The 60,948-nt window shown below is 46.7% G+C and overlaps 2 protein-coding genes across 3 annotated transcripts; one reads left to right on the top strand and one right to left on the bottom strand.

Moving 5' to 3' along the window:
* Positions 1-1,637: 1,637 nt before the first annotated feature.
* Positions 1,638-31,664, bottom strand: ELP1 (elongator acetyltransferase complex subunit 1). 2 transcript variants are annotated; one of them, XM_074166873.1, is made up of 37 exons: positions 31,466-31,615; positions 29,876-30,028; positions 29,335-29,416; positions 27,293-27,373; positions 26,872-26,957; positions 26,533-26,538; positions 25,522-25,621; positions 24,542-24,632; positions 23,922-24,045; positions 23,154-23,244; positions 22,463-22,693; positions 21,994-22,164; positions 21,258-21,357; positions 20,389-20,571; positions 19,494-19,600; positions 18,890-18,993; positions 18,016-18,069; positions 17,809-17,914; positions 17,048-17,163; positions 16,241-16,314; positions 15,538-15,616; positions 15,205-15,284; positions 14,163-14,303; positions 12,960-13,045; positions 12,231-12,379; positions 11,253-11,376; positions 10,699-10,796; positions 9,258-9,459; positions 8,097-8,158; positions 7,537-7,599; positions 7,354-7,414; positions 6,467-6,580; positions 5,673-5,784; positions 4,392-4,519; positions 3,840-3,994; positions 2,739-2,817; positions 1,638-1,774 (listed from the first exon to the last, which is right to left on the bottom strand). In XM_074166873.1, exons 1-37 carry the CDS (start codon positions 31,613-31,615, stop codon positions 1,707-1,709), a joined length of 4,011 nt encoding a protein of 1,336 aa, XP_074022974.1. In that variant the 3' UTR covers positions 1,638-1,706. The 2 variants fall into 2 exon arrangements, with proteins under 2 accessions (XP_074022974.1, XP_074022975.1); XM_074166874.1 differs by lacking the exon at positions 26,533-26,538 and having other exon boundaries at positions 31,466-31,664.
* A 4,098-nt stretch (positions 31,665-35,762) lies between these two features.
* TBC1D2 (TBC1 domain family member 2) lies at positions 35,763-53,928 on the top strand. Its single transcript, XM_074166004.1, has 13 exons — positions 35,763-36,170; positions 36,826-36,958; positions 37,901-38,042; positions 40,181-40,317; positions 40,931-41,118; positions 42,231-42,617; positions 43,468-43,578; positions 45,153-45,340; positions 46,505-46,975; positions 49,329-49,449; positions 52,121-52,306; positions 52,940-53,061; positions 53,727-53,928. Exons 1-13 carry the CDS (start codon positions 35,763-35,765, stop codon positions 53,926-53,928), a joined length of 2,796 nt encoding a protein of 931 aa, XP_074022105.1.
* Positions 53,929-60,948: the final 7,020 nt, after the last annotated feature.

The following is a 60,948-nucleotide window of genomic DNA, read 5'->3' as shown; positions in this document are numbered from 1 at the left end:
GAAGCACCTTGTTTGTGCTGGCATTTTTCCACAGCACCTAACTGAAATGGGTTGCATTGAACGCAGCAGCTGCCAGGCCAGAATTAACTAAGGGATAAGAGGGCTGTGACCGCTGGAAGGGTTTCTCGCCTCGCCTGCGGAGCTTTTCCCCTTCCTCTGCTCCCAGAATCACAGAATGATACAGGGTTGGAAGGGACCTCTGGAGATCATTTTGTCCAACTGCCCTGCCAAAGCAGGTCCACCTAGAGCAGGTTGCACAGGAATGCGTCCAGGCAGGTTCTGAATGTCTCCAGTGACAGAGACTCCACCACCTCCCTGGGTAGCCTGTTCCAGTGCTCTGCTACCCTCTAAGTGAAGAAGTTCCTCCTCATGTTTAGATGGAACTTCCTATGTTCAAGTTTGTGCCCATTTCCTCTTGTCCTGTCACTGGGCACCACTGAAAAAAGACCAGCCCCATCTTCTAGACACCCTCCCTTTAAGTATGTATGGGTGTTGATCAGATCCCCCCTCAGCCTTCCCTTCTCCAGACTAAAAAGACCCAAGTCCCTCAGCCTTTCCTCATAAGTGAGATGCTCCGGGCCCCTGATCATCTCTGTGGTCCTCTGCTGTACCCTCTCCAGCAGCTGCCTGTCCTTCTTGAACTGGGGAGCCCAGAACTGGACACAGTCCTCCAGATGGGACCTCACCAGGGCAGAGTAGAGGGGCAGGATAACCTTCCTCGACCTGCTGGTCATACTCTTTCTGATGCACCCCAGGATGCCATTGGCCTTCTCGGCCACAAGGGCAGATTGCTGGCTCATGATCGTCCTATTGTCCACCAGGACCGCCAGTCCTGTTGCTCCCAGGACTGCTGCTCTTACTTCTCGAGTCAGATCACAGAATTGTTCTGGGGTAAAACCTAATTCTCAGCTGGAAACCCACCTAACCTCCTACCTGAAACAGCTCTGCAATGGCACACAGCATAATCAGGGTACAGCTGCTGATCTGCCAGTGCCATACAGCAGCATTAGCTGATCTTCTTTAAGCTGAGATAAGTATGGTAGTATCGCCCAGCAGTGTGTGACGCTGACACCCCCCACCTCACCTTTCCCCCCTGCTTTTATTCATGTTTCCCTCTACCCAAGATCTCCCTGGTGCTAATGGTCACACTTCCAGGATGGTAACAGCTGTTGGAACCACAGGGTTCACTCTGATGTAACAAAGCAATTCGGATGAGAATCTGGTATTACCAATGTCCAGCTTCACCAGAGAAAACACAACTCATTTGTTTAGCAACTACAACAATTTCCTATTGGTACCTAAACCAGGCTGAACAGCTTAAAATGTGACCTGTCACCATGGCAAGTACCATCCAAGGGAGGGAGCGATGGCAGAGAAAAGAGCCCGTCCAACACTGGTGGGGTTTCGTCATCCAGAACGGAGGGAACTGTGGTGGGAGATGTTGGATTCAACCAGCAGTGTCCAGAGCTGCACACCCTCTTACTCCCCAACCTCACAAACCATATCTGCAGTGGGAGCCGACTGGCTGTCCCCATTAGTGTGACCCCATACAGGTCACAGTTTCATCAGGTGGAGGGACCCTTCACTTGCACAGCCCTAAGAACAGTATGTCAGAAACACCAGGACAACAATGGTTTCTGTAAAGATGTAATGAGATTATATGAAAAGTTACAGTTCAGAGTCCACGGGGATTCCTTGGCTTTTAGTTACTCGAGAAGATGCAGTTTCCACTGTAGATTTTTATTGAGTTTTGGTGGAATAAGTAACTCCGGATCTGAAAGGCAAACAGGACAAGTGTCAGAACAGGCGGTAACGGCAATATGGTTTCTTCAGGAGCTGTCAGCTACTTAGTTTGCTTTTCTTTATATCAAAAGACACTGGTAAGTCTCTGACACATAACATTTTCCTTTAGCAACTGATCACCAGCCTACAGAGAAGAGTGGCCCCAGCAGAACTGCTTACAGAAACCAATCCCTGGGACATATCAAGCCCCTCTCCATTAAGTGTTACTGTTCAGAATGAGGAGGCAACAATCAGTAGCAGAGTTTTGCTTTCTGCCAATTCACAAGTAGCTGGGACATCACAACAGCCAGCTGGGTCTGTTAAGTGTGAACAAGAGGCACAAGGTTTTCTCTGGAGCCAGCCCTGACAAGTGGCAATTGGGCAGGTCGCATCTAGAGTTTATTGAAGTGTTTCTCCAGGCAATTCCATGACTAGTGGGAGAAGAAACTGTAAGAAGTAGTGAGGAAGAGGGAAAACAAAGGGGAAATGGGACCAGCCCTTGCTAGGTCTCTCAGCCCTAAGTTTGTATTAGCTGCAAGGATTTCAAGATGGCAAAGCACCACAACAGACTGTAGCCACAGTCTGTTTGGCAAAGCACCACAACAGGCTGCCAAAGCCAATAGAAAAATTCAGCAGGTAAGTTACAAGCAGAATTATCTAACACGTTCCCTAAGAAATCAGACTTCCAATTCCCTCTGTCACAACAGACAGATACTACACACACAGGAAGCCAGGAGTACAATTCAGACAGTAGTTTTAGCACAAGACTTCAGAGCAATAAAACCTTATTAAGGCTGCTCACTTGCCACAGGGAGGGAGGGTACCCCTTACAGAAAAGCAAGAAACTCCTACAACTGAATAAATGCTACAACTCTTGGCAGGTAACAACTCTTGGGAGAGCCTCAAACCCCATTGACCTCACTGGCATTTCACACCCACTCAGAGTTTCAACTAACCTTGCACAACAGGAGTCATCATCCTCTTCTGCTGATAGGCAGCCATAATGCTGTTTGCAGTTGAATTGGGTCCCAGGACCTGTACAAAGAAGCAACACCCATGTTCCAACCTGCACAAAGCAAGGCTAAGAGCAGGGATACCTACAAAGAAAACTCTGCTGTTGGTCTCCAAAATCATAAGACCCTGCCTGTGGGAGACCTCACAGTAGAAAGTGACTAGGAATATGTGACCAAAGCCCAGCAATTTTTCAGAGTAAGTTAACACAGAGACAGAGAGAGAGAACTGCTTCTGGACAGCTTCTCAGGACACAGAACCCTTATCCCAGCACCCACTTCTTGACAGCACTGTAAGCATCACGACTTAGCAGGACTACTTTCACTACAGCGCCAGCAATATTTGAAGTTCATTTGAGCGTCTCAGCTCCCTGTCACACAGAACAGTTTTAATCTGTCCTTAGAATCTTGCTAATCAGTAGTCAGGGAGAAGATACTGGGGAATTATCTTGTGTTCACCAAGAATGCTCAGAAACTACTAATTAGAAATAAAGGCTTTTGCTTTGGAAGGGAACTATGTGCAGTCCTCGTAATTTCCTTATACTGTGTTAAGGTGAAGCTTAGAAGCCTGACACAACCCTTCTTTTTTCAATATACTCCCTATGATATACTGGTTCAGACTAAATTGACAAGTCTGGTAGCTTTTCACTTCACAATACCAGGTCGACAACCACTACTCCAGTGCATACAAGCTATGCTAACGCTTCAACCATCAGGCCTAAAAAAGAAAACAGTGTTCCTCCTACATTCTACAAATTGCTTAAGAGCTTACAAAAAGAAGTCACCACTAGGACAAGGTAACACAAGCCTTATGAGAACTTGTCATGTCCAACACGGCTTTCAGTGCAACAGACACAGTGGGCTATTCCTGTTGTACACATCTAGAGTGTACTGACTTGGCAGAATATCTATTTAGCCTCTACAGAAAAAAACCCAGATCTGCAAAGCGAGGGAAGCATTCTGGACTCTCTGCCGGAGAATGCAAAATACTGCTAAATACTTGGTATTGTACGGCAGGTGTGATGGGTATTGCAGGTGAGCACAGACCGGGTTGATGGAGCTCTGCTGCAGATCTGGGGTCCAGATTTCTGGGATTGAGGTCTCCATCAACTGCAAAACTTCTTCCAGGACTTGCTGCAGTGCCCCAGCTTGCTCATCATAACCAAACAGCACAAGCTGCTTCAGAAGGATGTGTATGTCTCCTGCAGGAGGGAACAGAAGCACAAGCAATAGCAATTAATGCAGGTATGCTAAATAAGCAGCTCTATTTCTCTGGTGTCAGGGAACAGAAAGGGGAGCAGCAAATGAGAACTGGTTCTGTCCCTACCCAGCCCATACAATGCCTGAGCAGAAATGTCAGACAAATCTGTCACAGCACCGACAAGTTCTCACTTCTCTGCTCCCAAACTTCAAATGTGGAGACCTCACACTATTACACGTTCTTCCAGGCACAGAAGCAGACGAACTACATCAAGGTCCAACAGAGATGGTCTTACGGACCATCTCTCCCCATCATACTCATTAAGAACACAGAGGGGGCATGCTGCCTCAGCTGTCCTCACAAGCTGCAAAATGGATTAAGATCATCAAGTGTCCTACCCTTCACAGACTCAACAGCACGAATGCTTTCTCCCAGGACTTCCAGAAGGGCCATATCTTCAAAAGGACTCCCCTCCTTCAAGCTGTATCTCTTGCGCTCAGCCTTGCGCCGGTTCTTTGAGGACCGCCTAGAAATGGAGGATGCTTAATTATAGTGTGCACAACAGGATTAGCTGTAATGGGGTAAGCCTGAAGGAACATCAACAGCGGGCATGAAACATGTTACTCAAGTCCTTACTCTCTCCAGTGAGAGGGGACTGCATGTAAGCTTATGTACCTTTGTGTTAATGCTTTCAATGCCACTCAACCAATATCCTTTGTGGCCTGAAACACAAGTCAGTAGTTGGGCTGCTTCTCTACCACAGAAAGGACTGCTTTGTGTTCCAGCAAGGTTAAAGCATCTAAGCATGAAGTAGGGTAAACTGTTTGGCAGTGGTCACTACCAGGCAAAGCTGAGCTCCACTTAAAACAATTTGGTGCCAGGGTCTGTGGTGCCTGTGCACGTTTTCATTTCTGCTGTCTCCACAAGCTGTGCACTGATACAGCTCAGCTCCTTCCTGCTACCACAGGAAAGCAACTTCTAATCACAGGCCAGTACTAGTTGCATACTGTCCCCAAATGATCAGCACACTCTGACACAGGTATGCTGAATACTAAGGTTGCACTCTATTCCTCTTTTCAACTGGGCCACAAAAAGTGCCCTAAAAAGTCCACACTCTTCCCAAAGCAGTATTTTTCCACGTTGCAGCTAGGGAATTCAGCAGCAGTCCCGCAGACTACACTGGCCTCTAACACACCCCACCCCACACTGCAGCTCACATTCTTAAGAGCACTCAAAAGAAACACAGATGCCCATGGTGGGAAGACACCGGTATGAGATTTATTAGCAACTCCCACTCATGAAGCGCAAAACCCAGGACAAAGGGCACAAGCCATGCACGCAAGCTGTTAATGTTTGAGGAGCTCTGCCCATATTCTATGTCAAGCTTCCTACAGCCAGCTATTCTGGCAACATGCCCAACATTCACAAAGCCAGCTCCTGCCCAGAATCTGTGTTCACAGCTCCTCTGCTGGGCACTCAGTTCCTGTTGCACTAGGAGCTTCTGGCATTTTCTGCTCTCTCCCTCCCAGTAAGAGCTAAAATAACCACGAAATGCCTGTAATTAAAGCAGCTCCAAGGCATGCACAGCTGTGAGGAGGAGCACGCCAAGCATGAGCAAGCTGCCCTCCCAAATGCTGATGCCAGGGCAGCCACTACCTAATTTGGAGGCAGATACCTACGCTGATATTCTTGAATTGCTGTGTGAATATTTGCTGTTCATGTCGCTGGCTGTCACAACACTGCTGGTTTCAGAGAAAAGATCCAATTCTGGGCAATTTGGCGTTTCATAATCTGCAAAACATTTTAACAACTATCACAGTACAGAAAAAGGTCACAGTTATTCCAAGCTTTCTCTCTGGGTAATCTGTGTAGCTTGTTGGAGATGCAGCTCGGGCAGATTCATTCTCCCTGCTGGTGTTTTGGAGCCTTAGGGCTCTCAACCCCACTTAGCCAGCACATGAGAAGAAACAGCAATTGTGAGAAGAACACTGCTCCTCTGCCCTCGTGGGGACTGTGATATTAGACAGAGGATAAATCAGCAGGATGACAATCTCAGTGCAGAAAATCTGGACCACGACAAAGCATTCTGCTTTCAGAAAACTTCCCTGAGCCTGTGTGAGCCAGCAGGTGAATAGGCCTAGTGACTTCTCAGCACAAAGGACATGCTGAGCACTGTCTGACCCAGGCAAGCTGGCACTGTGGAGACAATGCCGTGTCATTTTGAAGAGCTTTCAGGTGCATTTTGATCCCAAGGTAGCATTGAAAATAAAGCTATCTTTACAGAATGAGCAAGGTCAAACAACCACAGCCTAAGTACGGTGTGAGGAGGGGGTGAGAAGAACGCTGTTATACTATTGTAGATACCACTGGAGCTAGAAGATAGCACATCTCCTCCAGGGGACATGGAAACCACAAAGAAAAAGAGGATCACGGTTACTTATGCAGAAAAAGCCATATGCATTTCAATACCAACCCTGCAGGCTCTCAGAAGCCTTCTCCTTCAGCTCTCGGACCACTTGCAGGCGACTCTTATGGCGAAGAAATGCTGTTTTCTGAGAATCTAGGAAGACCAGCTGACTTTTCTGAGCTGCTCAGTAAGAAAATCAGAACGTGAACACTGGTGCAAAAGAACCAGAAAAGCGGGTTTTTTTTAAACACAAGAAGTTTGAAGGAGCACAGTAAAGGACTCAAGTGGAAGGAAATTCAAAGCTTATAATACAGGAGCCCACCAAAACAGAGGCACCTGGACGGGGAGCGAATTAACCTGCCAGACAAGAATCTTCTAGAACAAGAGTCTGTTTCTGATACAGGAAGAGCAGAAAGCTCTGTGGTCGAATCTCTTTACATCACTTACTTAGGTTCAAATTAAAGACATAAATCCCTCAACTCATAAAGCCCACAGATCGAAAAGGAAAACAAAACAATAGTAACCAACCATCTTTCCTGGATGGAAGGGAGAATGTGGCTATCAAATCATATTTTTCAAAAACTACTCATAAAAGCTTATAGAACAGCCAGTCATTTTCTTAGTCCATAGCCCTGCTGCCACATGTGCTCTGGAACAAGGACTGTCCTGCTTGTTCATGGACATGCAGACACAGACCTTTTTGCAGTGACTGTGAGGTCTGGAAAGCTGAAAAGGAGCTTGACTAAGCTAAAAAGAGCCCATGACACTGCAGGGCTTCAAGCTGCATTGAGTAGAACCAGATGCAGCTAACTGGGCAGCATCAGTTAGACAGAACCAAAGTGTCCTTCCATACAGCTTCCAGTACTGGAGTGCTGTGACTTCCCACAGAGCCAATAAAGACCTTCTTCAGCCTCTATAGCACAGAGAAGTCTTGGATTCTTGCACAGATTTACCTTCCAGAATAGCAGGTTTGAAGTTGGTCTCCAAGATATCCACTCTACCATACTTGTGAATCTGCATTAGGGAAAGGAAACAAGGTATTATTTTAAGGATCTAACCCAGATCCCATCCCTCTGTTCTTGCCACTCTAAAGAAAACATTTCCACTCTGGTTCTTGTGCTCTGAATAAGTCTTACCAGTCTTAAAGCCTCTTCCCAGAGAGCCCCTTCTAAGAGGAGGAGAACAGCCTCTTCATAGTCCTAGAAGGAAAGAGCAACCATGTACTGCTACTGATGCTAGTAATACACATTCAGGTAGCACCTATTCAGATGCACATTTCTACACAGAAGCATCACAGTCATGATAGGAAAATGCTACTGTGCCACCTACGTTGAAGTGCTGACATTAAAACAAAACCCCAAACTATGTTACTTCTCCCATGCTGAGGGGAAATCCCTCTGGAACTCTGTCTTCCTTACTGCCGTCCTCATGCTTCAGGTCTCCAAGACAAAAGCTTTTCACACCAAAGCAGAAGCAGCTTCATGAGTGGAAAAACTCAGGGACACAGCATTCACCCATTGCTCACTGCATCACCTGGACCTGCTCTGCCCTCCCCAAGACAGCCCAGGGCACAGACTGTTTTGCTGTCAGCATGAGTGGAGTCACATGTGGCCCAGGAAAACAGAGAAAACACAGATGGTGTATCTCTCTGACAGAGGATGTCACTGCGGTACAGACAGGAGGGTGATTACATTACCTGAGTGTACTGCTCCAGGAGTATGGCTGCATCTGCGTGCTTTCTCTGATCAACTAGTTTTCCTACAAGAAAAGGTGGAGTTCAGCTTTTCAGAAGCAGCTGGATTTTGTGCCACAAAACAAAGTAGAGGAAAACCCCAGCCACTGAGGCACTTTCTACCTGCTCACACACTTAGTCCGTCCAGTAAAAAAAAAGGCTGCCTGATGCCAAGGATTCATTAAGTTGCACCATCATCAGCCAGCTGCTTGTGAAATTGCTGTTGCACATCCCTCAAGCCAGCTGGAGAATGTTTTCTCCAAGTATAAATGAGAAATAGTGAAGAGTCTCTTAAGCAGAGGGGGTCAGGATATAAAGAGGAAATCTCTCTTGAAACTGTATTGCAGCCATGCTGCATGCAAGGAGCATTTTGCCACCTGCTCTCTGTGGTATGGACCCAACCACCAAGCTTGTGGGATTCAGAGCTTCTAGTCCCCTAAAAGTCAGAACCAGCTTTGGCACTGATTCATATGCTAGGATGCAATGTAAGAAAGAAAGTGATACACAACATCAGAAAAAAAAAAAATTACCCAAGCAAAGTAATCTCACCCTAGACAGTTTGTGTGTGCTCATTTTGCTAAATTACAGTTGTGATTTAAGAGGGGCACCAGAAAAAATGCAAGACATGAAGGATCCAAATCACATTAAGTGACGGAAGAGCTGGCAGCATGCTTTAAGGAGAAAACATGAAGATGCAGCTCTGAATTATCCAATAGTCTTTAAAGTCTGTGGCTAGGCACAGTTCTTATGGCAATGATGTCTCCAGGCCTCAGTCATGTCAGTTCAAAGAATCTCCGTTCCCTGAGATTAACCAAGGAAGCAACCTGGAATACCAGTTCAGCATCTGGTTGCAAGAAAAAAGTGCAAGAAGCAGTCAGCATGGGGCAGTCAAGGCCAGAGCTAGCTTGGCAACTCCAAGGTGCCTAACAGCTCCAGCATCTTTTGGTTCCTTTGGGAAACAAAAGTGACGTGCAATTGCACAAACCCTTGGAAAACATAGGATATCCTTTTAAGAAAAATGCTGCTGAAGACTAAGATTTTCACTAAATTTTAGGGAAAATCAAAATGAACCAAAAATAACAGCAGCCAGTTTTGCTCTGCACACTTGATCTCCTCAAGGCCTACCTGCCATACTCCGTGCCAGGCTGGACAGCTTATCTGTTGTATAACCGAGCCGTGACGCCATGCACAGGGCTTGCTGCCAGCTACCACTGTTCTGAAAAGCATCAAGCGCTTTTGCAAAGATGCCAGCACGAGCAAATATCAATGCAGCCTGTTCATATAGCTGCTTCTGAATCAAGTACTCCCCATACGCATCACTGATATCCTGCAAGAAAGGGACAAAAAAATAAGATATCACCCACAGAGTCAGTAGCAGTCCTCCGTTAGTAAAAATTAAGTGCCCATCACCAAAAGACTATTTCCCTCTCCAAGGTTCCCCCAAGGAACCTCCAGGCATCATATTCCTACCCCATTTTGAACTTTGTATCAAGCCAAGGGCTGATTAGCACATGGAGACATTTAACAGAGCTAAAGCAAGAGACAAGGGGAGGTACCTAACTCTCAAAGCCAAAGGCTGGGTAAACGACACACTGCAGGAAATCAGCCCCTTCTTCCCCACTCACATGAGCGTTTTTTGTCAGAATGTCTCCCTGAACCAACATACTCAGGGAGTCAAACACTGGCACAAGGGAGGATGAAAGTCCTGCAACTCTATAGGTACAGGCTGCTCTGAATCAATATCCTGAACTTCACTATGCTAGTCAAAGCTCACAATCTCCGTCAAGAAGGGGTGGGTGGATTTGACTTGAAGAATACAGAAGGAATAAAGAAAGACTCCCAGTGAGCCAGAGTCAGGATTGGACCTCCCTCACGAGGAAACAGTCCCCTCTGCTTTCACCCTGTTGCAAACAGTTTCTGTATTTCCCCTCTTACTTCTTCATCTATTTCATTTACAAAGTAAATTTACAATTTGTAAATTTCATTTACAAAGGCTTGTGTGTTGTTTATTTACAGTATCTAAATGAAATTATATTAAATGCATTCATTTACATTTTACCTTAGCCTTGGGCAAGCTAAAGTTATTCAGTAATACTGAAACCTACAAGGGACACTACATGCTAGGAAACACCTACAAGTGCCCCAAGCTCTCTAGCACTCTTCACTCTTCAAGGACAACAAAGAGTCCCCACACAGTCTGCAAGTGCCAGACAGAAAGCTGGTATTGCAAAGGTCAAAAGAGGAAGAAAAGTCTTTCAGTGGTAATGGGAATTCTCCAGCACACCACAAGTGCAGCAGAAACTGGACTCCCAGGTGCTCTCCTAGTCATAGGATCAAAGAAAGCCACTCCTTCGATGACCAGACCTTGCAGGGTCAGTGCCGAGAGTCATTCCAGCTGTTACCTCAGAGGAGGGTCTCAGACAACACAGGAATAGCAATGACCTGCAGAACCTGAACGCAAGCAGCTCTGTCTCATTCCCGCCATCACTCAAGGTGCTGAGGACATGCAAACACATGCACAAGAGAATAAAGAACCTGCATGCTGCAGCCTCATGTACTTACACACCTTGTACTCTTGACTGCTAGAGGGGTACAGCTTCAAGGCTTCACAATACTGATTCTGATCCTTCACCAAGTTCAGAAATTCAGAGAAGTGTTCAGGACCTGCAGAAATAATTTATTTCATAGTAACAGAAAGCAGATGGTTCTTATTGCTCCCAGCCAGACTGGGTTCATTGCATTAGGAAGCAACTAGAGGTGCTTGGGTGGAAGAGCACAAAGCACCTCTTGTACTACAGTAAAATCAGTGTTCACTTCCTTCAGATTTGCTCCATGATTGCCAGCAATATTAACTGGGACAAGTAATCTACAAAAGGAAGAAAACAAGACTCATGCTTCATCATCACAGAGCAGTGAGCATTCTCACCCCTTTCTCCCTGTGCCAAGCTACACTACAAAAAACATGTAGCAGAAGTAAGTTAACCATGCACTACCAGGAGGGAAGATGACCTTGTGCAATCCTTCTTCTTCAGCTATTTCCCCCCAAAGGCTCTCCAAAATGGAAATATTCCACTGCAGAATTTCTCCTGAGAGACAATGGATGGACAATATGACACCTACCACATTTGCTGAGGTGCCCAAGAGCTTTTGTGTATCTTTTCAAGTGTCTGTCTATTGTATATCGCTGATAATTGGTTTCCATTTTCCGGAGGGTATTTAAGAAGGGCAAATATTCTTTTGGGTCCTGCACAGAATAATAAAAACGGCAGTTGAGTTAATCTGGTAAGATCCTTATTTGCCCCATCTTCAACAACAGACAGTCCCATATTTGAAATTGTATGATAATACAGTAGAAAGGGTCTGGCTTTTTTTTTTTTTCAACGTAAGCCGTCCTGAAGAATCTGTATATGTACTCTTCCCAGGAATGACTAACTTAAATTACCAGGCTCCCAGACGGGCTTCAGCAGCATCTAAAGGCTGGTGACATTTAAAACTCAAGGCTATGTACCATATCAAATATTGTTTTCTATTAGCTATTATCATGTATAAATTTGCATCTGTAAAGCTGATCAACTTCCCTCCCACCAAAGGTCATAAAACCTGTTAACATGAATAGGGTGCTTTAACTGACGGACAGCACACTTTGCCGTAATGTTAGGAAACTCCGCAGATCCTGATGAGCATTTCCATTCAGATTTCAAATTAAACCTGCTGGAAGATATACACTATTATCATGGCCACCATCAAATAAGCAAGTATCAAAAGAGCACAGAACTGGGAACTTCAGGATGCAGTCACAGCACTTCAGACCACAGTCCCTCCCTTCCTCAGAGCTACTTTGCTGTGCTGCTCTAGAAAAGCCCTATTTCACCTTAAGTACAAGCAAGTTTCTAAAGCTGAACTCAAAAAGTACTAAAGATGAAGAGACATGCCACCTTCCCAGCATCATCCCAAGCATATTCAGGACTTCTGAGCAACTGGAATCCTGCCTGGGTAGAGAGCTAATGACTAACAAAACACGTGGGCTGATCTGCAGACTATGAAGAAATTTTGGGAAAGAAGAAAAATAGTTCCTTGGCTGGAACTATAAACCAAGACCTTTTGAGACTTTTCTGCCACCATGATGACTAAATCAAAGTCATATGTCCCCAAGGAATAATCATACAATTCATTGACATCCACAAGGAAAAGGAGGTACTTCAGTGCTTCTTCTGCACTCACAGCTTTGACGTCTGGAGTAATGCTTTCTGTAACAAAATAAAGCAGCATACTATCGATTACACCATCAGCAGTGGAACCCCTCTCTAAGGGAGGAGTGCATTATCAAGCACATCCCTGACACCAGATAGAGACATCAAAATAATGGCTTGTTCTGTCTTGCAGGAGGGGTTACTTTGCCTTTCCTGGGCAACTTCAAGGACCAGTCCAAGCATAGTAAGTTGTTAAGTGTGCAACACTGAGAAGTCAGAAGTATCAGCACAAAATAAAAGCAAACTTTGCCAGTTTGAGATACCAGAACCCTGCATGGGAACCTCTGATTCCAAGTTGGGATAACCGGAGTTCTGACTGGAAAGAGAAAACAGCTCCAACTCTGGGCTATCTGCTGACATACCTAGATTAAAGGATGAGCTCAGGGCATGTACAGCAGCGTATTTTAGCTAATATGCTGCTGTTCCGTTAACACACAGCTAGTTTCAAGTACACTTCTGTTCTCTGGTTGACTCCATGAACAGCCACCTTAAAATAATTCTCAGGGTGAGCCATGCTAACAATGAAAGTTCCTGCAAACCACCCATTTTCAAAACTTCTGAGTTCCTGATACACCACCTCGAAGATCATGAACCTTCTGGAGAGCAGTTTCCAGTTCTGGAGGACTTTTCTTTACGTGTGCTGTCAGTATCGACAGGCAGTATCTGAAGAAAAAAGCAGTAAATCAAGAAGCGAGAAGGCAGAAACACTGCTTCTCCCCTTTAGCAGTTTGTGCAAGTTCTAGTTTACATTTTAATTAAAAAAAAAAAACCAACAAAACAAACAAAAACTACTCGGGTATTTCAATCTTTTTGAAAGAAGGCAGGAAAAATGGGAAGAGAACAGAATATACCAGAAAGGTTTTTCTACTCAGCATGTCTCCCTCAATATGTTACAAGACTGGAGGTGCATTTTGAGTAGAATGAGCTTCGTTACCATGCCAGCCAGCATAATGGAGAGATAAAACCTCTCTCAAAAAGCTGGACACAGTTTTCCAAACCAAATTTGGCATGAAAACAGTCTTTTTATAACAGGAAAGCTTTCTAGGATGTTATTTCCATTTTCATACATTTCACATGTATTATATCAAAATAGCTTTCTCAGCTAAGGTGATAGTTTGTTTTCTGAAACCATTTGCTGAAAAGTGTCTAAATTTTCAGGGTTCAGCAGCAACCCACCATCTGTTGCTCCTCTTTCCACTGTTTTATATATAAACTGCCAATGGTTTAACACTGCTTCACTAACCATTGTTATTATCCTATTTTCCCACCCTTTATCCTTGTCTGGTGTTGATTCATCCAAGGAGGATGGTCACCAAAAAATTAATCATTCAGAAATACGCAGCTGAAGGTTTACAAAAGTAAATCAGTTTCAAATGGAACAGCTGAGATCTTTCCGAAAGGCCTGCTGCTCCAAAAATCCAACATCTCCCTGAGATGACAATCTTGTTCATATGTGTCTGTCCCCTACGCCACACAGGCTGTTCTTAATTACAGGAACAGTTAAGAAATGCACTGACTGTATTTCTTAAACCCTTATAAGCATCCTGCACCTATTACTTTAATTCTGCTAGGAAAAAGTTGTTTTGCGTGGAATTATTAGATGTTGTGGTTTTCAGGACAGCATCCTTAGCAGATTGCAGGTATGGCTACGTAAGTTTTGTGGCTCACCTCAGAGAATCTGAAGCAGAATAACTGACGTTAAGGGCAGCTTCGTTTTCTGCGAATGACTCACTAGACATCTTTCTAATGGTTCCTTCACGTACAATAAGAAAATACTCACTTTTGAGGGTCAATGTGTTCCATGGCCACTCTCATCACATCACATACGAGGTTTACTTTTTTCTGATCAGGACGCTGGAGTGGTTGAGCATTACTGCTACCATTCAGAGATGGGTACATACTCTTTGTGAAATCTTCTTCTCTAAATAAAAACAGATACCATGAATACCAGCACGGTCCATCACATAGCCCAGCACAAAGACAGTAACATTAAGAAACCAAATGCATGCAGAAAATAACTACTCAACAAAATAGCTCATGTCAGTCAGTTCTGACACACACAACCTGCCACACTACCAGAAAGCTCTCTGACATCTCTCATCCGTCCCAATTGATTCTCAGCCAAGAGAGCTATTGAAAAAAACTGGTCAGAACAACTATTTTAGTTGCACAAAAAAATCAGAAGGCAAGATTTTCGGGTACAGCGGATTTCTACTAAATCTACTATGGAGATGCTGAGCACAAGAGTACTTCTGAAAATTAATCCATTTGCTTTTATTTCTAGCAAAGACTTAAGGTGAGGTCAAAACTGAAAACAAAACAGAACAGCTAAGTGATAGCTCCAGCTCCTCAACAACTATTTAGTTCAGCTACCCTGAGAAGTCCTGAAGCTACCAACGCCCTAAAGCCTCTTGCCACTCAACCTTTGAGAGGGAAGTCAGTGGACCTGATTCAGGAATCTAGGCAAGTATCTTGGCCTCAGGCTTCAGATACGCGGTGCTGTCTTGCTCCTCTCATGAGGGAACAAAACTTTCTCTGTTCACATTTACCCCCGTACAGCAAACCAGAAGACCAGTGAAAGCAGTCAGATGATGTACTAATCCCTTGCTGGAAAAATCTAACAGCTGCCTGCAAGCTGGAATTCCCAACAAGACACTCCGACTACCCCTGAAACTATTGAGCTTACTTGAGTCTTTATGACCCAACATGCCAGATTTCTGACTAACTCCTTGAACCCATACTGAAGAGCTGCCAATATTTTGACAAAATAAGGTACCACCACTGATCACATGCATGCTTTCATTTGCAAGAATTATACTCACTTCAGTTCTGTGAAAAACAAGTTGATATAGTTCACAGAATCTATTTGCCTGATAAAGGTTTCCGCGTTTTCCAGAAACACCTGAAATGAACAAGAGCGTTACTACAGTTATTCTGAACAAGTACATTAAGTACAAGAACAAAGACCTTCTCTGAATGTACAAGATGAAGGAAATCCAGTCTGCCTGCATGAGGATGCAGCACTGCAGAGCAGCCATCTCTGCTCAAAGCAGAACTGACAGCACCATCTGCTCTTTTGAGCCCACTGTTCAACATCAACAGATTCCAGGCTAGATGGATATGGAAAATAACACAACAGAACCGGGCATACTTACCTTAGGATTGTGGTCATAGAGAAGATTGAGGTTGATTCGCAGCTTTCTCATACACTGAAAGGCTTCCCTGAACATAAGTCTGGAGGAATAAGTCAAGTGGGATAATTTAGGTAGTGGATTGGTACAATATCTGAAATAGAGGCAACTGACTAGAGGTAAGCGCGGACCCCCGGGAAAGGAATAGCATAGGCAATTAGCTGTGTAGATTGCCTTCCAGAAAAAATGTGCAAGGTGAGTCCTGTTCATTGCCAAGCCTCTGCAGTGGGACAGACCAGCAAGCCAGCTTGAGGAAGCAATACAGGCCTTGCATTACTTTTTTTCCCCTCTCTTAAACCAGCGAACTATATTTTAATCTAATGGACCAACTTCTGTTTCAGAAAACTTCAATGTGAATCAATTAAACAAACAAACATGAAAAGCTTCATCACAAAGTGACTGAGATGTCTGGACAGTGGAGCAAAGATTTCTCCCACCCACGCAGTCTCAGCGCACACATAAGCCCTCCAGTGGTGAAGTGAGAGGCATCTGGGACTGCTGAAAGCTGGACTTCTAGCTGGTAGCCCCAGAAACAGTTTCATTCCCACTAATGAAGTCAATTCCTTTGATTTTAGCTCCCTCCCTTCTCCAGCACAAAACCAGGCCAGCCAACCTCTAACAGCGCAGACTGGGGGAGGGAAGACCAGAATACACCAGTGCCATTTACCTGTCTAGCCACTTCCGAATCTGGGCAAGAACCAGAGCTCGGTGGTGAACTGTCTCCAGATTTCCTCTCGGCATCTATAATGAGATCCACACAATTATTTATTTGTAGTTACTCTGCCTACATTGAAGGCAAAGTGAGGACTGCCCAATTTTCTAGACTTGTCTGCTACTTGCAGGTGCATCGGCCTGTTTTTTTCACTTCAAAGGACACACAATTTCAATGACTATGGAAAAATATCTGAACATTCTCTCAGCTCAGAAACATCCCGTCCTTCAGAGCCTGGACTCTACTCAACCAGCCAAGACCCAGAGCAACCTGACCAAACTTTCATGTTAGCCCTGCTTTGAGGAGGATGTTGAGCTACACACCTCCAGAGGTGCCTTTCAAATTACATCTCTCTCCATTCTGTGAACCTCTGCTGATTCTGAAGCGTGAAGTCAGCACTTCAGACAAACTTAGTGCCAAGGCTAATGGAGGAATGCTAGCACATGCAAGTAGTTAGAGGTGAGCCTGAGAGGCCACAATATGTAGCACTATGCTACCACAGCCATTAGGAGTCTGAATAGCCCTTCCCAGCTCTATGCATACCCAGCTGCCTGTGCTGAACCTAACCCCCACAGGCACGCTCAAAATCCCTCCACATCCCACCAGGTAGCTGGAGATTTGTGAGGCACTGTGCTGCAGTAATACAGGGCAGCAGCTTTGTAGCACTGCACATGCTGTTTGCAGGTATGCCAGCTGCCCACTGAGTTGGTCCCCCCACACCTCCCGACAGCAGACCTCAGCAGACATGGGCAGAGCACTGACCTGCAGTACAACCTTTGTGTCCTGGGGCACAACAGTGATGATACGTGAACCTCGCTCCACCTTGCGCAGGGTCTCGCTGTTGGGTGCGGCAGCGCTGCTCAGGCCAGCCTGAAGGGCTGAAGACAGCATATTTATCAGTACACAAGGCACACTGCAGTGCAGTGCCTCATTCAGGCTTTCCTATGTGGCCCTGCAAGGCCGTACTGGACCAACTGAGTCAACAATACAGCAGTGATCTCCAATGGTTCAGACAGGAAGAGGACTTCTTAGTGCTAAGCACTGCTGTACATAGAGATATGTCATCTACATAACAGGATCACAAAGCTCAACAGACCAGATGAGCATTGGAAGATGTAAAGGACCAATAAGTTGTCACCCTGCCTTTTCCAGGATCCTCATAACTCTCATAGCCAGATGCTGCTAGAAACTCTTTCTACTGGAATCCCTTCTCTACCACACGAACGGCACAAAGCCCTTTCTTTTCTTGGATGGAGGGGAGGGGAAGGAGAGAGTGCAAGGCTAAGCTGTTGAAAACAGTGAAGGGACAACAACTACAGGACAAATCCTGCTCCCTGGGAGGAGCACATGATATATAACGTCAGTTCCCTGTGCTTGAGATCAGCTCTTTTTCTCCATTTCTTAAGCAGCTGCTTTGAGTGACCCATATACAGCAGGTTTGGATGTGAAAAATGGAGACATCTTGTGGTTCCAAGACAATGGCCACAAGCTGCTGGCATCAGGAAGCCAGAGCTGGTGTTTACCTTTCACTGATATGTTCTTCAAGCAGAAGCATTGACAGGTGTGGGAGTTTGTTGTCACCAACAAAAACTCATTGTATGTTGCAAATGAGGTGATGTTGGAAGCAACCTGCAGAAAAATGATGTAGTTTATTGCTGTATGGAGTGGAACAGGTAGGCTGCCTTTGGCAGAGGAAAAGGGGATGCAACGACGGGCAAAAATTTTGGTACCTCAATATCATTTACAAAAAACCGGCATCGATCTGTGAGGCCCAAGATCATCTCCTGTAAATAAAAAAGATGACAGGTATAAGCTCTCAGTGTCACAACCTGCAGTGTTTCACAACACTGACTAGCACTGGATTGAAGTACCTTACAATTAGGGACTGAGTACCTCATGTGAATTCCTTAAAGAAGCTGGACAGGAAGTCATGCAACATCTATAATAGGAGGGCTTACTAAAGTGTCTTTAAACACTTCTGGTTCTGGAAAACCAGCTTGGTCTACCCTGTAGCAGACTCTGCACAGTAACAAAATAGAAGCAGAAACCACACCAGATAATTTCATTTTTTATTCAGCAGTATTTGGTCCAAAATACCAGAGGAAAAGCCCTGGTACAGAGCAGAGCAAAGCAACTCCATGCAGGATTCACCTGGATGCATGCTGAAGGAAACAAACCCTGAAACTACCAGCAAAATAGCGAGTCGTTCCTTAAGCTGTTGTAACTATCAAAAAACCATCACCAATAGCAGAAGATTCGCAGCAACTCAATGCAGCCCTATTTGCTAATAGGGTAAGTTCAGATAAAACAGAGCAAAATGCCGTTTTCAAAAAAGCAGAGCAGTGATCGCTGGAAATTTTAAATCTGACATTTTTTGCTCTTCAATGACATTATTCACTGTATCCATAGAATGGGGAGATTGGGTGTTAATTGCAAGTCACAAGAAATGCTCTAGAAAACAAGGATATGCTCTCAGCTCTGCATAGGGCCTTATGAAGAATGCAGTTAAGAAGCATCAGTGGACCCAGGACAGAGGATCATGGTGCACATATGACACGGAGAACAACTGACTATGGAATTTAATCTGCTCACAGTTTTACTTACTTCACCACTGATCCTCGTGATAGAAGTCTGCACGCAAGGGTAGGGGAACTGAACAGCAGAGCCACTGCTAGTCCGCCAGGGCTCAAGGACCGGAGTAGAAGCCTCTGAAGAGCAAAGAAGACCGCACTGTTTTCCAGCCAAAGATTCAGACATTACAACCAAGACATGTATCTCAAGAAAACTGGAGCTGGGAATAAGCTACACTATCTTACAGACAGGAGGAATGCTGACACAAACACAAGTCCAGGACACAGCAGACAAGGAGACGGTAACTTCTAGGGGCTCTGCAGAACCTTTATTCCACTGTGGAACAAGAGAGAAGTGCCAAGGGTGCAGCTGTCAGTCAGCACTTCTGAAATCACTAAACCAGTTACTCCTTTTCAAATCATAAAGTCTGAACTATCATTCTCAACAACATTAACTGCTTTCTGACACAAATCACTAATTTTGGCCCATTTCTGGGAGCAGAGGGAGCATGAGAGGCAGGACCAGCTACCAGCAAGAGTCACCCATGTCTCTGAAAGTCAAATCATGTCATTAAACATTTTGAGAAATCTGTAATAATCACACCCCAGACCAGGTACTTCAATAGGTGCCAGCTTACCCCAGAGGTATTTCAGGATCTGTCTATTAGCCAGCTGCAGAGCTACAGTTTTGGTCACTGGGCTGCAGCACAGGCTTATCACTTCTCCATCTACAGGCACAGACAATCTGGAGCAAGACATAGAACATCAGTCGCATGATACACATTTAACACCTGGATCCTGCGTTTCTTGTGGCCAGGTGGAAGGATGCACATCTCCAGCATGGACAGATACCTTGTTTGTGTAAGGATCTGCAGTCATTTCACACCTATGTCAGCTGACACTGGTAGCACAGAGCACAAGCAACTCCGCCAACAGGCATTAGCCTAACTGCGCTAGTCACTGTCTGCATACTCATAGCACTCTGCAGAGCCCACACTTCTTTTGTTCTAATCTTTTGTTCATATGCAAATCAGCCTGTATTTGCCATGTGAGTGCTGCAGGAAGCAACTCTCAGGATTCCTTTCGAAAGGAGATTTCTGTACCCCAAGTAGCTTCCTCTTGTGATCTGGTTTTAGTTCACCTGACCCCACAATGCCTAGTAGGTGAAGAGGAGGAGGACAGGAATAACAAGGGCTACCAGACCCCTCCTGAACCTTGGTAATGGTGGGCAAAGGGTAGAATGGAGGAGCTCAGTCCCCTGAGTGCCTGGAATTCAGACAAAGGAACAGAGCTATCTGGTACCGACACAGGCATGCTAGCATACGCCCTCTTGTCATGGTGTAGGCATTAGGACTACAGGCAAATGCTGACCAGTAGGCAGCTTCTTGAGCTGTTCGGTTCTCTTGCAGGAAGAGAGCCGAATTCCCCAGCCCACACCCTCCAGGCTGCATGTCTACTGAAAGACTTAATTCCTTCTAGGCTCTGCCCAGAGGCACTCTCAGGCTTCACCCACAACTGACAGATCTCTATTACCGTAAATTCAGGCGCTCTTCTTCGGCTCCAGCCACATAAGGCCCTGCAGTCAGATGGTAAAGGACAGACTGAGCAGCATGCTGACCCTGACCAACCACCAGGAAGCTGTCATCTGGCAGCCAGGTGAGAAATCGGAGCCCCAGAGGATTCATCACTTCACTGTTGTCACTGCCCACATCAACTCTGTCACAAAATAAGAGAGACTGAGAAGCAAACAGATCCTGATTTCAGCAGGCCACCTCACTGAAGAGGTGAAGGTCTTCCTAGGCACAGCCTAGCTGCTGAGCACACAGCATGGCTAGAAGGGCTTCAGTGCACAAACATAAAGACACACAAAGCATGAGTCTTGCCACAGGCTGGGCTGGAGATGAAGGACGAGACCCAAGGAGCCCCATTTGTTTTCTACTCCCATGCCAACTATGTACGGGAACAACACGTATAGCAGGGTGGGTTTTATTAACTTAGTCATTGTCCCTGCCATGCAAGCAGCTCTGTTGCTCAGCCTGCTGTGATCATGGGCTTGGGACTGCACAGCCATTCCTTTGGCTCCAGGAGCGGGAGCACAAAGTTCAGCACCTATGGTGTAGCAAGAGCACCAGGCACAGGAAAGGCTACTTCAGTGCTGTCACTGACATAGTCACCTCTCCCACTAGATCAAGTACTCAGTCAATGGCATTTCTCAACATAGATTGCTACTGTGTTGACCAATCCTCAGCACTAGTTGCAGCCACAGTGGCAGCACAATGAAACCACGTTTTCTGACAACCTCTTCAAAATCTTGAGACAAGTGGTCAGAGCTGTGACGTCCAAAACATCCAGCCAGGTACTACCCTCTCCTCCCCACTGCAACTGTACTAGTTCTATATTACCTGTAGGTTTTATCCAGGTATGGTGTTTCCACAGCTGCTTTAAATCCATTTCCACCCACAGCTCCGAACCTGACAGTGGGGTCATTCATTGTGCTCTGTCCTAGCAAACACAGAACAAAATAGAGTTTAGAGATCCTTCCAACAGAGCCCCCTCCTCTTCATTCTCATGAAAAAGTATACGCTACAGAAAACTACTGTGAAATTCACTCCTACATGTACAGCCAACACCTAATCCTCATGAACACCTACCCTAAGAAACACAGTTACTTCGTAATGTCACAGTACAAAACTCTGAGACAGCAGCAACAGCCTCTGGTCTCACAACACACTGATTATTACACTGTATACAGAACTGCTTTGGGAAGTGCTGGGTGCCTCAGATAGACCTTAGGTAGCTGTTCTCAGGTGCCAATCAACAACATGCCATCAGAACAGATTACACACCACTTGCTGCACTCTATTCGAGCCAAAGCTAGGCAGGGGGATATTACCAGGATAAGCACACAGCCAAGCGCTCAACGCTGCCTTCTCACAAAGCTAATGCACCACCACAATGCTTCTGTGACACCCAGACTACTGGACGTCAGAGAACTGAGCTTCAGTCCACAGCTGAACCAGATATATCTCACTCCCAACTACTAAAGGCTTGAGTAACCATCACCCTACTAGCTCCCCCAGGGTACTGCTCTCAGGGACAGAGGGTTTCCTTTAACAAGACAGTGCAACATGCTCTCACCGTATCTGTACACAGAAATCTTGTTATCAGCATCCAGGACAGCCATGTCTCCACTATGTTTGGGATCTGTGTGAAATGCAACCTGATTAACTGCCTGTTGGAGCCAGAGCTCATAGGTACACATGGGTGGAGGCACCACAGCATGCTGGAATGCCGTGACAAGTACTTTATCTGTGGAAGAAAAGAGGAAAAAAAACCCAAGTTGTAACCCAGTCCAAATCTTAGTGAGGCTCTTGTTAGGTTCTTCACTGAAAGTAGGAACAATGTTACAGGAAAATACAGTTGCTGCGCCCTTAGTGGTTAACTCCATTGAAAAACCTCTCAAGCATCCACTAATTGCATGGTCCCCCTCACTAATAGCTTTGTAGAAACAGCAGTTAACAGAACTACCATATCCCACCCAGCCTGCATCCAAAAGGCTATGCCACCTTGTCTGACCCTAGAGCTGCAGAGCAGTCCCACTGCTTACCTCCATCTATGACAGCCACATTTGCCACATGCTGGCTATTTTCCCCCATCCCATGGTCTGTGGTCCAATGCCAGTCATAGGAGAGGTAATGCCAACCCTGGCAGAGTACATGCAGTCTATATGGGTTCTCTCGGTCCCACTGCAGCGACACCAACTGATTTTCCTTCAAGCCACCAAAATGCAGACTTTGCTTCAGGTACCAGTGATAGTTCCCTGTGGTCCACAGCTGAACTATAGAAAAATAAATGGTTACTACAGACTATTACTTAAGACCCATCTCAAACCCTCCTCACCCTCTTCTAGGGGTGGGTTAAATGCAATGAAAAATGAAAATAACAGTTCTAGCCTTCAGCCCATGGGCTGTGTCACACAACACCCAGCACAAGAAAACTTAACAACAGACTTCATGCAAGAGAGTCAATTCTAGAATTCTTTGAGCTCCCCTTGTGAGAAGACACCCATGTTTTAAGAAGGCCTCACACCTTTAGCATTCCATCAGTACCACTTCCAGTTACAGCAACCTGGAAGATGCTTTGAGCTCGGGCTGAAATACCAGTTCTTTCTGACCGGCACAGGGGTCTCAAAACTGTAGGCAGGCCTCCCCAGTGTCTCCTAACTTGCAGAGGAATATCCACTACTAACCACATTTGCAGGCAAGTGTAAGAGCCAGAGCCTCACACAGTGCTCTCACCGTAGCTGTTCGGGTTAGAGTTTTCCACTTTCACATCTTCCAGCCATACAGCCAGGATTGTAGAATCTGCATTCCAAAGCAGTTCATTAACCTGCAGAAACAAACAGGGCTCTTACTGATGTTGTTGTTTCTGTGTAGGGTGGGCATGCTCCCAATTGGTTTGCAAGACCATGAGTTGCTCCTCATTTTCAACAACGTAAGGTGCATGGGTTAATACACTAACATAGCCCTCGTGTGTTGGAAAGCTCCCAACAGCTGGAGCAAAGCATCCTGAAGCAGAACCTGTCACATTGGTATCACACAGCTGAAGAAGCGATACAATCACAAACATGGCAGTTTTCTCTTTGCTTTCCTTGCCACTTAGGAAGCATCTGCCAAAAGACCTCAGCATCCAAAGGCAGAAGTTGTAGTAACACCCTAACAGTAGCTTCTCAATTCTCTTATTTGGGATAACGTGAGTATTTCACCTCACTCTTGCAACAGCTGACATCCTGAACAGCATTTTTGAAGCATTTGCCTGGGAGAAAAATGTACACGGGCCTGAAGCACCCCAGGGCTACCATCCCCCTGTACCTGCCTCTATAATATGGGCCTGCAGGGGGCATTGCATCTTCTCCACAAGCATCTTCACTGTTCTCTTTTCAGGTCACTTTTTCCATTAGGACCAGCACTAAGTATTAAGTTAAAAATTTCCTTCTAGAATCTGGAAGAGATCTAGTCCTTCTTTCCATTACACTCTAATCAAGGAAGCCCAGACACAGCACTTACTTTGACCTGTCCTTTCTGGAACGGCAGGGTGAACTCCCCGTGAAGAAGCCCATTCTTCTCCAAGAAAACCACATCGTGTCTGTTGGGTTTTTCTTGCGTGGATGCTATCAGGTTTCCAGAGGGCCTTAAAAAAAAAAAGAGCCAAATGAAAAGCGGTTGCTCACATAATCACTAGCTGTCCTTTTAAAACCAATCATCTTGCATCTTCTCCAGAGACATGAAGAAAAGAGCAGCAGAGGATGTGTTTTCCTCAGCCCTGTTCAGACAATGTCATAGGTCCACACAGACATTTTCTAGGGCTTATGACATCCTCAGGTGAGCAAGTTAATGTCAGCACTGGCAAAGGGACCTGTCATATTCCTATTTATACAGTTGAGTCCAAAACCACTTGACATTGAGTCTGTGCAGAGAATCTACCCCTTCTTCCCACATATAATGCAAGTATTAGGCTTTCCAGGGTTTAAAGTGCTACTCATGTTGGATCAGAAGGAAGCTTTCTTTGAGTTTTTGGGAAAAATAAACAAACACAGGAGAAATTAAATTGATGCTGATCAAAGATGGTGACCAGGGAATAAAAACCAACACTCTGCTACCAGCATGCAGACCACTTTGCTACTCACTTCCAGGACAGTGCCTGTTCTAATCCTGAGACAGGCTCACTTGTTGACTGCAGCACAAGCTCTCTGTTCCATACTCGGACCTTCCGAGCACCTACAGGTTGACAGAGCAATGAAAGAAAGGTGTAAGAAAACATGGGAAGAGACTTTTCTAACTTTATATGGGCAGAAGAGCAAGTTTCAATGCACATGAATCAAAAGGAGATTTCTGTTGTACACCTTAAGGGCTAAGAACTTACTCTGTCTCAGGCAGTTCTCCCACAGTAACTGAATGACTCTAAAGGAACAGAGTAGGAATTTCAGTCTGATGTAGCTCAGTCCTAGCCATTTCCCTTTCCAACTTTCACCACAGAGTAGTAAAAATCTCCCTGCAAATGCAATATCCTTCATAATATGAAATACTGAAGGTAAAAACCCAAACCAGTGGAAGAGCAATGCAGTTTGGTGAAGGTCAATACATAGACCAATACATTTAAAATGCTCAGCAATATTTATCATGGAAGACATAAATTACAGTCTTACAAGAAATATATATGCTCATCACCTCTTTGGCTTTAGGGCAAAACCTAGGGAAAGTATTACCAGTACTTAAAAAAAAGTGTGCAAGGCCAAACTGCTAGTGTGAGGGACACTGGGTATGGCAACCCAGATTCATCCATTTGGTACCGGGAGCCCATCAGAGATTGCTTAGAGCTTGAGTGTGATTTAACACTGGTGAAAGAAGCAGTTCAGATAGTAACTACTCAGTAGTAGCCTCTCTTGGTTTCTCACTGGGCTGAAACCCAAACTGCAAAGAAAGTGCTCAAAAGACTGCATCTATAAAATGCCTCCGAGAACACCAAACCAGAGAAAACAGCAATTCACTAGCTCAACTCACCCTTGCTTTAAGCGGCCAAGAGACCACAAACACCTGCCAGTTCTTGCCTTGCCTAGTTTCTGCTTAAGAAGCCTCCTTGGCATTTGAAATAAGTTTGGTCCCATACCTGTTTCTGGACAGACAGCACTCACTGCAACAAACTGCCCATCTCCTCTCCACGTCACCCGAGGCCTGCCGTCATCCCAGACTGAAGTAGGTGACACTTCCTGAAGTTACACAAAAGAAAGCTGCATCAAAGCTTGGGAAGGCAACTGCTGTCTTTGTCTAAACAGACTGCATTGCTAAACAAGCTCTTTCAAGAGCCTTGGCATGAAATCAATCCATTAAAGAACCTTAATGCTGCAAATTTAAAATTTAATTACTCAGAATGTTATTTTTGGGAAATACTAGAATTAAAACTGGCTATAAATTCAATCTGCTCCTCCTGGAAGTGTGCATGACTATTCACATGATCACACGCCATCCTTCCCCTCCACCAGGGTCTCTGCTTATAGACCAGCTGTGCGTAAGCTGGACACAAGGGTGAATCAGGGTTTGCTCCTGACTGATGCCTGGAGTCACAACCCCTTGAAGGAAAAAGGTGAGAAAAGCACGCCATCCGGACAGTCTGTATGATAGACAGAAGCTGGGACGAAAAGTATTGTTCTTTGAGGAAAACAGGTTCTTTGCAGAACAACACAGGAAAAAAATATCTCAACAGAATACACATATAGAAGCAGCTGTTCAAAGGTTTAACTTTGTCAAACCAGGCGTATTTTCCCAGATACAGCTAAGCCTCATCCTGTCCCTCCTAGCAGTAAAGCTGGAACAGGCCACATTTCATGTCTCTGCTCTCTAGAGCCTGTCAGGTTTCAGCAGGACAGTTTTTATTTTGAAACTTAAACACAAGAAGAAAAATCCAGCAGTGGAGTGTTTCTCGCTACCTGACTTTTCACCAAATAAAAAGTAGAGAAAACAAAACCCAAACAAGGAAGTGCCAGACAAACGAACAAAGAGCTAACATATGCAGGCACATGGAGCTGCCTCATATGACTGATGATGCTCAGTAGCCCAAATCCTTCTACTCTTGCCTTCTGAGAGCTCAAACTACTGTTGTTTCTGCTTCTCTCAGCCAAACTTCATGCTATGCCTCATGGTCATATGAACATTTTAGTGTATAACACATTCAGCCTACTCTGTCATGCTGATTTAAGGGTGGTTGTACCTCTGCAAGCACTAGAGCATGCAAATCTTGCTTTGAGCTTTGTATGAGCAGTCCTAAGTACTCCCAGCTGCTGTCTTAAATTAGGAGGAGGATAAAAATGCTGGATTTCAGATAACAATAGAACAAACAGAAGAAGCCTATGAAGACCAGAAAAGCAGTGGCAAACTGGCACCACAAGAATAACAGAAACTCTCCTTATACATGTTTTCCAAGAGACAGCATGGGCCTAACATAAGAGAAGGAGTATAATACCGTCTGTTTGCGATGCGCTGCCTGTTTTCCCTCTGATCCATGGAACTGAGTCTCCTTTTTACCCCAGCCAAGAGCAACAAACTTTCCTGAAGAAGAAATAATCATTGTAGTGGAAGATTTACAGTGCTATTCTGCACAGTATGGTAAACACAACCACAGGTCCAAGCCACCCACACCTTCCATCCAAGTTTAATTCTAAAAACCTGCAGGAAATTTACATAGCCCAGAAAGTCCTCTAGTACAGGGAAGTTACTTGAATTTACGCTGACAATAAAATATTGGCGTTCTCCTTCAGCCGCATTATACTCTAAAATGCCTCCAGGGGTCCAGTAAGTGTTCAGCTCCATTTCTTTACTTTCTACACACTTATAACACACCAATGACCTCAGTTTGAACAACTTCATTTCAGTGCACCTCTTACCTTCCCCAAACTCATCTTGGTGGATTTGCTTCTCAGTAATTGGTTCAAAATCTCTTGTCATCATGATGAGTGTTTGCTGACCTGCAGGGTGGACATTAAACACAGTATTGGTAACTGTATCTCCAGCAAAGAAAAACCCAATGTTCTCCTGTGTTGTCCTACTGTTCTGTCGTGGACTTGAATATAGAAATATTTGTAACGGTAGTATGATACTGAAGACAACATATCCTTCAAAGCAGAAAATCTCAAGCTGGAACGGAAAAACACTTTCAAATCCCTATCTTCAAAAACATGCTTCCTGGACTAACCTCAAAAAGTTCTTTCCACCTTCAAAGTAAGTCCTTCAAAATAAGTACGTGGTACTCTTAAAATCTTTTCTCTTGAAATATGAAAGACAAGAAGGTGATTCTGAGCAGTTGACGTGGATTTATGAAGGGAATCACACCTGACCATCCTGATAGCCTTCTACAATGAGATGACTTATCTGTGGATATGGGGAGACCAGTGGATGTCATTTATCTTTATTCTAATAAGGCTTTTCACACTGTCTCCCATAACATTGCCACAGGCAAACTCATCAAGGATGGGACAGACAAAAGGACAGTGAACTGGACTGAAAAGCAGCTGAACCGCCAACCTCAAAAGGTTGTTGTCAGTGGCAAACAGTCCAGTTTGACATCAGTCGCCAGTGGCATGTCCCTGGACACTAGGGCAAATGTTTAACGTCTTCACTAATGACCTGGAGGGTGGGACCCTCAGCAACTTTTAGATGACACAAGACTGGGAGGAGTAGCAGGAACACCAGAAGGTTGTGCTGCTGTCTGTCCATGGGGACTTTGTCAGGTAGGCAAGATGGGCTGTCAGGAACATCATAATGCTCAACCACAGAAAAAAACATGTCCTGCTCCTGGAAAATAATAATCTCAGGCAGTAGGACAGACTGGGAGCCAAGTGACTGGAGAGCAGCTTGGCAAAAAAAATGACCAGTGCGCCCTGGGCAACACCACATTGAACACAAGCAGTAAGTCCCTGCTGCATAGGTGACCAACTGCATTCCGGGCTGTATTAGGAGTGTTGCCAGCAGGTCGAGGTAGACGATCCACCTCCTTTGCTCAGCATTGGTGAGACACGTGTAGAGTACTGGCTCCAGTTTTGGGTTCACCAGTACAAGATAGACAAAGACATGCTGGCATGCATCCAACAAAGGGTCACACACGTTGATTAAGGGCTTGGAGAATCTGTCACATGGGGGGTGGCTGAGGAAATCAGACTGCTCTGGAGAAAAGGCTCAGGAGGAATCTCATCAGTGTGTATAAATATCTTATGTGGGAGGTGGGGTACAGTAAAGAAGAGAGACTGTTAGTGGTGCCAAGTGACAGCAGAAGAGGCAACAGGCACAAACTAAAATACAGCAAATTCCAGTAAAAGATAAGAAAACAATTTTTTACTCTGAGGGTGGTCACAGACAGGAACAGGGTGCCCTCAGAGGTTGTGGGGTCTCCACCCTTGGAGATATCCAAAACCTGAGTGGACATGGTTCTCAGCAATTTGCTCCAGGTAACCTGCTTTGAGCAAGGGGATTAGAACAGACGATCTCCAGAGTTCCACTTCACCTCCAGCATTCTGTGACTCTATTTTGCTTGAGGCTAATTTTATTTTCTAGCTGAGACGTCTGTAGCTAAGTTGAGCCTGTGACACACGTATTTCCTAATAAAGGACAAGAAGCAGTTTTTGCTACTAAGAAATCAAATGGGGATATAAAGCAGTAGGCAAGACGAATATCCTTCGTTGGAAGATCTGAAAAACTAACTACTGTTCTATAAAACTCAGCTTTTTGGGCCTGAACACCTTCTGCTTGGATCACCAAAGCACCTCATGGAACACGAAATGAAATCTCGTATACAGGATCAGGTGGGGTTTTTTCTCTCTTTAAGTCTTAGTCCCAATTTCATAACTTTGTATTTTGCTTCTTCTATCTTTGCATTTTGTACATAATGAGTTTCACTCCTAAACGCAGAAAGCTTAGAGTCTGTTCTTGATACCTGTTGCAAGCAAAACAAGCTCTTGGTCAGGACTCCAGCTCATGGTACTCAGACCGCTGTCCACACTTCCAACACATTCCACCTGCAAGACCAAAATAAGATTACAGAAGTGCAGGAACACGAGTGCAGGACCATCCCAGGAAAAAAGCAATCAGTCACCAAAGCAGGGAAATCCTCTCCTACTTAGAAAAATCCTAAGTCTTACTTTACCCTTTGTGTTGAATGAAACAAAAGAAACATTTATAACCAAAGACAGTTCTAGAACGTTTACATATGAGAGCCCAGATATCTAGAGACTAGCATTTTCTACCATACACTGCTGTGGACAGGCAAGCCACGGTTTCAATTTCGGTTCTTTTATGGAGTGTATATTCTGCCCTTAATCCTGCTTATGGTTCCCACAAAAATCAGTTCATCTGCCCAGACAAGGGAGACTAACCACAGCTCAGTAATAAACATACAACTACCCCTTGAAGAAATTAAAACAGTGTCATCCTTTTTTTTGAAATCCCTTGGTATTGTGTCCTTCCTGCCACATTACCTGCTTTGTGCTGAGATTGCACAGTAGGATGTCTCCAGCTGCTGTAGCAACACACACGCACTCCTGCTCTGGAAGATCTTCGATACCCACGATGCAACCACTGCCATCCTCGGGCATGAAACCTTCCGCAGTCAAGGAAACTTCTCTCGTCACCTTGACACAGAGAGACAAAGGACTTATTAACTACACATCACCTCACAGGGATTTTTTTCAGAAATGACACAATAACTTTCACGAGTATATTTCATCCTACTGCCATAACACAAAGTATTACACAGCAAAAGTGAGTATGTGAATAGGACCACGAAACAGCCAATATGCAAGTAATCATCTTCACTTATCTATAGGAAATTGTGAGGGTTCTCTTATGTTGAGTGCTAGACAATGAGAAAACTCACATAAGGGTGTAAATAATAAATGGCAATACTACAACTTTCAATTTTTCTCACTAATCAACTTTCAATCCCCTTTTCATACTTCTCCGTATAGTGTCAACATTAAGAGGAGAATGGGTAGCTGCTTAAAGTGTCCCAACACTTTTAAGATGTCATTCAGACTTTACAGACACAGCATAAAAAAAAAAAAAATTCAAAGGAAAACCATTTGGATGTGCATTCAAGTACAGCAAAACAATAAAGTTTTAGCTAAGATAGATCTTTCTAGCTTAGCTGCATGAATGTTTAACACATCTGGTCATCAGAGGAAAAAACCACACTAATAAAGACCTGAAATATACCTCCCAAAATAACAGAAAAGGAACCTGACACATTTAGCAACTTCAGATAGGCTTCAGATTTTTTTAATTCTAAAAAAACCTTAGTTGACAGCTTTCACAAACAGACCACTGTAGAGATTTTCAGAACACACCCTTCTTTAAAAATGAGATCCGAGGAAAGCCCAAAAGCTCTTTTGCCAGCTACCTTCAGAAATGAACACACTGAAGGAATTACATGCCCCAGTGACATAATGTGTTTCCAGAGACGACATTGCAGCCCAGCTCTAATAGGAACTCATGGCTCAATAATAGTTTTTTTTCTTTAGAGAGATGCTTTTTCCCTGTCCCCTAGAGCACTGTTTCAAAAGCTTCCTCACGTACTTTTCACTATCCCTTTGCTGTTTACTTCAGTTTTGTGAGTTGTGTTTCTGATATAACTGTTCACCGGATCATGCTTAAGACTAAATGACAAGAATGACTCACAGCAAATACACCCACCCTCTTGGAGGCAGGTTTAGTACTTCAAAAGCACAACAAATCACCAAGATCACAGCGCAGCCTCACAGCCAACTTTCTAGGCACCAAGAAACAGCAGCAAGCTGTGTCAAGGCGCAGCAGGAGGCTCTAAGACCCCGCAAACGCCACTAAAAAGAGCGAGCCCTGTCAGAGGGTTGCCGCCACCAGCCCCGAGGCGAGCTGCCGCCAAGCACCGACGCGCTCCCGCTGACAGAGCTCCAAACGCTTTACTCCAGCTTTGCAACGGGCGGGCCAAAGCCTGACAGGTACCAGCACCCTCCCCCGAAGCCACAGCCCTGCCCCGAGCCTGACAGCGACAGGAAAGCGCGGCTTCTGGTGCGCCCGCTGGCAGCTCTCACCGTGTCGCCGGCCGGGCCCAGCTCCAATAGGCCGTGCTGGGAGCCCACGAGGACCGTGCCGGGCTCAGCGCTGAGGCAGAAGCACTGAGGGGTGCCCTGAACGACGGCGGGGCGGCACCCACCGGTCCGCAGCAGCCGCAGGTTCCTCATGGTGCAGCGATGCCGGGCAGTGCCGCGCCGCTCACGGCGCCGCCATCTTCTCCGCGGCGGGCCGGCGGGAGGAGGCAACAGCGCATGCGCGGATGGCAGAGGGCGCAGGCGCGGTCCGGGGAGCGCCTGCGCAGTGCGCGGAGGGCGCATGTGCACAGCGCCGGTGCGGGCGCGGCCCGAAGGCGAGTGGGGAGGGAAGGCGGGTGGTCTGGTCCTCACAGGAGCTGCGACGGGCCCGGCCGCCGTATCGTGGCCTCGCATCAAACCCTTCCCGAGGGCTCCTGGAGGCATCAGAGCCTTCCTGCTGCGGGCGGCTACCGGAAAATGCTGTGCCCGGCAATGCCGCCAGCGCCAGGCAGACCTGGCAGCGTCGCCCGTGTTCGGTGCAGATCGCTTACTGTCACCTGCTGCTCCTGTCAGGTCTCTTGCTCATCCCCTTCCCGACCATCTCTCCTGGCCTGCTGTGGCACAGGCGGCTGTGCGGGGTAAAGGGCTGGGACTTGGTACCCGTGTTAGGCCAGGACCTTTGCGGAGCAGGTGGGTGTGTGGTGGCAGCATGGCAGGCGCCCCCGCGCTCTTTCTGCGCTGCCTTTGCTGCTGCCTCACCACCACTTTCCCCTTGGTGAGTCATGCAGCGTGTGCTGCATGGGTGTGGAAGCCGCATGGGGTTGCGGCTTATACAACAAAACCAGTGCTTTTGAGTTTTCACCAGCTCAGTTCCTGGTGTGGTTGTGCCAGTGCCAGGGTATAAAGTAACACTGGAAGAAGGATGGTTATTTTGCAGGCATGCTGGTACTAACCAGTTCAGAACTTGAGACTTAAGGCACTTCCAGGGCAGCATACACATAGACAGGCTACTGCTGTCCTGGTACTACCATTTTTGTCACACTCGGTCCTCTCCCTCCAGCTGCAGATGAGGGGGGAGGAGAAGGACTTCATGCAACCACAGGTATAACCTACACACTTTCCCCCTTTTGTTTAGTGGGGCTAGACTCCATCAGTGCTCATCCAGTCTTGATGGCCATGTGCTGTGCAAGCTGAATTTGGGACAAATTGGTTTTTGGCCATGGAAATGTGTAGAGTTTGCATGCTGTAATCAAGCTTAATGTGTGCTGCAGTTGTGGAGCTCAGGCCAGTGGAAGGATGGGCCACCAGATGTGGACATTTTTGCTTCTTGCTGCTGCGGTAGTAAACTTGGCTAGAATTGGTGATGAAACTTGGTAAAGTTGGCTGAACTTTGGGGTTTCTGGAGACCAATGGAAATGAGTCATATCAGCAAGGCGCAGCCATCACTGCACACAGAGAAAGTCAAAGCCATACAGGCTCCTTACCTTGGGGACAGGGTGTAAGAAGTGCCTTCCGAGGCCAGCCGGAGCAGCTGCCAGAGAATGTGAGCCTGGCTGTGCTGTGTGTCCCATCCCCTTCTCTCCCCCGGGACCTGCCCTCCAGGCTTACCGCAGTCTCTGACACCCGTTCCCTGCAGTATCTCTTTTGGGGGCTTTTTCAGTCTTGACCCTTTGGCCCAGCTTTATCCTACCGGCCTCCAGTCTCCCTTGGCACCAAGTACCATCTTTTTTTACGGGGTGAAATTTGTTTGCCGTGTCTGATTTGCCCCAGCTGACCGCACGGCAGTGGCTCTCACACTGTGGGGTCTGCTGAGCAGCGAATCTGTATCCACTGCCCCGGCAGTTTCGCAGATTTGGGGCACATCCCACCCAAGCAGATGGGACCTGCTCGTCCCCTCCAGCCCAAGTTCCCCCTCTGGGCTTGCTGTCAATGCGCCGCATCACCGCGGTGAATCATTTTCTTCCCGATACTCGGCTGAAATGCCCTTTTTTAGTGTTTTGTTTTTTTTTTTTCCACGGCTGCAGCTGGCGTCCTGCGCTTCACACCCCTTTTTGCTCGGCTCCCCCCGTCCCTGCCGCCCTCCCCGGGCTGCGCCGCGCTCCGCCCCGCCGGGCTCCGCCAGGAAGCGGCGGCGGCGACAGCCGGGGCAGCCGGTGGGGCCGGAGCAGGTACCCCCGGCCGGAGCGGCGCGTCCCCGCCCCTTCCCACCCCTGCCCATTCTCCGGATCCCCCTCCCCCGGGCCGGCACTGAGGTCCCCCCGCCCCGGGCCGGGCGGTACAAGCGGTGCCAGGGTCCGGTCCCAGCCGCGCCGGGCAGCGCAGCCCTGTGCCAGGCTCCAGCAGCCTTCGCTTGTGCCCTGGCGCCGTGCAGCTGGGCTGGGAGGTGCTTCTGCGGCGCTGGGGGAGGCACGGGGGGGCTGCCTTGTGCTGCTCGCACCAGCAGCTCCAGAAAGGTCTGTGCAGGGTTCACCCTGATCTTCTCTTTTCATTGATGAGTCAGTGTCGGAGCTGCTTTCAGCTTCTCAGCTGCTTTCATCTCTTTCAGACAGTTCCCGGGCCGAAGGAAAAGGAACTGGACCGAAGGAAACTTAAGGCAGAAGCCCCTCTTCTGTTGCTGTTTGATTTGTTTTGGAGGCTCCAGTTACCTGCTTGGTGGTGCCTGCAGCAGTAGTTCTATGCAAGCAGACTGACTTCCAGGGGCATCTCTCCGCTTCTTTTAAGGAGGTGAGATCTTCTCTAGAGTGCTTTGCAATGCAGGTCTGACATGAGTCCTTATAACTTGGTGCTTGAACCCGAAATGCTTACTTGATCCTGTTCGTGGACCGTCATGCTGCAAGAGGCGAAAGTGTGATGGAGTCTTCAGATAGTACAGGAGGTCCTTATGCTGGTACTGCCATAAAAGGCCCATGGTCTGTTAGGGAGAGTTGAGACTGTTGCTTCCTCCTGATGATTGTTCCTTTGTGCAAGGCAAAACTAGCTTGGAAATGAAGCTTTTGGGTGTTTCAGAAGCTTAGCTGAGGTAGCATGTTCATGAAGGGTGCTTGTTCCTCACATTTGTGAATGCATTGAGCAGCAGGATATGTGGTGTCAGGGGAGGGAACTAAAAGAAGCTAAGTAGGTTTCCAAAAAGAGTGAACGTTATTGATAGTTGTCTAAAAAGCTACTGTGGGAACGGGAGTGGGCAGCAGTGATGGGTCTTAGCCAGACCCAGGATGGGTAAGGTTTTTTTCAAAGATAAGGATAAGTTGTTCCTACGAGCATGAGCTTGGGTGACATCTCTGTGTGCTCCACTAATCTCTATGCACCTGTTGTCACACAGCTGGCTGTCGTGTTCAATAGTTCGGTGTCTGCCGTTGGATTCCCACTAACATAACACTGTGACAATTTATCTGCTTAGCTATTTGCTTCAGATATGTTAGTGCTGGAACTGAAGTCTCTCATATTCTTTTCCTTTCTTGATCTTTATACCATGTTTTTAATTAAAACAAACATGTAGGAAATTATTTATAGGTATTTTTCTGGAGCGTTACTAGTTTTCTTTATACAAGGGCCATGGGTGTCTGCAGCTCTGAGCAAAAAAACCATACCTGCCATGTGGTTAAGCACTTGAAAAAGTGCCCAGAAACGTGGCAGAATTGCCATACATGCATATGATCAAAATTCATCTGAATGTTGACCTGAGTAGCTGGCTATCTCCTCTGCGAGGGAAGTTGGACTAGAGATCTCCACAGATCCCTTCCAGCCTCATTTTTGTTTTTTTCTCTTGCATATTGTGTTCCTCTTGGGAACCCAGCCGTTTACTTTGGCCACTAAGCAATCAAGTCTCCTTTGCAAGGATCACAGAATTACTTTCTCTCATGCGTAATGCATCATACGAGGCCTACTGGATGGAGACCTAACACATAGCATGCAAGCTTTTTAACAGCAATCGTCAACTGACACAAATGATTTATAAGGGTGCTGCAAAAAAGCTGGATTTTTCTCCAGACACCAATGTTTAAAATATTAGCTGAACATTCAGTGGAAATGCCAGGATGCACTTACCTGAAATCAGATATATAGAGGTCATCTGAGCCAAGGAGTTCAGAGAGCAATGACCAAAAGTCAAAATCAGGGACCTTGGCTGGGCAGTTTGAAAGCTAGGGAATGGTTTTGGTTGTATGCCAGACCTGAGCTTGTTCCTCCTTTTTCATTTGCTGCAGGTTCTGTAACAATGATGGTGTAGTCGGGATCTGCTGTTACTTATTTACCTAAAGAAATTCTTGTTTCTCTTCAATTCTGAGTATATTTCCTGAAAGAGATGAAGAAAGGGCTGGGCAGCGGAGCTTGTCCCCTTGCCGCTCCAGGCAATTTAGTGGAGTCAAATCCGGACAATAACAGCAACAACGGAGCTTCAATGAAAGAGAAAGACATGCATTCCTCTTCTGGAGAACTGGAAAACCTACAGCTGAAACCCAGCAGAGAAACACCCAGAAAAAAACTCTGTGGCTATTTAAATAAGCTGGGCATCAAGGGGCCAATCAAGACCTGGAAGTCTCGCTGGTTCTTTTACGATGAAAACAAATGTCATTTACTATACTACAGAACTGCACAGGACATCAACCCTTTGGGGTCTATCGATATCGCCAGTGCCAGCTTTGACTGCAAGGTGGAAAACGGGGAAGGGGTTTTTGAGATCAGAACACCAAACAGAGTTTTTACTTTGAAGGTAAGGGCCAGCATTTTCCTGTGGGGGCTGTTATGAAACATTCCCAATCAGGACAGACACATCTCTGCTAAGATACCTTTTAGCTTGAGTTTCATTTTAGTCCTCCCAGCCTGGACTGTTACCATTTGGACCAAAAATACTTGCATTGTTTTGGCAAGACTAGGACTCCTTTACCTGTGAGATGGCTGTTGTTTAACAGGAGTAAAAGCCAAACTAGGTGCTGAATTAAAATCATTGAGGAGTCCAGCAGTCCACATGTAATTTGCTGAACAGAAACAAACTCCCCTGTCTAAAATGGTTGCTCTAGCAGGAACTTTTGCTAGATTTTTATCTCTGTGAACATTGCTGTTAAGAAGCTCAGTGGGTGATTCCTGGCTAAAGTAATCATGACATTTCAGCTTAGCCTTGGAGCATAGTAAACCAAAAAACATTTAAAATGAGGTCAGTGGTCCACTGAGGTTCTATTACTAAGGCCATGCTGAAGATTTACTCTGTCCTCCCAAATCAGTGTTAGGACCAGAGGATATAGCATAGGCTTGACACAGCTGGCCTTTATTTCTGCTGACTTGGGCAGTGAAGTGGTGGTCAGCCCTTCAGGATGTGTCTCATGCTGATGAGATTATTCCCCTCCCTTTCCTGTTTTGTATTATGTTAGGCAATCAGCAAGCAGGCAACGATGTACTGGCTGCAGCAGCTACAAATGAGACGTTGGGAATTTTGCAACGCTCAGAGCAGATTTCCTGTGGGCAGCTCCCAGCTTGTGAATGAACCTCTGGCTGGCAGAACAAGTAGGTGTCGCGTTATGTCAGCCTTTTTTTTTTTTTTTTTTTTTTTTTTGCTTTCAGCTCCCCAGTGATGAATAGTTGTTCTTCATCTCTAACTGGGCAGAGGTTTTGGCCAGGTTTTTAAATGCAGGTGCCAACTGTCAATGCTTGGTCGATATTTGGAACTTCTGGCTTTATTATGGATGAAAGTGAATGGGCAGTCTCCTAATCCACAGCATGTGGTTGGAAATGTTCAGGTTTCTTATGATCATGAATTCCGTCTTGATTTTCCTCATGCATGTGATGTGTGCAGGTTTGATATATCCCAATCCTCTTGAGAGGTCTAGTGAAATTTACAGCAAACAAGGTTTTTTTCAGCAGTGGTGGGATGAAGATGTGCATTCCTAGCAGTGGGAGTACGCAGGCTGGTGGATCAGCGGAGGACACAAGCAGGGTGTCCACCTGTTTCATTATGACTAGATGCACATTTTGTTTGAAACAAGTAACCTCTTCCCTAGTAAGTGTCTTCTCTAAAAGATTCTGGGTACCTTGGCATTTTGCTACAGCAGGCAGTAATTTGGTAACAGACTGTGTTTGTGGAGTGTTATCTGCACAGTAAAAATATCAAACAGTGTTTGGGATGGGGGAAAAGAAAAAGCAACAGCTCCTCCTTATTCCTTTAGATGGTTAAAGTTTGATTGTTTAGGCTTAGTCATTCTCATATACAAATGGTTGAAGTCACTTGATTGTCCTTGAATAGATGACTCTATTTGTACATGGAACTTTCTGTAATTTGACCTAAAGCAAAGGAAACCTGCTCTGCTGTTTTGTTCCACCTGGCCAGTTGCACATGGAATGTATACCTGTAGTAAAATGTTGTGGCTCCCAAGTTACCTGAAGGAGCCAAAGTGCAATGGAATTCTGTCTTGCTCACTTGCTTCTGTGTCCTGGTTTGTTTTTACATAGGTGTTGTTGACAATGAAGACTTTCTGCCTCCGGTGAAAACACCAACAGAAGTAGTAGGTTTAAAGGCAGCATCTTTGCCTGCACCCCAAACATGTACTGCTTTGCAGAACATCTCCCTTAAGCACCCTTGGACAGAGATACAGTAAGTGCAAGAGGAGAGCTGCAGTGCAGTTGATGTGCTGGCCTGCCACTTTGTGCTCTCCTTGCCTGTCACGTGTTGTGTGAAATAGGACTCTCGCCTAGGTGGAAGAACCATGAAACAGCTTTTTGAAGGATATTCCATGAGAAAAACTTCCGGCCAGAGGGTCTTTCACATCCCCTTGTTCCAATGCATTTCACATCATCTAGCTCTCTTCACAAAGATCCTAGTGGCAGACCTAGGGCTGGGTTAAGCTTGCTTCAGTGTAGGTAGTGGAACATCGCTCTTGGAAGGGCACACGAGCAGGCTGAGCTGTACTCTGTAGGCTAGTGATAGAAGCCTATTAGCACTTTCCAGTGGTTTCAAAGGACTTTGAATGTAGGGCACTCTCTAAAGCAGGAACTCCAAGCAAAAGGCACTTGAGCCTGTAATATGGCCCGACAGTGCACGCTTGCTACTCATTGCAGAGTTTCAAGTAAGTGAATATTCCCACAGCCTACAAGGATGCTGCTTTCAGGGCTACAGGTTACAACCCTTCGGCAGTTACAGTTGCACAAACACAACCCCCATCAATATCTCCTTAAGTGTGTCCTAACCACTTATTTACATATAATTAAAAATGTGTAAGGAGCCACAGGTATGGTAGGTAGCCTGGCACCTGCCAAATGTTTTTGGTGGGGAGGTTGGCTATAGTTTTTTACCACCACTACTATGGCTACAATCTAATGCCAATAGGAAGAAAGGGCCCCTGTGGGACCAATGAGGATCAGAGTCAGGTGTACTATTTTGCAGGCTATGCATTCTCCTCACTTTGATTAAAAATAATATGATCACATCTCCTCTCCCCGTCCCCAGACTTGTTTTTGCTAGCTTGAATAACAGTTGCTTCTCTTCAGGCAAATTGCATTGCTTCCCTGGTTCTGTGAACATTTCTTCAGGCTCTGTCACTATCAGGCTGGATCTTATGAGAGTAGCGTGTCTGATTTCAGCTAAGTTCATCAGATCCCTGAGCTGCTGCTGTCTCAGAGGAAAAACAAGGTGCAGCATGAGGTAGAGAAAAGTAGGAAAGTTGCATTGTGTCAGTGACAACTGCAGACTACAGGGAATGAAGGTCTGCTGATCTTATGTGCCAGTATGTTCCCTGAGATGAGAAATGTCTGGTCTGCTGTGGAGCCATATAGTAATAAGGCAAAAGGAGAACAATATCTAAATGGCAACTTCATTTACAGTTAGGAAGTAGATGACACTGTGTCTTTTGTAGATCTCAAAACAAGGGGCTTGTTTTGTTCTAGCTGATGGACAACATAGGAGAAGGTAAAAGACCTGTATAGAGATAGGCAACTCTCTCTTTCCTGTATAGGTTTTACAGAAAATGTTTGTGCATTTATGATTCTGCCTGATGCTATGAAGTCATCTCTTTGTGCTTATAGCAATATCTGATAGCAGCAGCTGTAACGAACTGGTTCTGAGTCTGATTGCAACTTTGTTCTTGAATCTCTTTACTGCATCAAAGTCTATTATAGAGTTTGTTGTGGCAAGGTTATTAAATGTGGTTCAGAGCACAGAATCTGTGGCTGCTTCAGATGTGATCATTGTGGCAGTTTTGGCTGTGCTGTAGATAGCTGAGCTTTTCTTGGCATCTGGGGATTTCCACAGTGAGCTAAGGATAGGAAGGGAGGGAAAGAGAGAGAGAGGGAGGGAGGGAGGGGAGGAAGGAAGGAGGGGGAGGAGGAGAGGAAGGGAGAGAGAGAGGGAGAGAGAGAGAGAGAGAGAGAGAGAAGGGAAAGGAAGAAGGGAGGGATATGGTTGGTCTACTTTTACCCTTGATCCCTCTGTCCAGCCTGATGCATTTATGTACAGGGCTCAAGCACATGGGGAAAAATCTCCAGATGATTTACACTGCTCTTCTGGTACTGATTTTGTGGCACCTTCCTGATTTACACCAGTAACAACCTGGCTCCCCTCAGATCCGTCTATTCCATGAACAGTTAATTTTCTCGGCACATAAAGGAGATGATAGGTTTTGGGAGTAGGGGTGGGATACGAGGAGAGGTAAGGCATTGAATAGTTGAATATGCACTGATTGTAGCGATCATTTCTTCTCCTGTTCACTAGGCTGTCTCAATCTCTTCTTGTTTCAGAAACACTGTCTACAATATCTGTGGCTCCAAGCAGCTCTTGGGGAACAATGGGAACATCTTTAGCTTCAGTGAATTCCAGGAGCATCCTGAGAACCCGGATGAGGAGCAAGAGGCAAAAGTGGAGGCAGAGTGTGCAGGTGCTTGTTACTGAGCTGTGTGGGCTGATCTGAGTATGATGTCTTCTAGCAGGGAGTCAGACTTAGCAGGAAAGGGAGGGTGAATGTGGCAAGTCATCATGGGACATGAAAACTCTATCACATTGTCTCAGGTCTTTTCCTGTGTTGTTGGCACAAGACTGACTTTTGGCTCTGCTTCAGGCTGCACCTGTCTGTCTCCAACTTCTGCAGTCTTCTGCAGAGGCAAAAATACCACCCATGGTGCCAGCCCAAAGTGGTATTTCTGAGGTAGAAGTTAAATTGCTGCATGGTCACAGGGTAAGCTCAGCAGCTCCACTGCATGCTTGGGAAGTTACCTCTCCACAATGGTGACTTGTATTTGCTGTGTGCAAGATAGATGGGTAGGGTGCAAGATGGGTTAACAGGTATTATAAAACATCACAGCTTTGTTTATTCTGGGGGTACCTGTGGCTGATCCCTACTCTCTGTGCTTCAACCCTGTGGATCCTAGCAAGTCAATTTTCCTTGTTGTGTGTGTCAGTCTTGCTGAGCTGTTGTGAGTCCCCCTTTAGCAAGACTCAGGAATCCATAGTAGCAACCCAATTCCTTGTAAACTGACCGTGTTTCCCTACAGTTAAGGAGGGGATCCCGGAGGATGGAAGGATGGAGCCCAGGGTGAACTGGGTTAGGAAAGCCAGGTGGATGAACAGTGGTTTCCCAGGCTTGCCTGAAGAACTGTCCAGGGAGAGGAACCCAATGGATAAAGTGAGTGTCCTACAGCAACAGATGCTGACACTCACAGAGGAAGTCAAGTCACAGAAGGTGAGTGTGTCAGAGAGTCTGCTGCATGTAAGGGCAGGGCCCTGAAACTGGTCACAGGGACTCCCTTACACCTTGGTATTAGGCTGAGAAGTGCTCAGCAAGCACTCACTGGCGACTAATTGAAGCTCCTGGTGTTACCCCTTGTATGTGCCTGACTGTGCCCAGCACAAGGGAGAATGGGCTGCCCTTCAGCCATTGTGCTAGGAAGTGCAGCTAGGAGAGGGGATGGAAAGGGGAGGTAAAACAAATCCGAGTCCGCTCTGCCCGTGTCTTGCTGGTGCATCTCTATTGCTCAGTGAATGTACGAAGTACAGGCCTCTGACACTGGCAGGAACTGCCAGGCTGAGTCATGCTGTTAACAGCAGGTCATTCTTTTTGAAGAGTGATCCACCATGAAGAGATGATTTGACTGTAGAAGTCATGGGTCACTGCAAGGGCTGTCTCTCCTGAATGGTACTGTTCTTCACAAGTATGGAGCAATGCCAGGCTCTACACTAATGATGCTGGTAGCTCTTCCAGCAGAAGAGGCAGGAGAGCCAGGTCCCATGGTGGGCAATCAGATACATCGTTGATTTGCTTTCTTAAATGGCTGAGATAGAAGAGCCTGGATAAGCAGTATGTTGCTGGGGCAAGCTTTTGTGCCTTCATGTGGGATGGCGTGAGGGAGGACTCTGGCAGAGAGAAGATTAAAATGGATACAGCAGTTTCCTTCTGGTAGCACAGATAGATGCAGACTGCATTTATTTCATATTTCCCTCCTTCCTATTTTACCACACTGCTTCTCTGGTCTCTGCTGGGCCTCCCAAGAAGGATGACTGTAGGAAGTCAGAATTCAGACAGTGTGAGCAGCAGCTTGTTTGTTAGCAGCCCTTGTTTGTTAGAGTGGCTAAAGTCATCTGTTGCCTGTTGCAGAGACCTTTCAGGCCCAGCTTTGAAAGCAGAGCTTCTCCGCTGGGGAAGCACTGATTTCAAGATTTCTGCCTTCAGTTTTGCCTCTGAAAGGATCCTGACGACCTTTCACTGTTCATTCCTTACTGGTTGGCTCTGTGCTGTCCATGCTGCCATTGCCCTGGTCGGCACTGTGATGTAATGGCTTTGCCTTTCCTTTCCAGGAGCTGGTTAAACTTCTCCACAAAGCTCTGGAGGCAGCCCAGCAGGAGAAGCGAGTGTCTAGCATGTATCTCACTGCAGCAGAAGATAAGGACAGGCTGGAGCTGGTGCGCCACAAAGTGAGACAAATCGCAGATCTCACTAGTCGACTAGAAGCTCTTGAGAAAGAAAAGAAAGAACTGGAGCAGATGATGACTCTGAGGGACAGCCACATCCAGGAACTCAAGGAGCATGTTCAACTTCTGATGGAGAAGAACCACGCCAAACAGGAAGTCATCATGGCCTTGACAGAGCAGATGGCCCGAGAGCTCTCTGACCCCCTGCAAGAAGCCAACACTATCACTGCAGAGACGTTGTATAAACAGCAGGAGGAGATTGAGCACCTGAAGGTGTGTGAGACACCACAGGTCATTTGCGGGCTCCTATTTCTGTGCCCTCTGGTTCAGTGGGAGGGTGTTCCTTGTGGGAAGCACAGAATATACTTCTGCTAGTTGCTCCATCTGCCCCCAAACCAAAAGCAGGCTGAAAGGCGCTCAGCTGGTACCAATAGGGTGCTCAAAAACATCTGGATCAGTTTCAGCTTCAGCTCAGAGCCTGTTTTATTTGACTTCATGTCACCATTTGGTACCTGCCTCTTTCTTCACTCTTTTGTTTCACTGCTGCTGTTGCTGACTTTGCTAGCTCTGTTCTACTGTGTTTCCTTTTTGCAAACAGTTTCCCATCCTGGTTCTTTCAAATCCAGCCTGTTGTATGTTACTGTAGGCACAGTTCTGTTGACCAGTTAGCGTGGGGTGGAGAATTGCCCACAGTGCCACTTGCTGCATTGTGGGAGAGTGTTTGTTTTTGCTGCCAGCCATGGGGCTGAGATTTGCATCAGTTTTTTAAAAAAAACCAGAACAAATCATGTATATTCGTCATCTTATTTAAGTGCTTCTCTAGCTTTATATCACCGGGGTGTCTCTGTGTTTTTTAAGCATGTACATGCAGTGCACTTAGCATTTTCAAGTGTCTTGTCTATGCATGGCACTTCAATTTAATGTTGTGCCTTGATTTCCTTTGTAGGCATTATTTGTCCTGGGGAGTCCTGTCTTCTCCCCAGAACGTGAAATTGTTGAGATATTTTCTTGTCCTTAACACAATCCATACCTGAGGTCTCTCTTGGGATTTAAAAACTGAACTGGAAGGGCATTCCAGGCCCTTCAAGAACTCTCCTTATGCGACTGTTTTGCTTCATGGCAGGATGATATTGATGCATACAAAACCCAGAACCAGTTTCTCAACTCGGAGATCCACCAGGTTACTCGACTCTGGACAAGCGTTGCTGAGAATGAAAAGGCCCTTCTGATGAAGGTAAGGCAAAATGACATTTTTTCCCTTGGTGACAGCTGTTACTGATTTCTTTCCAAAGTCATCACTGGAATGGATTTTGGTCCAAAACACACCAGGAATGAGTTTTCTTCCCAACGTGTTTCTTTAGAGTGGCTTTTTTTTTTTTTTCCTGCTTTGTGTTGTTTCTCAATTAGACATGATTATTTTCACTCTTCACTGAAGTAAAATGCCTGCAAAGCTCCCTCTTAAGGACGCTAAAACTTAACCCATATTTTCCTGAGAGCTGGCAGACTGACTGAGCCTGGCTCCATCTAGTCTTGATTTCTCTACCAGGTTTAGCACTGCCAGGTGGCAGCACTCTCAGGTCCTGCATCTACATCAGAGTTTGCATGTTTTCTTAAGCTCTGTTTTTATTTCTAGCCTGGTAACCGTGCATAACGTGGTTAGTCTCAGACTTGTCTAATCCCACCTTCTGGTCTCGAGCCACTTACCCAAGCTGATACTGCATGCTGGCATTTATTCTGTGGGTTTTCCCTGGGTTTTAATTCCCTGGGTTTTAGGGTATGTCTCCACTGTCTTGGATTCTGGAACAGGGCAAAAAGCTGCTTCTGAAGTGTTATTGCTATTCTGACATCTGTTTACTTTCTAGTCCTTTGAAACCATCCTAACTTACTACTCTTCTCTGTTCCTGACACTGCTGTAACCTTCAGAAAGGTAGTAATCAGACTAACATGCCCAATGTGAGGCAAAATGCTGATTAAAGTGGTATTACAACAGTATCCCATGCTCTTTTCTGACCCCTCTATATGTAGTCTACTTCTCTCTTTGGTTTCTGCTTTGTTCTTGTTTTCAACTGTTGCTTCCCACTGAGCAGGAGTCTTCATTGAGCTTCTTGTGAGACATTGGGTGGGTCTTGTCACCTGTGTGGCCTTAATTCCCCACTTCTGGAGGAGGGATAACAGTCCTCATTCCTTTTTTCTGTTTTCTGTGCCCGGTAGTATGGTGGTGGCAGGGAGTGTCCTGCTGTCTGAACTCAGCTGGGCTTCCTGTGTTTGAGAAATGTTTTATACCAGCGCCATGGGACTGGGGTTGTTGAGGGGCGTGTGGTCACCTTGTCTGTGGTCCTACTGTGTATTCTGAAAATGGTATGGTCATCGCTCAGTCCCAGGAGCGGTGTGTTTTGTCAGGAGACAGCTCAATATGGGGTAGAGAACTTGTCTGAGGAGCAGGAGAAAAGCCTGCAGAGAACTCAACTGCAGCGGTGGCTTTTTGGTTGTGTCCTGAGTTGAGCTGGCTAGTATATAGCCACCCACTGGTGCAATGCAGTAGCTAAAGCAGGTGGTGCTGTAGAGGTCTCCCACTCAATAAGCAACTTCTCTCGCATGCTAGCTACTACAGCTTGTGCTTGTTCATAGACCACCGTGGTTCATTCCTTGCTGCAATTCCACTGACTGTAGAAAACTGCCGGATGTGTTTTCTGGGGCCTTGCTGTTCAGGAATCTTCATTTTATGTGTGGACCAGGCCAGTAGAGAGCAGTGGCAACGCAGAAAGAACCTCCAATGAGCCAGCTCATTTTGTCATGTTTCCCCATCAGTGTGCCTGCCTGCAAGCCCGAAACTGCCAGATGGAGAGCAAATACCTGATGGTCTTGCGGAAGCTGCAGGAGGCTATGCCCGGCCTCCCCAGCTCCCATGCTGAGTTGGTGAGGAACCTCATCCAAGAAGCGCTCCAGTGGGATGTGAAAGAAGGAGCAGAAGAAGGTTTTAACTTGAACCCTGTAAGGTAAGAGGCAAGAGCATGGGTATATTCACACCCTTAGGTGGCTGGAGGTGGAGGCCAATGCGCAGGCAAAAAAGATCCAGGGACATTTCTGTAGCAGGGACTTGGAGCCATGAGGTAGGAGTGGAGGTTGAGAAGGCTGGTTTAATTTGGTGGTATGGACACCATGGATATCTGATTGTAGCATATCACTGTTACAGCTAAACTTTTCTTGGCAGAGGCAGACAGCATGGCAAGCAACAACTGCTGTGGTGTGCCTGGGAGGTAAACACTGGACATGAGTGTAAACTCCTTCTGTAGGAGAGGAGGCCTGCTGGGAGATGGGGGATCTCCAACCTTAGGGGTTTTCTAATCCCAGCCATACAAAGGCACAGTTGTAGTGCTGGGGACAGTCCTGCAATGAAGGAGGGATGGACTAGAGACCTCCAGAGAGCCTTGCCACCAGCGCTGCTGGGGTCCTTACTTTTGTGTTTGTGCTTTCCTGCCCAGTTAGTGACCCAGTTCTGTAGGAGCTTTCATTTCATCTGGTTGGTCAGACTTGCAGGTTCTCCAGGTAGCTTTGGAGATGAGGCCCCAAGGCCAGGCTTAGTCTCTCTGTCAAGAATATGATGATATCTTACAAGTATCTCAGCCTGTGGACTAATGATGCACAAACCCTCAATGAGCACTCCTGGTGTTTTCCAGTCAGTAGGAGACTTGCACTCTGTACAGGGAGACATCAGAAGGGACTGTGGATGTCTGTTCATTGGTTTGAAGCCCCAAAGCCTTTGTTTCACCCCCTTCCCACAGAACTTTCTCTGCCCTAGGACATGGTAGGGAGAAGGTACATGGGTTGAGCTATATACTCCTTTAGGGGCAGAGGAGCAGACCTGTTGAGGGAGGTCTGATGAGGTTGGGCTGTAGCTCAGAGCAAAGTTACACTTGAGTTCATCTGTGTATGCCCTTCTGCAGGCTCTTATTTGTCCTCAAGGCTCTGAGACAGTGGGCATGGCAGGCTCTCACATGCAGCTGCCAGAGAAATAAATGAAGGAGGAGTACCTGTGCTCCGGCATGGGTGACAAGAACCTGGCAGCAGGCTGTAGTTGGGATGGCCCCAAGCAGTGAGCAGCCCTTGACACAGATACCAGCACTGTCCTTCGAACTAACCTCTGCCTTGTGTCCCTCCAGTGAGTATGATGAATATGGGTTTATGACTGTACCTGAGTATGAAGTTGAGGACTGGAAACTTTTGGCCAAAATCCAAGCCCTGGAGATAAAGTCCAACAACCTGCGGAGCCAGGAAGTAGTGGAGAAGCCCCTCCGTGACAGGTGGAACAGCGTTGGAGAACTGAACCCCTCTGCGGAGCTGAAGAGCCTGATCCGAAGTGGCATTCCAGTGGAGCATCGGCAACGGGTCTGGAGGTGGATTGTCAGCCGGCACTGCAGTCATCTGCCTGACCACTACCAACAGCTGTTGCGGCAGAGCAAGAGCACCGAGCACCCTGCCTGCCGGCAGATTGAGCTTGACCTGCCCCGCACGCTGACCAACAACAAACATTTTTCCTCTCCTACATCCCAGCTCATCCCCAAGCTCCGGAGGGTGTTGCTGGCATTCTCCTGGCACAATCCTGCCATTGGATACTGCCAGGGACTGAACAGGTGAGGAGCCAGGTATACTGGTTCTTTATGGGATAGCACTGAGGAGGTGTAGACACATACTCCAGGCTGTGATTCAAGCAACCCCATGGTCCTGCCTCTCTAGAGTTCCATCCTGGCTCTAAGTTTCCTCCAGAATTCTGCATTTGGTGTCTTTTTTTTCACCCAGTGGTGTTGCTGGGATCAAGCACGCAGCAGGATGCACTTGTTTGACATCTCCATAGTTACAGAATAGGAAGGAACAGCTATGGGAGTTGGAGTGAAGCAGTCCCAGAATAACAGCATGAGGCTGAATTTCCAAGTCTTAATGTGCTCAGCAGAAGAACACCCTTGTGATTCCCTTTTTTGCTGAGAAGAGCTGGAGGAAATGTTGGGAAGTGTTAGAGATGGGGGAGTTGCAGCAAATGACATGACGAGAGGCTGAGGAAACTGGGGTTATTCTGTCTGGAAAAGAAAAGCTTCAGGGAATGTAAAAGCTTCTTTCATTTCCTGAAGAAGTCTATAGGAAAGATAAAACCAGACTTCTAAGAAGTATATAGAGGCAAATAAAAGAGGCACTGGGCACTAGCTGCAAGAAGGGAATTTCTAGTTGGACTTTTTCACGTGAGGGAAATCTGTGTAAGCTATTCCTGTTGTTCTTTGGGTGGTCTTCAAAAAGATGTTTTCCACTGTGGAGAGCCCTTGATACCATCTTTCCAGTCTGGCTGAAAGGTGGTAAGTCAGAGCTGAAGTAACCTGATAGCCTTCTATGATGGCATGACTGGTTGGATAGATGAGGGGAGGGTGGTGGATGTTGTCTACCTTGACTTCAGCAAGGCTTTTGACACAGTCTCCCACAACATCCTCATAGGTAAGCTTAGGAAGTGTGGATTACGTGAATGGGCAGTGAGGTGGATTGAAAACTGGCTGAAGGACAGAGCTCAGAGGGTTGTGATTAGGGGCGCAGAATCTAGTTGGAGGTCCCTAACAAGTGTTGTTCCCCAGGGGTTAGTACTGGGTCCGGTCCTCTTCAATATATTCATCAATGATCTGGACGAAGGGATGGAATGTACCCTCAGCAAGTTCGCTGATGATACAAAACTGGGAGGGGTGGCTGACACACCAGAAGGCTGTGCTGCCATACAACGAGACCTGGACAGGATGGAGAGTTGGGCAGAGAGGTGATGAACTTCAACAAAGGCAAGTGTAGGGTGCTGCACCTGGAGAGAAATAACCCCATGCACCAGTACAGGTTGGGGGCTGACCTGCTGGGGAGCAGCTCTGAGGAGAAAGACCTAGGAGTCCTGGTGGACAACAGGATGACCATGAGCCAGCAATGTGCCCTTGTAGCCAAGAAGGCCAGTGGCATCCTGGGGTGCATCTGAAAGAGTGTGACCAGCAGGTCGAGGGAGGTTATCCTGCCCCTCTACTCTGCCCTGGTGAGGTCCCATCTGGTGGACTGTGTCCAGTTCTGGTCTCCCCAGTTCAAGAAGGACAGGCAACTGCTGGAGACGGTGCAGCAGAGGGCTACAAAGATGACGAGGGGCCTGGAGCATCTCTCTTACAAGGAAAGGCTGAGGGACTTGGGTCTTTTTAGTCTGGAGAAGAGAAGGCTGAGGGGGGATCTGATCAATGCTTATAAATACTTAAAGGGTGGGTGTCAAGAGGATGGGTCTGGTCTTTTGTCAGTAGTGCCCAGTGACAGGACAAGAGGAAATGGGCACAAACTTGAACATAAAGAAGTTTCATCTAAAAATGAGGAGGAACTTCTTTACTCTGAGTGTGACAGAGCACTGGAATAGGCTGCCCAGGGAGGTGGTGAAGTCTCCTTCTCTGGAGACATTCAAAACCTGCCCGGACGCGTTCCTGTGAAACTTGCTCTAGGAGGACCTGCCTTCGCAGGGTGGTTGGACTAGATGATCTCCAGAGGTCCCTTCCAACCCCATATCATTCTGTGAAGGGGGCAAGGGCTGTAGAATAATGTATGGGAAAGTGAGCTATGTCACATAATATGGAGTATCGCTGAGTGAGCTCTCTCCTGTATTGAAATAGCCAAAATCAGCACACTGCTTAACTTCAGCAGATCTACAGAACATCCCCTTAGCTGGGGAGTCTGGCATGGTCACACCTGTTCTATATTTGATGCTTCCTGTTTGCTGACAGAGGCACATGGGAAAGAAAATCACAAGCCCCATGGTTCCTTCAGAAACCTGCAGAACAGATCGCTTGCCTCTCTGACCAGCTGTCCTGCCACGTTGGTCTTTTGGATGCTCATAGAGCTAGAGGCATGCCAAGAGGGATCTTGGGTTCTCCGGTTTGTGGGCTGCAGTCTCCTCCTGCAGTACTGCATTGCCTCAGCATGTCTTGTCCACCACAGATTGGCAGCTGTTGCCCTCCTGGTCCTGGAAGATGAGGAAAGTGCTTTCTGGTGCCTAGTCCATATCGTGGAGAACCTAATGCCAGCAGACTACTACAGTGACACACTGATAACATCACAGGTGAGCTGGGCACCCTCACATCTGCTTGGACCCCGATACAGTGATTTACAGTGAAGGTTTAAAAGCAGGCAGTCAGCTTGCAGTGTGTTTGATTCCACCTTGGAATCCCTTCCATTGCAGAGGTGGTGTAGATTTGAGAATACAAAATTGTTACACGCACAGGAGCAGCAAAATTGATCCTCATCACTAGGAAATTGGGCACCGCTCCTGAATAATCCCTTGAAGGTCAGGTTAGTCAGAAGGAAGGTGCCCATTAATTGCAGTTACTTGTTTTAAGAGGGCCTAATAGAGGTGAAGCAGCAAACTCCAACATGTGTAGAACTAGGTATGAAGAAGGCACTATTCTGCAGCCCTTCAGATCTTTCTTTGGAATCTGCACCCATTCTTTGGAGTGACATGTACAGATGGAAGAAAATACTGAGATTTTTATATTCACTGTACTTTCCTCAGTTCATGATCAAATACAGTGTTAGTTTTGGCTTTGGGGTTCCCTGCAGATCAGAAAGCCTTCTGGCCATTTGAAGTAAAATGTTGTTCTATAAGTTGCTTACTCTCCTGGTTCAAAGTCACTGGATTTCAAGATTTTCAAGATGTGTTGACTTGTATCAGATGTACTACATCCTCCCAGGCAGACACAGAGCCAAGATAATTCCATATAGTTCAATGGAATTGTAATTGTGTGGCCACACCACCCTCAGCCAACAGTGCCCAGTCTGGTGAGCCTGGCCGTGACCTTGGTGTCTTTATTGTGTGTGGTCCTTTCAGAGAGAAGAGGGTTTTATTTGTGGGTCCACAATAGATGAGGCCACAAGCATCAGTAGCTGAGAGTGATTGATTGTGCCACTGAATTGGTTGACTAATGTTTACTGGGGCAGTGGTGTGCTGGTGGAGAGGCCAACCCACAGACTGGAGAAGCAGCCAAATCACTGTGCAGATAGCAAAATGTCTGTCCGGAGCAGGTAGCGTTAGCTGTGAGATATAATAGGCAGCGCTCAATACTTGACACATAGTGATAGACAGGGAAAACGTGGCAGACTGAAGACACAGAGGCTCCCCTGCGTTTGGTGAGAAAAGACTGTCAGCTGCGGGAGCCTTTTTCAGAAAGACTTCCTGACCTCATAGTTGGTGTCCGAAAATCTAGCCAAGACCCATGTGAAGAGGAAGGTCTAGGGTGATGCTTTGTGGGTTGGCTTCATAAACAGAAAGCTCTGATATGGCTGGAAAGCTTAAGGTTTAGCTGTTGCAGATTTTAAAGACCACGCATATCCACTCGTCTGGTTTGTACCACTGTGCTGTAGCTAAGTGGGCTGACACAGCTAGGGCAGTAGTATGATATGGCACAGGGGAAGACCTAGCCATCATCTTGCTCCTAGCACTTCCCCTCATAAAGTCATGGCTTCCCTGAGGTGAAGCCTTTATAAACCTGGGTCAAGGATCTCACCAACTACATTTCTGTGTCTTGGCTCATGCAACCAGAAGCAGAGCACAGACAGTACTCAGACCACAAAGAGAAGCTAAGTAAGAGGGTCAGGTCCTGCTTGTGAAGTCAGAGGAATACTAGGTGGTTATTCTGTTGGGCCATATGCGGTCATTCAGACCAGGGCAGGTTTTAATCCCTGTCATTCAACTGGATGCTTGTGGCATCATAGAAAATCCCAGTAAGACTGATGCAGAAAAATGTGGCAGCGTTTTCCCTCTTGACTTTGAGGTTGGGAAAGAATACGATCCTCTGAGTGAGAAGAATGTATGTATCGCTGCTTGCTTGTTGGCCCTGTTTCAGTTCTACGCCTTGCACTGAGTACAGCATACAAGTACACTGCTCAGTAATTTTGAAGTGTCGGGAGACAAAGGTTTCTCTGCCCTTCCTAGGGTATGGTTAGGCTAGAAGGCAGCACTGTTGTCCCAAAGCAGGGTCGTTTACCCAGTGTGCAGATGCCAATATACACATGGAGTAGAGGTACTATCTATTTATTTCATTTCTGCAGAGATGGGTGCTAGGTGGTGATCCACAAAGCTAGCACACCGGCCTAAAAAATCCTAGGAATATTTATACAGTTGAAAACACAGAAACACACACCCTTAAATATAATTATTGGATAGTGCCTTATCTTAACAATTTCTATCGGTTAGTACAGTCTCTCACTTTCATTTAAATTTACAAGGTCCTTTAATTGGACCATGCTCCAGTACTGGGGGAGGGGTAGGGGGGATAGTCCAATTGGATCTCCAGTTGAGTTGGTGGTCGCGATCTTGCACTGCCACCTTTACCTTTCCCCCAGTTCTGCAAATTTTTGTTGACTTCACGCCTTATCCAGCAGCTGTCTGGTTTTCAGCTGTTTTTTGGCGCCTCCTGTTGTGGCATGTTCCTTATTATCAGCCTTCTGTTCTTCTCCAAGGGTATATTCATTAGCAAGGCATTTATTGTTTATACTGAGTGAGCTTTGTGACCTTTTTACAGCTCCTTAGTGTTACCTAGTGAGAGATTCTACCTTTTAAAATATATTTTACTCTTTTAAAAGTATATTCTACATTCTTAAAGTACATAAAGTGCATCAGCACCAGTGATTACCGTGGCATGCGTGGACCACTGTCCTGTTGCACTGCTCTTCTCCTCCTACACAAGGACTGCTCTTGAGTAGGACTTCATTGTTTTCTTTTTTGTCAACTTTAGGTAGATCAAAGAGTCTTCAAAGACTTCCTGTCAGAGAAGCTGCCTCGCCTCATGGCTCATTTTGAGCAGTATCGGATTGATGTCTCACTCATCACCTTCAATTGGTTTCTGGTGGTTTTTGTGGACAGCCTGGTCAGCGACATCCTCCTGCGAGTGTGGGATGCCTTCTTGTACGAGGGAACTAAGGTGCAACTCTCAGTCTAGGCTTCCTCCCATCTGCACCAGCTCTCAGACATCATGGCAGGGCGATGGACATACATATGTGTCAAAGAGCCTCATGTCCTATCTTGCCTGTTTGGTGGGGTGAGGCTTGATGCCTCCCAGCCTCTGTTTTTTGTGTACTTGCTGCCAGTAGGCAGACCTAGTCCATGATACTGGGCACAATATCCCTGGCACTTTTTAGCAGGTAGTCCTGCTATGAAACAGCTCTCTGACAGACCATGGTGTCTTCTGCTCTGTGATCCCAACACAGCTGCGAGTATGACAGATACAGGAAGCAGAGGATGGGCAGAGAGTTAGTATCTGAAAACGTGAGTCTTGCATTGCCCTTGTGCATAGGGAGAACCCTTGTGAAATCCATTTGGAGGATGCTTTTGGAGAACCTGGTATGCTCTGGGGTTGTAAATGAGCTTACAGAGGGTCATTCTCTTGGGATTAGCTCTGTGCTTCTTTAGGCCTGCCCTAATGCAGCCTATTGAGAGCAGAAGCCCAGCGTCCAGCCTGTAGTGCTTTGTGCCCCACCTCATGTTTTACGCCAGGAGGGCCTGGTCCCTCAACTGCCTAAGAGTTTGTCAACTCAAATACCTTTCAACCCTCCAGGTGATTTTCCGCTATGCTCTTGCGATTTTCAAATACAACGAGGAGGAAATCCTAAGAATTCATGACAGTGTGGAGATCTACCAGTACCTCCGCTTTTTCACGAGAATGATCACGGATGGCAGGTAGGATTGTGGGTTGTAGACAGCCTTCCATCCTGGGTTTGTACTTGCTTGCCTGTTAGGTCAGCCTAAAAAGAGTTGCGACCAGTCCGTTAAGAGAGGTTCATGCGCATTGGCAGGTCCATGGGACACAGATCAGTTTGTCTTTTTTTGACTTTCCCTTCATGGTGTTACTTAAAGTCTTTTTGGCTTGGGAAGAGGTAGGCTACAGCAGAGCAGCTTTTTTGCAGCAGCTGGAACTTGTGCTGCCACTTGCTGGGTTTCCGTCAGCTGTAGTTGGGGTATTTGGGAACACAGCACCACTCAAAACCTTTAATGGCAACATGTGTCTGAGTGGAAGATTTCTGTGACCAGAAGAGCTCAATGTCGGGAATATTCCTCCCCCAGGGGCTATCAGAATTGGCATCTGATCCACTGTCTCCTGACTGGTAGCTGCACACCAGTACCTTAAAAGGTGGTGTGGTGTAAGGCTCCTTAAAGCATTGCTTGGGTTGGTATTTGTGTGAGAAGGAATTGCCTGTGATTCCTTTAAGACACTGCTGCTTGGTGACTTTTGAGCTCAGAGAGCTGAAATCTGAGGCCCTACTCTTTGCTTACCCCAGGATGCCCTTGGTGTATCTGTTACCAGCCAGCAGATCAGTTCACCAGACCTGTCTTTTCCATTGTAGGAAGCTGATGAACATTGCCTTCAATGACTTAAACCCCTTCCCCATGAAACTGCTGAGGAACCGGCGGTCAATGCACAGAGAAGAGCTGGAGGCAGAGCTATGTGAGCTGGAACAGATCAAGGCAGCCTATGTAAAAGAGAGAGCAGAGCAGGGGGCTCAGGACCTGAAGGAGGTTGTTAGTGAAGAGGAAGAAGAGATTTAACAAAAACAGAATTCCTCATCACTTCCCTCCCACCTGGAAGAAGGCCTTCAGTAGCAACTGTCTGTAAGAGATGAAGCTGGGGGGGAAAGGGTCGCGGCAGAAGTTCATCTGCCCCAGGAAGTAAAGGCTGTAAGTATAGGACCATATGGGGACCAAGCCAGACTTTGTAATGGATTGGAAGGTGTCAAAGAAGTTTAATCCTCTTCTGTACTTCTCCCCATCCAGCCCACCCTGCCTTGTACAGTTCAGGATTACAACTTAAGGTCCATAGGAAATATCAGTTGTGGTATGATGACAGAAGTTGACATGCTGCAAAAGACCCAGCCAGGCAGGGTTCTTCTACCTTTTCTGATGGAGGCTTGAAAGAGATCTTTATGTGCAAGTAAAACCACCAGAAATAAGGAACCGAGAGCACTTCTGCATTGGTACCTAAAGCTTCTGAACTGGTCAGAAAGGAAACCTGCTTTTAGAAAGCATGGTGTGTATAGTGGCTAGCCTGCCAGGAGGGCATGTGTTTAACATTGCAGTTACTGAGTGTTGGGCCTGAGGAAGTCCTGGGATTGGAGGGCATCTTCCTCTGGAACTCGGGCTGTGACAAGTGAAATGGGTTGTAGGAGAGTGAAGTTGCCTCTGCAGTATATTTTGGTTCCTGTGGAAGTCCACGGGAGCACTACCTCTCTTTGTTTAGCTTTGAGCAGAGCCATCTATGGGTTGGCCTGACCCTGGCAGCACTATGCCTTCCAGAGGTGAGTTTGCTTCATAGAGGAGCTCTCATCTCAGTGTGAAGCTGAAAGCAGCATGGCTGCAGGCAGGGCATAATGTTATGGAGACTTTGACTACCGGGAACACCTGAGTCTTCTGATCACCTCACACGTGGCCAGGATGAGTGTGTGGCCATCTCTCTCTACCTCACAGTTATGCTCCTCCTGTGCCATGTTTCTGTATTGGTATCCCTGTCTCAGACTCCCATTCATAATTTCTATAGGAGTTTCCAATATTGAAGGTGTTTGACTCATGGAATATTGCACTCTGGGGGTGAACCTGCAGACCACTAGGACTAGGTCACAAAAGATAGCTTGAAAAAAACATTAATTTCCCCTGAACCAAGGAGCTGGCCTCCATGAGTCTAGCACACAGAGATGCCCTGCCTACTTCTGGGAGTGGGATCTTCTCCCCTGCCTCCCAGGCTCGCCCATCCCTGGGCTGGATGCCCTGCCTGTGCAGCTCAGTCCTCCAGCCTCTAGTGGAAACAGCACCAGCCTCGATTCACCTGAGACACGTGGTCTGCCTCAGCTCTGCCTTAGCACAACTGGGCAAACAAGACAGTTTCAAGGAATTATAAAAGTCGGAGCTGGGAGAGACCTGTGGAGGCCAACCACACAGTACGGAAGTAATGAAAGTGGAAATGAAGTTTTGGGAACAGTGGATAGATAGACAAGAATAAGGTAGATCCCCTGCATATTGCTGACAGCTGTACATATTGAAAGTGTGGGATGAGAAGAAAATGTTACTGGAGTCTTCCCACAATATCTCAAAAAAATGCACTGGATTTAAAATAATGCCACCTAGCTAGAGAAGCTCAAAAGGCAGAAGGTTTTCTTTACAGATGATATTGCTGATCTAATTTACTCATACTGTTATGTACATGGGTGCACAAAATACAGATTTTTGCTACCGTTATGGACTTTTGAAAGACATTATCTTTTAAATCAAGACCATGGAAATTAGAGGTGTACTTGCGATTGTATTTTTCCTGGAGCCTTTTGCAGCATCTTAAAAAACTTTTCTTCCATCCCACCCTTATGTTTTTCTAAAAAAGGCATTTGAAACATGCATTATTAGACCAAACCATAGCCTGACATATGTCTACAGTATATAAATAAACATTGGTCTATGTGGTATATAATGACCTATTAAAAAATAAACTTTTCTGAAGAAGACATAAGGACCAAGCTGTTGTCCCTGATGGGAAATTCTGAAAATAATTTTTAATTGAAATCAGAAAGGAAGGACATCTCAGGGTTGTTAGAAGTTTGTTGTCTGTTGTGTCTTCACCAGCTCTTCGTTTTGTTCCACGTCTATTTGCTGAGGGCCATTCCCTCTGGTCATGCCACCACCAGTCACTTCTGGTCTTTCTTTACTAAAATGGGGTGGATGCAGGAATACCTGCAAGGCCTGGGCAGACCTGCTCCTTGAAGCCAAGCATGGGCTGTACTCCCCTTCTGCTCCACAAACTTCAGGGGTACTGAAGAGCACGGAACTCGTGTCACAGGATGCCAGCTGTGCCCAGAAGTTAGCTTAGCCCTTCGCAGGCCCCTTGAGCCTCTGCATGACCTGCAGTGAGTATCAGTCAGTGCCAGGGGTGTTTTGAACAGAGGTTACCACTGCATGAAGTGCACAAGGATAATTTGTTGTCTGCTGCCATGGACAACTGTTTTGGTTGGAAAACAGTTTGACCTCATTGCACAGCCCAGTAGCTCCCTCTGCCCGTGCTGGTGCCTGTGGATAAAACGGGTGTCTTTCCACCCCAGAGTCAGCCTTTGCTGAGCTTTGCTGTGTGGGATATATAACATTACTTTTTAAATTAAGCCTTCTGTCTCTACATTAATCTAAACTTTGGAATACCAGCTCCAACCCTAAAAAAGATGGTTTTGATTCCACGCCCTCCCCCTCCCGCGCCCCAGAATCTGCAGTTAATCTGTAGCTCACCTTGTTGCAGGACTTTGGGGCCACCAAGTGTTTATTGGGTTTTGAGAGGACAAATTGGTGGAGGGTGGTCAAACACACAGAAAGCCACTGCTGGCTCAGTAAGTCCCTGAGCTGCAAACAGGCAGAGACTGGGAGGCTTCTCTTCTTCCCACCTTTTTTGGCCCTGGGTGGTACTGGGCTGGAAGGATCTTTGGTCTGAACTGCTATTACCTCTGTGTGCTGCATGCAAAAGCACTAGTGCACAGCAAAGACGCTCGATCCCCTCCCGTGTCCTGGCATGCTGTCCCGGAAAGAGGCATTCCTGGGGAGGTTGTTTCTGTGTTGGGTTAATGTTTATCCCAAGCTCCAGCTTCTCATCCAGGGTGAAGGAGAGTGCTATGGCACAAGGCATTGCAGGAGGCAACAACAGCCCATAGCAGATGTCCCTCAGTGCCGAGGTTCTCCTCCAGCTTGCAGCCTGAGCACCCTCCTTCCACCATCACAGACACAAGACCTGGAGCTGGCTCTCTTCCCGTTTAAGAGCTCACTTTGGTGACCGGAACCAAAGCTGGGACTCTTCCAGTTGCTCCTCTACAGAACATTTGCCTGGCCTGGGGATGTGCCAGGTGCAAGAAGACAAACCACTTTCCCATGCCAGGCCCACAGTGGTGGAGCTGATGTAATCTAATGCCCTCCGAGGTAATTGAACCCCTTTCCTGGAGTTCAGTGAGAGGCTGTGGGCTGCACTGAGATGCTAAATCATGAGAATACCCCTGCGCATTTTCTGCTCAGCCTCGGGAGCTCTCCAGAGAGGAAAACAGCACACCAGGTTAGTCAGTGGAAGAGGAGATATCACTAACAGTGGCAAGCACACTTGGGGTGAGGGGTCCCCTGTCCTGCTGCAGCCAGGTGCTTACTCTAGGTGCATGGTCCACTACCATTGACACAAAGTCCCCATTTCTTCTTGTTATTAACCGACGGCTCCCTGCCAAGTGCAAAGTCTGGCTTTGAGATTCCAGCTGGTGGGTTAGTATCTGCTCTGGTTAATTTTCATAGTACAGAACCTCTGGCACATTTTGGTGTCAAGCTGGTAGGGAGCTTTGGGACTTGAGGCAACATCCAAGGTAAGTAGAATGAAATTTCAAGGTCCCTTGGGAAAAACAGTGGTACTCAGCCCAACATCACAGCCCCCCGCTGAAAATAATACCTTTATTTTTTCTTTTATAGAGTGATTCTGTTAGCACTAAAGTATTGTTTATGGCAGCATTTTGCAGGGAGGAAAAGTTCCAAAAGGAAATTAAACCCAACTGATGTTTCTTGCTTCATCTTCCGATAATGTAACATTTTTCGATGTGATAAAAGCTCGTGCGCATTGAGGGGGACTGCTGATGCCACAGACTCTGAAAAGACTTCCAGTTTCGACACTGCCATCACAATGGCATATTAAATCAGTCCCCGAAGCTGGTGGGTGTTGTGTGGGCCCAGCTCCCACCTTACCCCTCCGTGCCACCCGCCCCCATACGTGTGGCACAGTCAGTGATCTTGGAACTTGGCAGGGCTGGAAATAATTACAGCAGGGGAGGTGGGGAAGTTCTTGTTAAATATGACACTAATTGGGTATAACTAATTAGCGGCTTCCTCCGTGCGGCTCCATCCAAACCTACCGCAGGCACGCCAGGCCCCTGGTCCTCAGGGGGCTGGGATGAATCCGGGTGCAGTGCTTGCTGCAGCACCTCCTCGTCGGTGCAGGTGTTCTGGGCTGTGCGCCGGTACAAGGCAGCTTTTGACTAACTCTACGTGAGGATATTGCGTCTGCAAACCGCTCATGCCCGTCTGACCGGGTTTGAGAGACGCAGGATTAATTTATCTCGCAGTAATTTTACTTCTCGGTAAGGTCTCTTCTAATGCTATGGAACACTGCGTTTTTGTGAGACTTCAGTGAAGACTCTAGTATTTGTGAAAATGTTTACTTTATAGACAGCCCCGGTGTGCAAGTTTCAAAGTCTCGGTGTTTTGAGCCTTGCCAGGTCCGGGGATGAGGAGGAACGAGACCCAGGCCGGCCAACAGGATTATTTCATACCATGAACATCACATTCAATATAAATTAGAAAGCTTGCTGAGGAGCTCGCTCTCTCCCCTGATGGCAGTGGTCCAGAGAACTTCTTGCCCCGATGCTGGACCCCTGAGCTCCTCCCTTCCTCCTGACACTGCTGCAGCGCCCGCAGTGTCCCACATTTGCTGTCCCCTGCTGGGAGTGCACAGCTTCTACTGATAGAATGGGCTGAGTATAATCCTTCTGTATTTTATATTGGTACCAGGATCAATATTGGCTCTTTAGTGTTATTATTAATTATTTAGCCTTATTGTATTAAATCTGTTTACATTTCAGCTCCCGGGTTTCCCTGTTTTTTCCCTGATTCCCCTTCCTGGATGGGGAGGGGTCATCGGGTGAGAGAATAATTGTCTAAATGACAATAAATTGTTGTGAGTTCCTCAAACCATAACACCTCCTTAGGGTTGCAAGCCACATCACCAAGCAGAAAGCTGTTTTGCCTCAGTCTCATCTCATCCTCTTCTGCACCAAGGCAGGACCCTCCTCCCCAGGAGCTGCCCCCAGCTGGGCGAGAGGTGCTTTATCCCTAGTTGCACAGATGCCACGAATGCGGCCACAGCGATGTAGCCCCTGCAATGCAGAGCAGCCACAGCAGGTGGCCAGTAGGTTGCCCACATGTTGCAGTGCTGCAGGTGGTTTCTGGTCAGCAGTGGGCCAATGGTGGTGATTGACAGTGGTGCTATCAGGCTCCTCTCCATGACAAACTCTGCTCTCTGCGGTGGTAGCTTTCCACTTTTCATTAATTTGCACAGGCTGGGAAGAGATGTCCACAGGTGACGCTAGCCTGCCTCTGGCCCCATTTCTGATGTGTAAGGATATAGGACGGCAGAGAGTTACAGGGCACTTTGCTCCAACTTCTGCTGTTGGGTCCCAACAGAAAGCACGAACGGTGTTTTCTTTGGCTGCTGGAGGCCCTTTACAGAGTAGGACAAGTGTTGTGTGGGGGTGCTTTTTGCCACAAGCCACCTCTGTGGACTTGGCAATTGCTCACCTAAGCCCTTGCTGTTGGATGACCAGTTGAGAAGTCCCAGAAAAGAAGACAGAGAGTTCACCCCAGTCACCGAGGACACCCCAGTATGGACACCAGTCCCAACTATTCCATCTTAGACTGCAAAGGTGAAAAGGCAGCGAAGCCATTCGCTTTGTCAGCAGCTAAGACACCTCTGAGGAATGGCACTTGTGCACAAGTAGCATAGCTAGATGCCTACAGTGGACAGGCCTGAAGGCAGGTGAAATGTTTCCCACAAATAACCTCAAACAAAGACATCTTTGTGCCCCCATGAGTCCTGCATGCAATCTTCTACAGTTCAGTCTGGGCTGGAGCACACTATGTGTGAAAGGAAGCGCTGGAGATCATCTGTGCATCTGCACCTTACCTGTCTTGTACTTCTCCATGATGAAGATGTGAGCGTGGCTGTGAGGCTCCTGAGGTGTTCCAGAAGTCATCTCAATTCCTGCAGGCAGGGTAGGTTCAGGACAGCTGCTGCTCAAGCAGCCACAATTCATGTCCACAGCTGCATTGCTTCCTGTGTTCCACCCATGGACAGTGCTTCTCAATAGCTGTGTCTCAGCGCAAATGCCTCAGTCTCCTGGGTTGTCCCAGCCTGGCACCCAGCAGCAAGGCATGGAGATCACTCTTGAGGGCTGCTGATTGCTTCTGGAATTCTGCTCAACTCCCTCAAAGGATTCGGTGGGACTGCTCTTGTCAAGGGCCTGCTTATCCTCCCCCAAAAGGATTTCAGCTGCCCAGAAGGACTGGCAGACTCCTGTCTCACCACCACAGAATCAAAGCAGACACCTGAACTGCAACATCTCACTTGTGGAGGACACCTGGTCTCACAGTCTTGTCACATCCGCTGGCTCAGACCAGCGCTGCCACTGCTCCCCACAGACTGGTGGGATTAAAGCACGGAGGTGAGCCAGCTGTCTCAGGCTGTGTTTGGAGAGGACCAGAGCACTGTTAGCTGACTGGGTGACCTGGCCAAGGAAATCTCCTCTACCCTTTGATCCTGGGCATTGCTGTCTACTTGCTGCGTTCCTCATCCAGGTTACCAGGTGGGCTTGTAGTGCTGCCAAGGTACCAGCTAACCCCAAAGTCCGAGTGTGAGCTATGCAGGCACAAGCAGCTTTCTAGAGCCATTTGCCATCAGTGAAGGTCCTGCAGCTGTGGGCCCATGTGGGCCAGTGTCTCTCCATCTGCCAGGGACTGCTGAGCCAG

The sequence above is a fragment of the Numenius arquata genome, chromosome Z (genome assembly GCF_964106895.1).
Source record: "Numenius arquata chromosome Z, bNumArq3.hap1.1, whole genome shotgun sequence".
In the NCBI taxonomy this organism is placed as follows: Eukaryota; Metazoa; Chordata; class Aves; order Charadriiformes; family Scolopacidae; genus Numenius; species Numenius arquata.
The sequence above is the reverse complement of the archived record's forward strand: the minus strand, read 5'-3'. Positions and strand labels throughout refer to the sequence as shown.

What these genes read in the sequence shown, in the direction of transcription:
- ELP1 (XM_074166873.1), bottom strand. Translation starts at nt 31,615, where the DNA reads ATGAGGAACCTGCGGCTGCTGCGGACCGGTGGGTGCCGCCCCGCCGTC. An exon ending in GAAGGTTCATGATCTTCGAG is followed by an intron (nt 12,380 to 12,959) that starts GTGGTGTATCAG and finishes ATTTTGTTACAG; the next exon opens with AAAGCATTACTCCAGACGTC. An exon ending in CCTGGCACGGAGTATGGCAG is followed by an intron (nt 8,159 to 9,257) that starts GTAGGCCTTGAG and finishes CTTTTCTTGTAG; the next exon opens with GAAAACTAGTTGATCAGAGA.
- TBC1D2 (XM_074166004.1), top strand. Translation starts at nt 35,763, where the DNA reads ATGAAGAAAGGGCTGGGCAGCGGAGCTTGTCCCCTTGCCGCTCCAGGC. An exon ending in ACAGAGTTTTTACTTTGAAG is followed by an intron (nt 36,171 to 36,825) that starts GTAAGGGCCAGC and finishes GTATTATGTTAG; the next exon opens with GCAATCAGCAAGCAGGCAAC. An exon ending in AAAAGGCCCTTCTGATGAAG is followed by an intron (nt 43,579 to 45,152) that starts GTAAGGCAAAAT and finishes TTTCCCCATCAG; the next exon opens with TGTGCCTGCCTGCAAGCCCG.